Source organism: Protomyctophum bolini, assembly GCF_963924005.1.
Source record: "Protomyctophum bolini genome assembly, chromosome: 19".
NCBI lineage: Eukaryota > Metazoa > Chordata > Actinopteri > Myctophiformes > Myctophidae > Protomyctophum > Protomyctophum bolini.
Window position 1 is genome coordinate 4,450,271 of NC_137880.1, and position 70,230 is coordinate 4,520,500.

Below are 70,230 nucleotides of genomic sequence, written 5' to 3' on the forward strand. Positions count from 1 at the left end.
TTCCTCCTGTTCCTCTTTAAGCTCCTCCTGTTCTTCTTTAAGCTCATCTGGTTCCTTGTTAATGTGGTGAGCCTCTGGTTCCTGCTGGAGCAGACTGGGGCTCCTCTCCTGTTCAGTGGAAACCTCCTCTTTACACACAACCATGTACAGGATGTCTAGGAGTAGAAACATAGCATGATGGTCAACACTGGATTCCTACAAAAAACTAATAAAATATGCACATCATTTGGTAGAGGTGCTGGGTTCAAAAGTAGCATCAGAAAAAGAGAAAATAATCAGCAGATGAGCTTTTTTGTCACCCGAATCCGTGTGTGCATAATTATAATCCGCCCGTTATCCGACCGCAATTTATAAATTAATCAAATGTATTAATCAATTTTGGGCGGGAACCCCTGTTGGTGTTATAGCATGTTATGCTTTAGCTTTTGAAAATAGCAGATCTACAAGCCCATAGCGCACCACCGAGTGGCACGCTACGAGCTTGTAGGTCTGCTATTTTAGAAAAATCGAAGAACCACTGACACAGAAACGTAGCTTTTTCAGAAAACTGTCAGGATGTAGAAGACATTCTTAGAATCTGATCTCAGGTCAGAATGGGTTAATCCGCACCACCCGAAATCCGCTGCGCAGGTATACAGTATAGCCAATCTACAAGCTCACAACGCGTCGCTGTGACGCGTTGAGAGATTGTAGATCGGCTATTTATACTACTTGTACAAATGTCACTAACCACTCTCTCAACAGTTCAATGTTACTTAGTGTCACGGTGGCAGTGACTGAAGCCAAATGCAGAGAGCAGGCAAGTTCAAATTAACTGATGTATTGAACCAAACACGGTCAAGCATACACCAGTAAGACACGCAAACGTGGGAAACGAACGCAGCTCGTACATATTTGGGTTTTGGACGTATAGCTGCTTTGGGGACTCCTTATATGGTTATGGCTGAGTCATGGTGACGTAATCACTCAGCTCCATATATGGGCACAAAAGCGGGACAGACACACAGACACACAGACAGACAGTCGCAATCACTGCGTTCGCAACAACACAAAGTTAGCAGTAGCTGCATACAGAAAATGAGGAATGCCAAAAAAGCTGAACGTTACAGAAGCACTAAAACAGAAAAACAAAAATGCAAACCTTCAAAAAATACACAAGGCAGAGAAGTCCAAACCAAAACAGGGAACCAGCAACTCCAAAATCAACACAGGAAACAAGGTTGAGCACCAGACAATGGTTTATGTTCTGACAGTTTGTTTGTGCAATGAGTCCAGTATTTATAGGAGGGTGGCAAAGTGTTCACAGGTGGGCTGACGAGGGAGTTGGAGACAGGTGAGTGAATGGGACTGCAGAGTGGAATGGAAAGTGGGAGTGGCTGACAGGGAGACATGGTCTGTAGACCATGCCACGTAGTGGTTGTATATATCTATGGTAACACACACGCTGTCCACGTTCTTTGCAACGTATTTTCATACAGCATATCCAGCAGTCATCGGCAGGGTAAAGAACTGAATCACTCCCAGTCCCACGCAAAACATATATGTATTACTTAGTTTTAAGTTTCTCTCAGACTCACTAGCTGCCTATTAGCAACTTTAGCGTAGCTGCCTGTAGGAGACCACTGTGTTGTTGTTGTTGTTGTTGTGCAACAGTCAGGACCCAACTTCATAGTTGTGTTGGCTAATTTGTGCCAGATCATGGAAAATGATGTAATTAAAATACTACTAATGCACGCACACCGAGATTTTGTGCGTTTTAAAAGCGATAATAAGCATATAGATAAATGCCATTAATTTTTTTCCCGCATTTTTTCACCCGCAATTTATCCAATATTAATTTATAATATATTGGGTTCAACCGCAGCTAAATGCGCCACCCGCTGGTCTCTACCACACGGGCGCACACTCATTTGCTCCAAAAGTTAAACTGTATTAACGACTTTTCGAGCAAAGGCTCTTCATCTGGTCAAACTTGAGATGTGGGTGATCCCCCCATTTAAATAGACACCCACGGGTCACGTTACTAGTCAGTGGGTGGAACCAACACAACATGGTCATCAAATAAATGAATTAAATATCACTATATACAGTGGAATAAGCATAAATGGACATCATGATTAATATGATCTATATATAAATAATTCACATAATCAAGTATTATCTTACGCAACAATTCAAGGATGTATATACATCATAGTTACAGTGAAGAAAAAAGTGCCTGAAAGGAAAGCCCTCGTTCATTCCCTTTGGTGACATTGTTTTTGGTATTCAGACAGCCAGCAATGGGTAAAACGCTCCCAAAATAAATGTAGTCTCTGTGACACATCTAGGGCCTGCAATCTGCATTCAACAATTTTCCTTGAAGCTACGTCATTGGTTGATTTCCTGTCTACTTCCTGATTGATTCACCTCCGCCCCACCCCCTCCTGGTGCTGCGGCCATCTTGGAAACTAAACACAATATAAACAATTGAAGATGGGTGGGGCCGAGAAAGCCCCTTATTGCCAGGTAGGTACATGGTAATATGGAAATAGAGCACACTTCCTTTTACAGAACAGTTCCTCCTTCCTTACTGGGTACCTATCAGGTAATTACATGGTAGTTGTCAGGACTGGTAATTTCCTGGTAGTTTACCACCCCATGGCCCTCATTTATCAACCGTGCGTACGCCAAAATATGGGTGCACGCCGATTTCTTTTTTTACCATTTCCCGCTAAAGCTTGAAATTGAACTTGACTCACGTCTGGTCGGGAGCTGTCGTACACTTTGTCATCACCAGTTTTTCTGTCGTAGAACAGCGGAGCAGCATTGTTTGACCAGCTGAGAGGCTGTCACAGGCATTCTAAACATATATACATTCACTCCTAAAAGGTTGAATATAAAACTCTATGTATATGGGCTACATGTAAACAAAGAAAAATAAAAAAAATAATAGGCCTACATCAACGATGTGTCTTTGTGTCATATGAAATTAGTAGGGGATTTCCAACTTTACAATTAAATCGCGCTTGATGCTTAAGCCATTTAAACAGTGTTTTGCATGAGCGCACAACCCCCCCCCCCCCCTGGAAGTTATAACATCCATGACATGGATCGAGAGGCATTTGCAGTGCTGCAGCTATAGTCAAGTCTACCAACCAACGAGTAGGCTATAGTGCAATCTACAGCCATGTCTTTCTCGAGTTACATCTCGCCATTTTAAGGATAAACCTGACGTGTCGCTCGAATGCCAAGTGTGCCGTGCCGGCGTGCCAGTGCAAGTACAAGGGACCGCCCGACCGCATCGGAGATAGGTAGGCTAACCCAGCCAGCCAGGCTGCCAGCCCACCAGTGCCAGTGCATGAGCCCAGCCACTGCGACTATAGCGAGGTAATCTAAATAGATTGTCATAAACGTGCATGGTCACGGTGTCATGAACGGACCACAGTGATAGAGACAGACAGACAGGTCAGGAGAGGAGATGTTGCAAAACAGCAGCGTGTGTGTGCGCGCCTATTTGTTATTTAATTAATGGTTCACATGCAGGTTCACAAATATATTGTTGTAGGCTATATTAAATGAAAAAATAATGTAATCATTTAATATAGGCTACAACTAACAACACACAGCAGGCGCGTAGCGTGGATCAAATGATTGAATGGGCAAATTAGCATGCGGGGGGGGGGGGGGGGGGGGGGGGCAGCACATCCCCGGCCGATAGGTGTGAACGGTTTGGGGGACCATTAACAAAGGCGGCTTGCATGCTGTAGTTTACTAACAAGAAATTTGCATGCACAAGGCTGGACCCTACGCCGGTGACACAGTGACAATTGCTTGCAAATAAGTTGCGATATGTGCGTGCGTGTGTGTGTGTGTGAGAGGCGGGCAGCAAGGCAAGCGAGGCGAGAGGAGAAAAGTGTTAGTTCTTTATTTATTTAACACACCATGGGCTTGCAAGTTGCGTGTGTGTGCGTGCGTCTGCGTGTGTGTGTATGAGAGGGAAAAGTTTTTATTTACTTTTTTCGTCATGTAACTATGGTTTCCAAGGTCGTACTACGTTGTTCATGTCGCAAAAACGAGGGCGAGGCTTGATTTCATCGGGCGTGCCAGATAGATTTCAGCCGTCACATTTATTAACGTCAGAACGAAATTAAGGAAGGATCAGCTGTTTGCGATCACTTTATAAATGCCGTGGCGACGTGGTTGTACTACGAAACCTGCACTCGAATATGTGGCAGATTGTACACTCGATTGATAAATGAGGGCCCATGTGTTTACATGGGTAGTACCCATTTACCCATAGTTGTCAGGGAAAACACTTGGTAATTACATAGTAAATACTGAGTAATGTAAGTTACCATGCAATTACCAGGTAAATCCATTAGCTGGAAATTACCCAGTAGTTTGTTGGTAATTACCTAGTAATTACTGTGTGAACTACTACCAGGTCCCGTAAAATGAAGGGTTACCCATTTGGGCTTATTCCACTGTCCACACGGAAAATATGAAACACTGTATAGTTATATTTGATTAATTGATTTGATGACCATGTTCCACCCACTGACTAGTAACGTGACCCGTGGGTGTCTATTATTAAAATGGGTGAATCACTCACATCTCGAGTTTGATCAGATGAAGAGCCTTGGCTCAAAACTTTGTCAAGTGCGGGTTCTTTTCTCTTTTTCCAACAATGGATTCCAAAATTTTAAATCCATTCTTCCATATACAAAATGAGCATTTTGTAAGATTGACTTTACTAACTACACGTTACAGTTCTGAAAGTTTTAGAAATATTTTAGCAAAATACTAAAAAAGTAATGTGAAGTAATTTATTTTGTTACTTTAACACCATGGTTAATGATTAGGGATGTCGACTGGTAACCGGATAGCCGACCGTTAGAAATATCAGAATATTGTTATCGGCCTAACGGTTAATTTGTATAATAATAAATGCGTGTTCTGATCTTAAATAGTTTTTCTAATAAAAATGTCTGTACTTCTGTTCTGTAAAGCAACTTTGGGTACGCAGAAAAGCGCTATATAAATCGTATATATTATTATTATAAATCCCTTTATTTTTATTAGTTTTTTTTAGAAATATAGAGACTTTGGTTGTTACTGTACAATAGTTAAAAAACAGTTAAAATTGCTGTCACTACAGCGTTGTATTTATTTATGTTTTGTACTCGCAGATGCATGCGTGCAGATCACAATGCGTTGTTTATTGACGATTAAGCCTACAACAATTTAAAATGTTGCTTTTTTGTTTGTCTTTGCAAAGGAGTAAATGTCAAAAGCATAAATGTATACCATTCGTCTACCAACGTTAATTATGTATACATGCATATTACATTCGGGGTAAAAAATAATTAATAAAATGAAAATCAAACGCTAATTAACAGGATAATGCTATCGGCTACCTGGATGGGAAATTAATTGTTACCGACATACTGGCGGCCAAATACAGATAATTTTGTAGCTCCATGACATGGAAAAGTCTGACATCCACTGACATAGAAACAGTTTTTTGTTCTTTTTTTTCTTTTAGAAAATGGTCATGATTTAGAAGACTTTTGTAGAATCTGGTCTCGGGTCTTAATGGGTTAAAGAAAGGAAGAGCACATGAAACTTACTGAGTTGTGGCTGGTCTTCATCTTCCTGTTTAATAGAAACGTCTTCAGCTTCCTGTTTAATAGAAACATCCCTGGCTGAGTCTGGATAGTTCATCTTCACCTGCAGTCTGGACTCCGGTCTGAAATCAAGTGAATTAAGGAAGGACTTTAAAAAAACAAAAGAAGCCTGTTGGCTGCCAGACTACTAGTGGTGATAGCCCAACTCTCCAACATGTGAATGTGGAGAGTATGGGATTCATGCATTAGGGAATAAATCACACATAACTTCAGTTTACACAATGAACAATGGTGTAAAGTGAATAAGGCAGTGCTTAATTTCAGCTCTGGTACTTGCTCACTTGAGCTCCCCTACCTGTAGAGGCAGCTCCGGTATGCCATCCCAAATGCACATTACGTCTCTATTATTATTTTAGTTTAATTTTCAAGTCAACTAGGCTTCTTCCTCATCAGAGAATACTTCTATTTCCAGTACGATTCCAAAATAAAGCATGGGTTGAATGTACAAACAAAAACAACAGTCTTATTTTGAAATGTGTGCCTGTTTTGAGAGGAAATAGGTGGCAATGGAACCCCGGTATCGCCTCACTGTTGAGTGTTGACGGTGCTGGGTGCGTAAATAAAAACAACTCTCATCTCGACTTTTGCAATTTGCATCTGTCGTTCATTGCATATGGAACTTTCATACTTGTATGGAGCAATAGTTCAACTGCTACTTGGAGTTTAGCCTTGGAGACAGCATGTGTTTTGTTTTCATTACAAAATGGTGAGTTCTTATGAACAGAACCGACCGGTTAACCGGTTAACATTGCCAAATCTCCCAAAGACACCCGGCTTTTACAGCATGGCTCAGAATCGAATATCATATAACGCTTGCTTTGGTGGGCCCGGAATAAAAAAAAGACTAGTAGGCTACAGAATTAAGTAGCATTATTGAGTTGTCATTGGAAGAGGACGAGGCGGAGGAGGAACTTGGAAGAGAAGGACAATAACAACACGCATGCGTAAAAATGCGACCGTGGAGTCTGTTCTCCTCTATGGATGTGAATGCTGGCGTCTGTATGGAGCATTACCAAGTGTATCAGAGAAGATGACTAGAGACGCTGATGGAGGGCTGTCTGAGGACGACGTAGAGAGACATTTTTATGTTGGGATATGAGCCAACATTTCAATAACGTTGCATTCCTAGTTTTAGAATAAAGAGGCATTGCTTTTTTCAATTTCAGTCTTTTTTCAGAATGATTATATATTTTTAATACAGAATGCGATCATATCGACATTGGTTATCGGCCATAATTGCAATTTATTATATTGGATATTGGTATCGGACAAATTGTCTCATCGGTACATCCCTACTTCTCCCCCCAGGTGTGATTGTGTTATGAACACCCTCTTTTGCCGCTCCCTAAGCTCAGTGAGATGTTTAGTTTGTGGTGTGTGCACCACAACACAATAGTGCAGTAACCATTGTTACAATGGTGTGCGCCCCACAACGCAATAGGGCAGTAACCATTGTTACAATGGTGTGTGCACCACACAGCACTGGGTGTGTATTTAGAGGGCACACAGGTGCTGTGATTCAGATGGAACACATGACACACATAGGATCACTCCCACCATGCCTGTGACAGACAGTAACGTGCCAAAACGTAGTAGTCCGTTACATGAACCATTGTTACAAATTGGTGTGTACCACAGCACAATAGCATAGTAACCATTGTTACAATGGTGTGTGCACCACAACACAATAGGATATTAACCATTGTTACAATGGTGTGTGCACCACAACACAATAGGATATTAACCATTGTTACAATGGTGTGTGCACCACAACACAATAGGACAAAACTGCTCTAAAGAGCACGAAATTCGAAACTGCTCTTTAGCGCATGAAATTCAAAACGGACTGTCGTAATAAATTAGGTTTTTCCCTTTATTTAACTGTAGGATATATTTCCTTTTTGTGTACGAAAATGTTCTGATGGACCCTGGTGTAAACAAGTCTTAGTGCTTTTCATGGTTTCGTCCTCAAATAAGCAGTTTTTGTATTATTGACACTGTGCATCCGAAATGTAGGCCTACCCATTCTACATACTGTGAATGTTCAATCAATCAATCTAAAACCTCTTTCTCTCTCCCCAACTCAGCAGAGCAGGCAGGCAACAGGCCACGTAGCCAAGAGACCTAGCTCCCTTTGGAGGAGCGACTTACATTCTTACAATATTATTACTGCTGCTAGTATTAACTACTGCTTGTTTAAAACAAACAGGTTAGGCCCACAATACTATTATTGCTGCTATAACTAGCCTACTGTTTGTTTATAACAATATTATTACTGCTGCAGTGCTGCTAGTAGGCTAACTGTTTGTTTAGGATAATTTATAACAAACAAGCAGATATGAGAGAAATACTCGTCGTGTTGTTCCATGTAAATAATATAAAAGATAAATGTAGTAAAAACAAGGTTTAATCAGTTAATCTTACCTGCTGTGTTTCAGGGTTGAGCTGCTTAAAGACGACTCTGTTTTCAAACGTCTTACTTTAATTATTAAGCTGTTTTCAAACGTTTTACTTTTATTATTAAAGTGTTTTCACACGACACTGCTAACAGCTAGCTGTGTGTGCGCGCTGATATCTAAGGGTTGTGCGCATGCGCACTAGCCCTGCTGGAGCGTGCACTGTGCACGTATTATAAAGGGTCACTAGGGGGAGCCAAAATACAGTGTAATACAGTGGGGAGCAGCTATGGAACAGCTCTAGAGCTGAAAACTCTCCCATAGAGATTTACTAGAATATTTATATCAATTATTCTAAGCCTAGAATCAATCCATCCAGGATCCTGATGAGTCATGACCATAACACCTCTGATTCTGTGAGAAAACAAACATTGCATATTTAATATTATGATATACTACATTTAATAAATACTCTTTATTTAGCGTTTTTCATTATAATTTATTCACATAATCAAAGGTTTTATGGTCATGATTCACCGGGATCTTGGAAGGCTTGATTCAATAAAATAAATAATTGATATAAATATTGTAATACATTTAAAAAGCCTATCATTTTTTTTTTAAATAATGGCCAATTATTTTCAGTGGTTCCAGAACTAGTGGCCCTCTGGTAATTTTAAATATAAACAAAACTAACAATTCAAGGTCAGTCTCTTCCACTCCACACATACACATACACTTTTCATTTCTACCAATAGGCCTATGTATTTTTACTTTTTCATTTATACTGTGTATCCATTGTTGTATGATTTATGTGAGCGGCTGCGGCTCAGGAGGTAGAGCAGGTCGTCCAATGACCCCAGCGTTGGCGGTTAGAATCCCGGGTCCTCCTGTCCACATGTCGAAGTGTCCTTGGGCACAGTGGCGGAACACCATTGGGCCGGGCCGGGGGGTGAGACAGCACGAACGGGCCTCACCGAACCTGACTCCCAACAGCATCCCCCCCCCCCCCCCCCCCCCCCCCCCCCCCCCCCTATTATTTATTCTATATATTATTGATCGCGTCTGTGTCTGTGACATTGCGCAGCAGTGCACACACACGAGAGAGAGAGAGAGAGAGAGAGAGACAGACAGACGTAGAGAGAGAGAGAGAGAGGTGCTGCGTGTTAAATAAATATAGGCTACTCATCTTTGTGTTCTGCACCTTATTGCTGAGTGATCGCACACAGGGAAAAGCAACAAGAAGGGGTTTAGAATTGAAACAGTCCGTTGTTGAGAAAAGGAAGTCCATGCACACATGCACTCCATGCAAGTCCTCACAGAGTGATTAGCCTACTAATGAGTGACAGGTGCTGCCACTTTTGTAGCCCTGGATCGCTTACAGCGAGTCTCTCTACGCCCTGTGGAAGTTCCTTCTGCAGCCCTCTGGTGATATTCTCACTCCCGTACGCGGGTTTTCAAATCCCAATAAATAAACAAAACGACGTAACTACTCACCAAAACAAAGCCTGCTAGACCTTGGTAAAAGTCTATTCTCGTAGCTGGGAAGCGTCTCAGGTCATGTATTAGGGCCACAGCTATCATCGTACATCACCATAACGTAAAATAGACACAATTTGCTCGGACACAATGATGTAAAATGCTACATTCTCCATTCAATTTCATTTAACGTTTGTGTAAGACGAAAATCTACACTAATAGCTGAATATAGGAGGGGCTATAGCACCCAAAACAGAGTAGGCCTACAGTCAAACACTTATTCCAAAAGGGACAGCACAAGAAAAGTCCTTATGGTCTTATTTCCATTTAGGCCCAATGCAATCAATTCATAGACATGATATGAAGAATAACAAAAGTGAGGGGTGCTTAGCAAAGCAAAGTTACTATGTTTACCCAGGGTAACTGGACTAAGCTCAAGAACTTGTTTACAGCCAGGCCCTGCTCATAGAACATTTCATGGTAGGGATTCAATGCCTTGCTCAAGGGCACTTCAGCGGTGGTAATTTTAACGTGCCGGTCCGGGGATACAAACTATAGCGACCTTCCGGTATCAAAACCGCTCCACAAACCGTTCGGCCACCGCTGCCCCATCATACATATCATCATACATCACACATTCCATGGGTCAGGGCATTCCACGCCCGGGTGGCCATGCTGTAGAAGGAGAATTGACCCGCATTTGTTTTGAAATATAGGAGCAGTATAATAATCCATAATATTGCCCTTGTCTATCGACATACGAACATACAGCTGTTTAATTTGATCCTCCCAGTGAGCTCATTTATAGTGGAAACTTTTTTTTTACCCCATGGTGTGAATGCAATGGTGTCTGAAGCCCACCACACACCGGCTGCGTCCGACGTCCTCCATTATTTTCAATGAACCTATCGCACACCGGCTCCGTCCGCCACGCCGCGCCGCCCGGCGCGCCGATAGAACACAGTTCTATTTTCCAGGCGGCGCCGCGCGGCAACGCGCCGCGCCGCAGACGGTCGCAGACGGTGTGCGATGGGCTTTAGCTGAGTTATTTTAAACTTTGGTCACACCGTTTAAAGTGGACATCAATCAATCAATCTTTATTTATATAGCACATTTTTCAGGCAGCGAGTGCAGTTCAAAGTGCTTTACAGTAAGAGCAAAATATATATATATAACAAAAAGAGCAAAAACACAACAAGAAAGCATAAACTACATAGTAATAACAAACAGAAAAGAGAAAAACAATAATAAAAGGAGCGACTAAAAACAGGAAAAGGACAATGATCTATTCTAGGAGGTTCCGCCGTAGTCTGAAAACCCACCTTTTCAGACTCCATCATGGCCCATAGCACTTACCCTACCCCCTTAGATAGCATTTGATACAGACTTATAGCATGTTATGTAGACAGCACTATAATTGCATTGTATATAGTCATAGCACGCCATAGTACATATGTATAGCATAGTAGTTTATATGTATAGTTTCATTATATAGATATTGCACTGTTACTTTCTTAGCTTACGCATGTTTCATGATAAATGCTTGTATGTGATGTATTCCCATGCTTTTTGTTCTTGCTTAATGTAAATCGCTCTGGATTAAGAGCGTCTGCTAAATGCCTAAATTGTAAAAGCAATGCCCACAAAAATGTCCACAGATTCAGAGAACCGTAGATCCCTTGGCAGGCTGTTCCACAGCACAGGGGCGTAGTAGCTAAAGGCGGCTTCGCATACCTTAATTTAAGGTATGCAAGGAGGATCTCGGTTTTACCTTCATTTAATTTAAGGAAATGTTCTGACATCCATGTTTTTATGTCAGTAATACACTTTTTGAGGGCATCATCGTCGGCATAGCTGTGGAAGTGTATATTGTGTTTTCTGATAACTGAGCCAAGTGGTAGCATGTAAAGGTTGAAGAGAATGGGGCCTAAAATAGAGCCCTGGGGGACACCGCACGTCAGCTCAACGATGTCGGAGGAGTATTCACCAAGTGTTACTCGGAAATCACGAGCAGTCAGGTAGGACCTGAACCACTCAAGAGCTGTTCCTGATAGTCCAGGCAATCTAGCCCATTTTAGACCCAAAAGTCAGACTAATTAAAATAGATTTTTTTTCAACAGATATCATTTCTATGAGGTGTCTAGAATAACATACTAAAAGTCCCAAGAAATCCTAGATGCGGAAATATGTTTAATTCTCATCAATTCAAGATGTGTGCTAATACCTCAAGAAAACTAAACACCCTAATGGCATTTTTTTTCTTTTGTCCTATCACAATGAAACTTTCCACAATGAATCTTAACATGAAAACTAAACTTTTTTGTATTACAAGTTTCTCTGAAACTTAATTTGAATATGCAAATTAGCTTAATATATATTGAATATGCATACATTTGCATATCACGGAAATTAAAATGTATAATATTTACATTGTTGTTTGTTAATGATATCAAACACACTGATCAGACTTTCATGTTAAGATTCATTGTGGAAAGTTTCATTGTGATAGGACAAAAGAAAAAAGATCCCATTAGGGTGTTTAGTTTTCTCGAGGTATTCGCACACATCTTGAATTGATGAGAATTAAACATATTTCCGCATCTAGGATTTCTTGGGACTTTTAGTATGTTGTTCTAGACACCTCATAGAGATGATCTATGGTGAAAAAAATTATCTTTGAATTAGTCTGTCTGGAAATGCTACTTTGCCTGGACTATGAGAGGCCAACACAGTTTTCAAGTCTGTCCAGAAGGATGTCGTAATCCACTGTGTCAAATGCTGCACTTAAGTCCAGAAGAACAAGAACGGAGAGGTTTTTGCATCTGTGTTTTTTCTGAGGTAATTTAGTACTTTGACTAGTGCCGTCTCTGTACTATGGTTTGTTCTGAAACCAGATTGGAAAATCTCTAGCATTTCGTTGTCGTTTAAAAATGAGATTAATTGTATCCAAATGTGAATCCAGCCTGCGACAGATGTGGCCAGGCGCCGGCCACTCTAGCTCATATGTTAAACTTTAGCTCACACTAAAGTTTAGTGCAATTACACTTATTTAAATACACTTTGCCAATATGATGTTAGTTTAGTGACTAAACTAGAAAGAAAGAAAGAAAAAAAAGGAACAGTGTTTTTTCTTTATTTTATTTTTCATCATTTAAAAAAAAATGTCTGTAATTCACTTAATTTACAACATGTTGGGAAAGTTTGAGAGCAAGAGTGTCTGTCCTGTTGTCTGTTTTGTTTGTCTGTAAACTCATTGTTTAACAGTTTTTTCATGTTTATCACATTTATGTCTTTTTTATCATGTATTGTACGTGGAACATTTACATTGCCTGTTTTTTTTCATTTTATTTAACTGAACTAGTCTCCAGTGTGGACACGCTGGTGTATTTTCATGTTAGATGATGTAGTAAAACTCTTGGTACAATCTTTACATTGGAAAGGTTTTTCTCCAGTGTGGACACGAAGGTGTGTTTTCAGGGAAGATGAATTACCAAAACTCTTGTCACAATGATTACATTGGAAAGGTTTTTCTCCAGTGTGGACACGCTGGTGTATTTTCATGTTAGATGATGTAGTAAAACTCTTGGTACAATCTTTACATTGGAAAGGTTTTTCTCCAGTGTGGACACGAAGGTGATATTTCAGGTAAGATAGCTTACCAAAACTCTTGTCACAATGATTACATTGGAAATTTTCTCCAGTGTGGACACGCTGGTGTGTCTTCAGGTCACTGGAGTTTCCGAAACTCTTGTCACAATGTTTACATTGGAAAGGTTTTTCTCCAGTGTGGACACGCTGGTGTATTTTCATGTTAGATGATGTAGTAAAACTCTTGGTACAATCTTTACATTGGAAAGGTTTTTCTCCAGTGTGGACACGAAGGTGTGTTTTCAGGGAAGATGCCACACTGAAACTCTTGTCACAATGTTTACATTGGAAAGGTTTTTCTCCAGTGTGGACACGCTGGTGTGTCTTCAAATTACTTGGATCTCTGAAACTCTTGTCACATTGTTTACATTGGAAAGGTTTTTCTCCAGTGTGGACACGAAGGTGTGTTTTCAGGTATTTTAACTGACTGAAACTCTTGTCACCATGTTTACATTGGAAATGTTCTCCAGTGTGGACACGCTGGTGTCTCTTCAGGGCACTGGAGTATCCGAAACTCTTGTCACAATGTTTACATTTGAAAGGTTTTTCTATAGTGTGGACACGCTGGTGTGTATTCAAATTACTTGGATCACTGAAACTCTTGTCACAATGTTTACATTGGAAAGGTTTTTCTCCACTGTGGACACGAAGGTGTCGCTTCAGGAGAGATGAGACTCTGAAACTTTTGTCACAATGTTTACATTGGAAAGGTTTTTCTCCAGTGTTGACACGCTGGTGCTTCTTCAGGGAACTTGAGTCACTGAAACTCTTGTCACGTTGTTCGTCATCATCGTCTTCACTGGTCTCCTCCCAATCATCACTGTCTTCAGTGACTTCAGTGTCGGATTCAAGTTCAACTTCAACCTCAGAGCAGTGGGAAGATATGTCTTCTTCTTCATCATCAACATAATTTTCTTCTTCACCTTTCACTGCCATTAATGTCATCGTTGACCCAACAGGGTCCTCTGGTCTTTGAGTTAGTTCCTCCTGTTCCTCTTTAAGCTCCTCCTGTTCTTCTTTAAGCTCATCTGGTTCCTTGTTAATGTGGTGAGCCTCTGGTTCCTGCTGGAGCAGACTGGGGCTCCTCTCCTGTTCAGTGGAAACCTCCTCTTTACACACAACCATGTACAGGATGTCTAGGAGGAGAAACATAGCATGATGGTCAACACTGGATTCCTACAAAAAACTAATATAATATGCACATCACTTGGTAGAGGTGCTGGGTTCAAAAGTAGCATCAGAAAAAGAGAAAATAACTAGAGATCAGCAGATGAGCTTTTTTGTCACCCGAATCCGTGTGTGCATAATTATAATCCGCCCGTTATCCGACCGCAATTTATAAATTAATCAAATGTATTAATCAATTTTGGGCGGGAACCCCTGTTGGTGTTATAGCATGTTATGCTTTAGCTATTGAAAATAGCAGATCTACAAGCCCATAGCGCACCACCGAGTGGCGCGCTACGAGCTTGTAGGTCTGCTATTTTTGAAAAATCGAAGAACCACTGACACAGAAACGTAGCTTTTTCAGAAAACTGTCAGGATGTAGAAGACATTTTTAGAATCTGATCTCAGGTCAGAATGGGTTAATCCGCACCACCCGAAATCCGCTGCGCAGGGAAGCGCCCAGCGTATACAGTATAGCCAATCTACAAGCTCACAACGCGTCGCTGTGACACGTTTTGAGATTGTAGATCGGCTATTTATACTACTTGTACAAATGTCACTAACCACTCTCTCAACAGTTCAATGTTACTTAGTGTCACGGTGGCAGTGACTGAAGCCAAATGCAGAGAGCAGGCAAGTTCAAATTAACTGATGTATTGAACCAAACACGGTCAAGCATACACCAGTAAGACGCGCAAACGCGGGAAACGAACGCAGCTCGTACATATTTGGGTTTTGGACGTATAGCTGCTTTGGGGACTCCTTATATGGTTATGGCTGAGTCATGGTGACTCCATATATGGGCACAAAAGCTGGACAGACAGACAGACAGACACACAGACAGACAGTCGCAATCACTGCGTTCGCAACAACACAAAGTTAGCAGTAGCTGCATACAGAAAATTAGGAATGCCAAAAAAGCTGAACGTTAAAGAAGCACAAAAACAGAAAAACAAAAATGCAAACCTTCAAAAAATACACAAGGCAGAGAAGTCCAAACCAAAACAGGGAACCAGCAACTCCAAGATCAACACAGGAAACAAGGTTGAGCACCAGACAATGGTTTATGTTCTGACAGTTTGTTTGTGCAATGAGTCCAGTATTTATAGGAGGCAGGTTAATGGCAAAGTGTTCACAGGTGGGCTGACGAGGGAGTTGGAGACAGGTGAGTGAATGGGACTTGGGAATGCCACGTAGTGGTTGTATATATCTATGGTAACACACACGCTGTCCAAGTTCTTTGCAACGTATTTTCATACAGCATATCCAGCAGTCATCGGCAGGGTAAAGAACTGAATCACTCCCAGTCCCACGCAAAACATATATGTATTACTTAGTTTTAAGTTTCTCTCAGACTCACTAGCTGCCTGTTAGCAACTTTAGCGTAGCTGCCTGTAGGAGACCACTGTGTTGTTGTTGTTGTGCAACAGTCAGGACCAAACTTCATAGTTGTGTTGGCTAATTTGTGCCAGATCATGGAAAATGATGTAATTAAAATACTACTAATGCACGCACACCGAGATTTTGTGCGTTTTAAAAGCGATAATAAGCATATAGATAAATGCCATTAATTTTTTTCCCGCATTATTTCACCCACGATTTATCCAATATTAATTTATAATATATTGGGTTCAACCGCAGCTAAATGCGCCACCCGTTGGTCTCTACCACACGGGTGCACACTAATTTGCTCCAAAAGTTAAACTGTATTAACGACTTCTCGAGCAAAGGCTCTTCATCTGGTCAAACTTGAGATGTGGGTGATCCCCCCATTTAAATAGACACCCACGGGTCACGTTACTAGTCAGTGGGTGGAACCAACACAACATGGTCATCAAATAAATTAATGAAATATCACTATATACAGTGGAATAAGCATAAATGGACATCATGATTAATATGATCTATATATAAATAATTCACATAATCAAGTATTATCTTACGCAACAATTCAAGGATGTATATACATCATAGTTACAGTGAAGAAAAAAGTGCCTGAAAGGAAAGCCCTCGTTCATTCCCTTTGGTGACATTGTTTTTGGTATTCAGACAGCCAGCAATGGGTAAAACGCTACCCAAAATAAATGTAGTCTCTGTGACACATCTAGGGCCTGCAATCTGCATTCAACAATTTTCCTTGAAGCTACGTCATTGGTTGATTTCCTGTCTACTTCCTGATTGGTTAGTCATTTCGACTGGGTTTTTTTTCGACCAATGACAAAGCTTGGTGTTACTAGGTAATTTCCTGACAACTACCATGTAATTAGCCGATAGGTACCCAGGTAGGAAGGAAGAATTGTCCTGTAAAAGGAAGTGTGCTCTACTTCCATGTACCTACCTGGTAATTGTCGATTATAATCCTCCCCCATCAGGGTGTATTTTGAACTTTGAACTTTAAATTTTGAACTGGCAATAACTTTTTGACCACATACATTTCCAAAACGTTAACAGGTAAAACCTTTAGCAAGTTACCATGTAAGAAACGTGGAACTGTACTGTGAAAGGAAGCGTGGTTTACATGACATTACCATGTTCTTTCTCCAGAATTGGAAGATTACCAGGTATTTACCCAGTATTTAGTAGATTATTACCCAATCTGGTGTTTACCATGGGTGTGTAAAATTATATCAGGGAGTGATAACGACTAAGACTAAATGATCAGTGTCGTTGGCGGCATCCTCTCCGCTCCAACACGTGTCCATAAGTCTGCTTCTCCCCCTGGACAGCACACTGTACACACTGCAAGAGGAAACAACCATAGAGTTCCCAGGACCCAAAACACCAGTATCCCCACCATTACCAGCCATCAACTACATCAAGATAAAATGCAATATTATTACACCACCACCCGGTAACAAATACGCAAAAACAGGATAACTTTCAAAGACTGTATTACCTGTACTACTGTCTATTTCTTTGTCTGAAACAGAACCACAGGAAACATCTTGCCTTATGTGAGCCTCCCCCCTCCCTCCATCAAACAATTTTTTTGGTCAAACCATATGGGCTTCCATTGGAAATGCATTGGAGCAGCCATTAAACACAGACATAAGACAGACCAAGACAGGTGTCGTGAATGTGTGAACGCAGCTCAGTAAGGGCATAAGTCAACCTCACCCGCTCACCTCCGCCCCACCCCCTCCTGGTGCTGCGGCCATCTTGGAAACTAAACACAATATAAACAATTGAAGATGGGTGGGGCCGAGAAAGCCCCTTATTGCCAGGTAGGTACATGGTAATATGGAAATAGAGCACACTTCCTTTTACAGAACAGTTCCTCCTTCCTTACTGGGTACCTATCAGGTAATTACATGGTAGTTGTCAGGACTGGTAATTTCCTTGTAGTCTACCACCCCATGGCCCTCATTTATCAACCGCCAAAATATAGGTGCACGCCGTTTTGTTTTTTTTACCATTTCCCGCCAAAGTTTGAAATTGAAACTCACGTCTGGTCGGGAGCTGTCGTACGCTTTGTCATCACCAGTTTTTCTAAACATATGTATTCACTCCTAAAAGGTTGAATATAAAACTCTATGTATATGGGCTACATGTAAACAAAGAAAAATAAAAAAATGAATAGGCCTACATCAACGATGTGTCTTTGTGTCATATGAAATTAGTAGGGGATTTCCAACTTTACAATTAAAATTGCGCTTGATGCTTAAGCCATTTAAACAGTGTTTTGCATGCCGGTGCCCCCCCCCCCCCTGGAAGTTATAACATCCATGACATGGATCTAGAGGCATTTGCAGTGCTGCAGCTATAGTCAAGTCTACCAACCAACGAGTAGGCTATAGTGCAATCTACAGCCATGTCTTTCTCGAGTTACATCTCGCCATTTTAAGGATAAACCTGACGTGTCGCTCGAATGCCAAGTGTGCCGTGCCAGTGCAAGTACAGGGGACCGCCCGACCACATCGGAGATAGGTAGGCTAACCCAGCCAGCCAGGCTGCCAGCCCACCAGTGCCAGTGCATGAGCCTAGCCACTGCGACTATAGCGAGGTAATCTAAATAGATTGTCATAAACGTGCATGGTCACGGTGTCATGAACGGACCACAGTGATAGAGACAGACAGACAGACAGGTCAGGAGAGGAGGAGATGTTGCAAAACAGCAGCGTGTGTGTGCGCGCCTATTTGTTCACATGCAGGTTCACAAATATATTGTTGTAGGCTATATTAAATGAAAAAATAATGCAATCATTTAATATATGCTACAACTAACAACACACAGCAGGCGCGTAGCGTGGATCAAATGATTGAATGGGCAAATTAGGGGGGGGGCAGCACATCCCCGGCCGATAGGTGTGAACGGTTTGGGGGACCATTAACAAAGGCGGCTTGCATGCTGTAGTTTACTAACAAGAAATGTGCATGCACAAGGCTGGACCCTACGCCGGTGACACAGTGACAATTGCTTGCAAATAAGTTGCGATATGTGCGTGCGTGTGTGTGTGTGTGTGTGAGGCGGGCAGCAAGGCAAGCGAGGCGAGAGGAGAAAAGTGTTCGTTCTTTATTTATTTAACACACCATGGGCTTGCAAGTTGCGTGTGTGTGCGTGCGTCTGCGTGTGTGTGTATGAGAGGGAAACGTTTTTGACTTTTTTCGTCATGTAACTATGGTTTCCAAGGTCGTACTACGTTGTTCATGTCGCAAAAACGAGGGCGAGGCTTGATTTCATCGGGCGTGCCAGATAGATTTCAGCCGTCACATTTATTAACGTCGGAACGAAATTAAGGAAGGATCAGCTGTTTGCGATCACTTTATAAATGCCGTGGCGACGTGGTAGTACTACGAAACCTGCACTCGAATCTGTGGCAGATTGTACACTCGATTGATAAATGAGGGCCCATGTGTTTACATGGGTAGTACCCATTTACCCATAGTTGTCAGGGAAAACACTTGGTAATTACATAGTAAATACTGAGTAAACTAAGTTACCATGCAATTACCAGGTAAATCCATTAGCTGGAAATTACCCACTAGTTTGTTGGTAATTACCTAGTAATTACTGTGTGAACTACTACCAGGTCCCGTAAAATGAAGGGTTACCCATTTGGGCTTATTCCACTGTCCACACGGAAAATATGAAACACTGTATAGTTATATTTGATTAATTGATTTGATGACCATGTTCCACCCACTGACTAGTAACGTGACCCGTGGGTGTCTATTATTAAAATGGGTGAATCACTCACATCTCGAGTTTGATCAGATGAAGAGCCTTGGCTCAAAACTTTGTCAATAAAGTTTAACTTTTGGAGCAAAGTGCGGGTTCTTTTCTCTTTTTCCAACAATGGATTCCAAAATTTTAAATCCATTCTTCCATAACAAAATGAGCATTTTGTAAGATTGACTTTACTAACTACACGTTACAGTTCTGAAAGTTTTAGAAATATTTTAGCAAAATACTAAAAAAGTAATGTGAAGTAATTTATTGTGTTACTTTAACACCATGGATAATGATTAGGGATGTCGACTGGTAACCGGATAGCCGACCGTTAGAAATATCAGAATATTGTTATCGGCCTAACGGTTAATTTGTATAATATTAAATGCGTGTTCTGATCTTAAATAGTTTTTCTAATAAAAATGTCTGTACTTCTGTTCTGTAAAGCGACTTTGGGTACGCAGAAAAGCGCATCACAATGCGTTGTTTATTGACGATTAAGCCTACAACAATTTAAAATGTTGCTTTTTTGTTTGTCTTTGCAAAGGAGTAAATGTCAAAAGCATAAATGTATACCATTCGTCTACCAACGTTAATTATGTATACATGCATATTACATTCGGGGTAAAAAATAATTAATAAAATGAAAATCAAACGCTAATTAACAGGATAATGCTATCCTACCTGGATGGGAAATTAATTGTTACCGACATACTGGCGGCCAAATACAGATAATTTTGTAGCTCCGTGACATGGAAAAGTCTGACAACCACTGACATAGAAACAGTTTTTTGTTCTTTTTTTTCTTTTAGAAAATGGTCATGATTTAGAAGACTTTTGTAGAATCTGGTCTCGGGTCTTAATGGGTTAAAGAAAGGAAGAGCACATGAAACTTACTGAGGTGTGGCTGGTCTTCAGCTTCCTGTTTAATAGAAACGTCTTCAGCTTCCTGTTTAATAGAAACATCCCTGGCTGAGTCTGGATAGTTCATCTTCACCTGCAGTCTGGACTCCGGTCTGAAATCAAGTGAATTAAGGAAGGACTTTAAAAAAACAAAAGAAGCCTGTTGGCTGCCAGACTACTAGTGGTGATAGCCCAACTCTCCAACATGTGAATGTGGAGATTATGGGATTCATGCATTAGGGAATAAATCACACGTAACTTCAGTTTACACAATGATCAATGGTGTAAAGTGAATAAGGCAGTGCTTAATTTCAGCTCTGGTACTTGCTCACTTGAGCTCCCCTACCTGTAGAGGCAGCTCCGGTATGCCATCCCAAATGCACATTACGTCTCTATTATTATTTTAGTTTTATTTTCAAGTCAACTAGGCTTCTTCCTCATCAGAGCTACTTAGTTCCAGTACAATTCCAAAATAAAGCACGGGTTGAATGTTCACAAGTACAAACAAAAACAACAGTCTTATTTTGAAACGTGTGCCTGTTTTGAGAGGAAATAGGTGGCTATGGATCCCCGGTATCGCCTCACTGTTGAGTGTTGACTGTTGACGGTGCCGGGTGCGTAAATAAAAACAACTCTCGTCTCGACTTTTGCAATTTGCATCTGTCGTTCATTGCATAATTATGGAATATGGAACTTTCATACTTGTATGGAGCAATAGTTCAACTGCTACTTGGAGTCAGCATGTTTTTTGTTTTCATTACAAAATGGTGAGTTCTTATGAACAGAACCGACCGGTTAACCGGTTAACATTGCCAAATCTCCCAAAGACACCCGGCTTTTACAGCATGGCTCAGAATCGAATATCATATAACGCTTGCTTTGGTGGGCACGGAATAAAAAAAAGACTAGTAGGCTACAGAATTAAGTAGTATTATTGAGTTGTCATCGGAGGAGGAACTTGGAAGAGAAGGACAATAACAACACGCATGCGTAAAAATGCGACCGTGGAGTCAGTTCTCCTCTATGGATGTGAATGCTGGCGTCTGTATGGAGCATTACCAAGTGTATCAGAGAAGATGACTAGAGACGCTGATGGAGGGCTGTCTGAGGACGACGTAGAGAGACATACAGGCTTTTTATGTTGGGATATGAGCCAACATTTCAATAACGGTGCATTCCTAGTTTTAGAATAAAGAGGCATTGCTTTTTTTCAATTTCAGTCTTTTTTCAGAATGGTCAAAATTATTATATATTTTTAATACAGAATGAGATCATATCGACATCGGTTATCGGCCATAATTGCAATTTATTATATTGGATATTGGTATCGGACAAATTGTCTCATCGGTACATCCCCAGGTGTGATTTTCTTATGAACACCCTCTTTTGCCGCTCCCTAAGCTCAGTGAGATGTTTAGTTTGTGGTGTGTGCACCACAACACAATAGTGCAGTAACCATTGTTACAATGGTGTGCGCCCCACAACGCAATAGGGCAGTAACTAGTGATCGATATTCATGTTTTTTATTAATATCGGTATCGGTGGTAAAAAAAAATAATCGAGGCCGATTATTTTATTTTTTCTCATGCGCAAATATTGGCGCAACAACCTCTCTCACTAACAATGTGCCGACCAAAAGATCCTTCGATTGGTTGAAAACGTACATCATGAGCCAATGAAACGAATGAATCCTCTGCGAGCGTCTGCAGTGCTGAGCACAGAAAAAAGTAAACACTGCAGCATGTTGTGCACAGAGCTGGGGACACCCTCACCTGCCACTTTGTCGTGGAGAAACTGGCTGTTTTACAAGTAAGATATTCACAATTATATAACCCTTCACAGCGTGCTTATACATTTACACTTTATTATTATCTTGGAAATAATTAACTGTCTGTCTCGCTTTCTCTCTCTCTCTCTCAAAGAGACATGTGGAAAACTTTCCAGCCATGAGCCATCACAATCCGCCTTAAACACTCACCAGTTCAACTTCTCCAAGAAGCAACACGGAGCTTGTTTTTCAGGTAATCCGTTCGTTGTAATGTAACGCTCATGTAAAATATAATAGCATTATGTGACTGACTGCATGCTGACTCGCTTCCGAATGTTTTATCTCGTCTCACAGGAGGGGAAGCCACGGCACGGTGTGCTGCAGTTCCACCGCCATCAACGGAGTGAAAGGAGACGGACATTCTTCTTCTTCCACAAAGTAAGAGAACTTTACTGAACTGCTTTGTTTATAAACGCATGATTATTATCGACGCATACATGAAATGTGCGGCCGGTCGAGCTTCTAGTCAACAACAGTGCAACAAGTACTGGGGGCAGCCATTTTGCCCCAAATCATACGAGGGAGCACAATTGTATGGGTCACGAGATTCAATGTAACACCGTTACATAGAACGTAGCCATGTAGTGTTGCATATAAAATGTGACCTTATATTAAGGTGCTACCCCAGGTAGCACATTTATATAAGGGTAACATTTTCTATGTAACACTACATGGCTACGTAAGAATACAAGAAGACTACAGAATAGTGATACATGATTACATTTGAATCCCTGACCCATGCTGAAATCATAGTAGGCCTATTTGTATTTAGCATTTTTGGACATTTAGGGCTGCCCCACAATATCGTGTTACTGAAGTAACTGAAAACAATGTTGTTCTTGTGCTTGCTAAGCAATAAATGTTCTCCCAATACATTTAAAGGAATTCTTGTGTTGAAAGTTATGTTATTTTTACTTATTATTATTATTTTTTTTTTTACTATTCATAATCGGTCATAATATCGGCTATCGGGCTTTTTGATTGTCCACTAATCGGTGATCGGATATATCGGCCAAAATCCATATCGGTCGATCACTAGCAGTAACCATTGTTAATTTGTTACAATGGTGTGTGCACCACACAGCACTGGGTGTGTATTTAGAGGGCACACAGGTGCTGTGATTCAGATGGAACACATGACACACATAGGATCACTCCCACCATGCCTGTGACAGACAGTAACGTGCCAAAACGTAGTAGTCCGTTACATGAACCATTGTTACAAATTGGTGTGTACCACAGCACAATAGCACAGTAACCATTGTTACAATGGTGTGTGCACCACAACACAATAGGATATTAACCATTGTTACAATGGTGTGTGCGCCACAACACAATAGGACAAAACTGCTCTAAAGAGCACGAAATTCGAAACTGCTCTTTAGCGCATGAAATTCAAAACGGACTGTCGTAATAAATTAGGTTTTTCCCTTTTTTTTAACTTTATTTAACTGTAGGATATATGATTTCCTTTTTGTGTACGAAAATGTTCTGATGGACCCTGGTGTAAACAAGTCTTAGTGCTTTTCATGGTTTCGTCCTCAAATAAGCAGTTTTTGTATTATTGACACTGTGCATCCGAAGTGTAGGCCTACCCATTCTACATACTGTGAATGTTCAATCAATCAATCTAAAACCTCTTTCTCTCTCCCCAACTCAGCAGAGCAGGCAGGCAACAAGCCACGTAGCCAAGAGACTTAGCTCCCTTTGGAGGAGCGACTTACATTCTTACAATATTATTACTGCTGCTAGTATTAACTACTGCTTGTTTAAAACAAACAGGTTAGGCCCACAATACTATTATTGCTGCTATAACTAGCCTACTGCTTGTTTATAACAATATTATTACTGCTACAGTGCTGCTAGTAGGCTAACTGTTTGTTTAGGATAATTTATAACAAACAAGCAGATATGAGTGAAATACTCGTCGTGTTGTTCCATGTAAATAATAAAAGATAAATGTAGTAAAAACAAGGTTTAATCAGTTAATCTTACCTGCTGTGTTTCAGGGTTGAGCTGCTTAAAGACGACTCTGTTTTCAAACGTCTTACTTTAATTATTAAGCTGTTTTCAGGTTTTACTTGTGTTTTCACACGACACTGCTAACAGCTAGCTGTGTGTGCGCGCTGATATCTAAGGGCTGTGCGCATGCACACTAGCCCTGCTGGAGCGTGCACTGCATGTGCACGTATTATAAAGGGTCACTAGGGGGAGCCAAGATACAGTGTAATTGGGGAGCAGCTATGGAACAGCTCTAGAGCTGAAAACTCTCCCATAGAGATTTACTAGAATATTTATATCAATTATTCTAAGCCTAGAATCAATCCATCCAGGATCCTGATGAGTCATGACCATAACACCTCTGATTCTGTGAGAAAACAAACATTGCATATTTAATATTATGATATACTACATTTAATAAATACTCTTTATTTAGCGTCTTTCATTATAATTTATTCACATAATCAAAGGTTTTATGGTCATGATTCACCAGGATCTTGGAAGGCTTGATTCAATAAAATAAATAATTGATATAAATATTTTAATACATTTAAAAAGCCTATATATTTTTTTTAAATTAATGGCCAATTATTTTCAGTATTTCCAGAACTAGTGGCCCTCTGGTAATTTTAAATATAAACAAAACAATTCAAGGTCAGTCTCTTCCACTCCACTACACATACACTTTTCATTTCTACCAATAGGCCTATGTATTTTTACTTTTTCATTTATACTGTGTATCCATTGTTGTATGATTTATGTGAGCGGCTGCGGCTCAGGAGGTAGAGCAGGTCGTCCAATGACCCCAGCGTTGGCGGTTAGAATCCCGGGTCCTTGGGCACATGTCGAAGTGTCCTTGGGCACAGTGGCGGAACACCATTGGGCCGGGCCGGGGGGTGAGACAGCACGAACGCCCCCAACGGAAAAAAATAATTTACACAGTTGCTGAGATTGAGCTAATTTGAGCAGGCGTGCATGCACGAGAGAGGAGTTATGTGTGAGAGGAGCTGATCACAGTCACAGATAGAGGGAAAGTGTTATATTTTGCCTATTATTTATGCTATATATTATTGATCGCGTCTGTGTCTGTGACATTGCGCAGCAGTGCACACACACGAGAGAGAGAGAGAGACAGACAGATGTAGAGAGAGAGAGGTGCTGCGTGTTAAATAAAAAAATAAAAAAAATAGGCTACTCATCTTTGTGTTCTGCACCTTATTGCTGAGTGATCGCACACAGGGAAAAGCAACAAGAAGGGGTTTAGAATCGAAACAGTCTGTTGTGGAGAAAAGGAAGTCCACACATGCACTCCTAAGTCCTCACAGAGTGATTAGCCTACTAATGAGTGACAGGTGCTGCCACTTTTGTAGCCCTGGATCGCTTACAGCGAGTCTCTCTACGCCCTGTGGAAGTTCCTTCTGCAGCCCTCTGGTGATATTCTCACTCCCGTGCGCGGGTTTTCAAATCCCAATAAATAAACAAAACGACGTAAGTACTCACCGAAACAAAGCCTGCTAGACCTTGGTAAAAGTCTATTCTCGTAGCTGGGAAGCGTCTCAGGTCATGTATTAGGGCCACAGCTATCATCGTACATCACCATAACGTAAAATAGACACAATTTGCTCGGACACAATGATGTAAAATGCTACATTCTCCATTAAATTTCATTTAACGTTTGTGTAAGACGAAAATCTACACTAATAGCTGAATATAGGAGGGGCTATAGCACCCAAAACAGAGTAGGCCTACAGTCAAACACTTATTCCAAAAGGGATAGCACAAGAAAAGTCCTTATGGTCTTATTTCCATTTAGGCCCAATGCAATCAATTCATAGACATGATATGAAGAATAACAAAAGTGAGGGGTGCTTAGCAAAGCAAAGTTACTATGTTTACCCAGGGTAACTGGACTAAGCTCAAGAACTTGTTTACAGCCAGGCCCTGCTCATAGAACATTTCATGGTAGGGATTCAATGCCTTGCTCAAGGGCACTTCAGCGGTGGTAATTTTAACGTGCCGGTCCGGGGATACAAACTAGCGACCTTCCGGTATCAAAACCGCTCCACAAACCGTTCGGCCACCGCTGCCCCATCATACATATCATCATACATCACACATTCCATGGGTCAGGGCATTCCACGCCCGGGTGGCCGTGCTGTAGAAGGAGAATTGACCCGCATTTGTTTTGAAATATAGGAGCAGTATAATAATCCATAATATTGCCCTTGTCTATCGACATACGAACATACAGCTGTTTAATTTGATCCTCCCAGTGAGCTCATTTATAGTGGAAACTTTTTTTTTACCCCATGGTGTGAATGCAATGGTGTCTGAAGCCCACCACACACCGGCTGTGTCCGACGTCCTCCATTATTTTCAATGAACCTATCGCACACCGGCTCCGTCCGCCACGCCGCGCCGCCCGGCGCGCCGATAGAACACAGTTCTATTTTCCAGGCGGCGCCGCGCGGCAACGCGCCGCAGACGGTCGCAGACGGTGTGCGATGGGCTTTAGCTGAGTTATTTTAAACTTTGGTCACACCGTTTAAAGTGGACATCAATCAATCAATCTTTATTTATATAGCACATTTTTCAGGCAGCGAGTGCAGTTCAAAGTGCTTTACAGTAAGAGCAAAATATATATATATAACAAAAAGAGCAAAAACACAACAAGAAAGCATAAACTACATAGTAATAACAAACAGAAAAGAGAAAAACAATAATAAAAGGAGCGACTAAAAACAGGAAAAGGACAATGATCTATTCTAGGAGGTTCCGCCGTAGTCTGAAAATCCACCTTTTCAGACTCCATCATGGCCCATAGCACTTACCCTACCCCCTTAGATAGCATTTGATACAGACTTATAGCATGTTATGTAGACAGCACTATAATTGCATTGTATATAGTCATAGCACGCCATAGTATGTATAGCATAGTAGTTTATATGTATAGTTTCATTATATAGATATTCCACTGTTACTTTCTTAGCTTACGCATGTTTCATGATAAATGCTTGTATGTGATGTATTCCCATGCTTTTTGTTCTTGCTTAATGTAAATCGCTCTGGATTAAGAGCGTCTGCTAAATGCCTAAATTGTAAATTGTAAAAGCAATGCCCACAAAAATGTCCACAGATTCAGAGAACCGTAGATCCCTTGGCAGGCTGTTCCACAGCACAGGGGCGTAGTAGCTAAAGGCGGCTTCGCATACCTTAATTTAAGGTATGCAAGGAGGATCTCGGTTTTACCTTCATTTAATTTAAGGAAATGTTCTGACATCCATGTTTTTATGTCAGTAATACACTTTTTGAGGGCATCATCGTCGGCATAGCTGTGGAAGTGTATATTGTGTTTTCTGATAACTGAGCCAAGTGGTAGCATGTAAAGGTTGAAGAGAATGGGGCCTAAAGTAGAGCCCTGGGGGACACCGCACGTCAGCTCAACGATGTCGGAGGAGTATTCACCAAGTGTTACTCGGAAATCACGAGCAGTCAGGTAGGACCTGAACTACTCAAGAGCTGTTCCTGATAGTCCAGGCAATCTAGCCCATTTTAGACCCAAAAGTCAGACTAATTAAAATAGATTTTTTTTCAACAGATATCATTTCTATGAAGTGTCTAGAATCAACAGCGTCGCAATCCCCGGACGGCAAAGTATGACTACATGCCACAACCCTGATCCGATCAGGGCTTGTCGTCCTGGGTCAGCCCTCGACGACATGGAAATGTCGTCCTGGTCACTCATAGCCATGAATACAATTCCTCAGCCGACACAAATGCAGGTCGGCGCATTTGTGTCGTCTGAGGAATGCCACAACACCGTGCGCTAAAAATAAAAACGATACACCATTTTTCACAAACAGCTGTAAATATTCTGAGCATTTTCATACTAATTTGGTAATTTTCCGATGTGTATTTTTCGAGAAAAACACTTTTGCAAACCTGTGACGTCAGGTCAGATGTCTTCCCCGAGACTTTATTAACAAGTTGTATTTCATATCTCTACATCTATATATCGATGGATCTATCGATCTCAGTGTGTTTGTATATAATAATAAAAAAATCTGGCATTTTGTTCTGGCACTCTGGCACTGTTAATGATTAAATGATAGATACTTAATGTATCAATCATTAAATAAAATGTTTGCTCCCGGTCGAGTCCACGGCAAGCTGCATCCGGTTTGTCACGCTATCTAGATACATGGACCCTTGGACTGTTTTCGTATCCGGTCAAACAGGATCTCGACCATATATCTATGTCACTTTAATAATATATTCACAGCGGTCTGAATGCATGTATTTAAATACATTTAACTGTAAATGATAGAATAAATTGTTGTTTACATTATTCATGTTTACCTTAGTTTTGTTTGCTAGCTAGAGCTAGAATAAAATATTAATGTTTGCATGAGCCGATGACGTCATATCAACGGCGCGCAGTGTGATTTCTCTACTACCTCAGGTAAGACGTGTTTTGTTTCCAATATTATACCTGTATAATCTTATATTTTTACTTAAAATACATACATCGTTAATTCTGCACAACCCCTAAATGATAGAACAACGCCACAGGTTTATTGTTTACGTTGACGTAACTTATGTCGGTGTATATTGGTAGCAACTAAAGCCTGGGTATCGAGGCTAGTAGACAACATGACAACACATCCGTTCCCAAAGTTGGGTCCGGTCCGTCCGGGGACCCCCAGGGGTTCTTCAGGGAGTTCCAGGGGGTCCCCAGCTTAATGATAGTTTGGAACCAAATGGACCCGGTCCCTTATGGGTCTCTAGTCTGTACAGACCCTAGCCCTGGTCCAGTGGTTACAGCGAGTCTCTCTCTGACGCCCTCCGCAGCCGGGCTAATTGGTGTCAATTTGGGGGTCCTTGACATGAAAATGTTTGGGAACTACTGTGCTAAACAACAACTCCATGTGATGTAGAATTTGTGACTAAAGGCAAAACGAAATGTTTTATTGAGTTGTGGTTGTTACTTTACTTTATAAGTCAAACCATTTCCCTCTCAACTCCCTTACGGACTTATGTGTGTGGGTGGGTGGGTGCCTGCCTGCCTGGCTGGGTATGAGCATAAAACAGCATGGTTGTTTTTCACCACCTGTGTGTAACCTAACAAACTCAATTATTTATTTGACATGAAAAAACACTGCAATAGGATTCTGAATAGAAGTTCCAACAGTTGGGTGTTACATTCTGAATCATCTTTTTTCTCTTACAGATCTTCCAACCTCAAACAAATCTCCAACTCTCCAGTCCAACACAACAAAACAAAAGGCACTTTTAAGAGCCACTCTCTCTCTCTCTCCCTCCCTCTCTCTCTCTCTCTCTCTCTCTCTCTCTCTCTCTCTCCAGCTCTTCCCCTCTCTCGCTTCCAACCCCACGTGTGTGTGTGTGTGTGTGTGTGTGTGTGTGTGTGTGTGTGTATTTTCCCCCTTGTTTGTCTGTCTGTCTGTTTGTTTGTTTTTTACTCATCACCATGAGTGATGAAAAAGCTCTGATTGCGGATCTGCAAAGGAGTGTAGATGAAGCAAAAAGGGCAGCTGTCATCAAAGGTCTTAAAGACTCCATTCCTCTTGAGTACCACTCTAGACCACCACCACCACCACCAGCAAAGAAGGCAAAGGCAGCTAGACCGAGGGTGACATGGGTAGAGAGAGACAGCAATTGGAACGTCGTCCATGCAAAGCCAAGACCAACCAGGAATCGGTCAAATCAGGGTCAGTATTGTTATACCATTAACTCATTTAGACGTGAGGCTGATTCTAAAATCCACTTGAAACTTTCAAAAGCTTTTGTGGTCCCCCTCATCTGACCACTGTTCAATCATTAGATGGGTGGACCGAATACATTTTTTTTTTCTTACATTAATTAAAGAGATACCGTAACTGGCTACTATTACCCCTAACTGCTCCCAATGAGCAGATCTGGTGTCTGTTGATGGGTGTGAATTGGTACAAAACATTGAAAATCTAATTCTAATTCAAGCTACAGCAATCCAGTGATGCAAATAGCCTGCATCCTTAGACCGACTCAGTTGAGAAAGGACACAATCATGTCACCCCCTGGGGTTCCTGTGACGCAATACCGTACTGTAACCGAATCCACGCTAAATATAAATCAGGGGAATACACACTCCCCAGGCAAATGGATCACCTGCCTAAAAAATATACATTATATTACATAACAATTACATTAGTTTGCACTGTTGGTTGCAACTTTGCATAATACTTTGCCAATCTTAAAGTTGTCGGATACATTTTCTACATGAATATAACCATTATTAGCCATTGGCTATCGCGATTAGGCGATAGCCAATGTAATTCATGTGTCGCTCGCCGTTCTCCCACTGTTAAAACGCACTGTGAGATGTCCCTGGGACCCATCTAAAAGACCACCCCTGGGTCCCATAAACCCATTACACTTAACCTATTTACATCACTGCAATCAGTCCTAATGATTATCCATAGGCAGATAAGTTACGCTAATTCTGTCCACATTATGGTTTGGGAAAAGTATACTAGTCCCCTCAGGATAATAACTAGGCTGACAATTTATAATAATGTTATGAGTGGTGTTGTTTTTGTCCTGTTATAGCTGGTCCGAGTCGGAAGGATGGTCCAGGTGCTTGCAGTCAGAAACCTGTTCCTCCGATCGATCTTCCTGACACCATCTCTGAGGTCTCCGTTGCTCCAGTTGCCCTTGGTGTGTATTTCATTAGTGTAAAGCAATATGTTCATAATATATATTGTAATAATCTGCCAATGAGTTTGAATGTTAATTACGTCTTTCTATTACACATTTGCCACAATAAATGGGCAACTACCCCTTTCACAGCCATTATTATACTTTTTTATTTATTTTTCTAAGCACAACATGTTTTTAAATATCCCATACTCTTTATACAGAGCGTTTCTTACAAGAGCTCCAGCACTCTCTGAGCGTTGCCTCGGCTGACATTGAGGAAGCCCCAACCCCAACAGCTCCTCTCCTAGCTTCATCAGACTGGGCCACACGGAACCGCTCTCTCTTAGAGAGATGGCGGGCACAGAGACCCCAGCTGATTAACAGCACTGCAGCAAAGCAGAATGTAGGCACACGCATGTGCCAACAGTGTGCCGTGAATGCAGCTGCTGTGTCCTGTCATGGCTGTGAACCACGCCCATTCCTGTGTGCTGGATGTGACATCATCGTCCACACAGACATGAGGAACGTGTTCCACAACAGGAATGCGATGACTGCCGGGTTCTTCCAGCCTTTGTCTCCCACCACCTGTATTGAGGATAAAGCTCATTGCCATTGTGGTAAGTTGTTGTTTGTGAGTACTGAGTAGACCATACCACGTCCTCTCTGCTCATTAAACTCATTAGTTTGACCACTTAAACAATGCCTTTTTCGTCTTGTGTTACGGCCATGGTCAATGGCCTTGTGGCCTACAGACACAGGAGATAGGCTCCTGCCCTATATGGGCCTCATGGCTCTGCAAGGCTTACTACTTTACTTACGGCCATGAATCTTTTTAACTTAAGTAAAGATTCAGTCTCTTCAATTATCTAAATTCAAATGTATGATGTTTTTCAGAGCGCTTTGTACCTGTGCGGATACCGGACAATATCTGCAGTTGTCCAGATGCATTGAGGGTCAACCCGGGAAAGAACATTGCTGTGATCACACAAGATGGTAAGGATGGGATTTAGTTTTTGTCCTTTTTTAAAAAGCATCTTAAAAAATATATTTACTAAGTAATTCCCACAAGGTTTGTCATAGGTGTATTTATTAAATCAAACGCATGCCTATTGACTAATTTATGCCACGCTAAGTTTTACATTATAGTGTCTTTGATTTTTCCAGGACGATATGATCTCAGGATGCCTGACCTGAGCTGTAACTCATGCAAAGCCACGTGGACTGCTGGAGTGGACCATCTCATTCACAGGAACTACTGGCCTGCTACCCCTCAGTTTTCGACGGTGTATGACACAGATATCTTTTTTTCTTTTCACCAAATGAAGATGGCTTCACCAGGCTTGTCCTGTCAGGCATTTTTAAGAATGCTACAAGCTCGAACTGTCCACTTTGGCAGAGTGAGTATGGTATTTAGCCTACAGTATTTTTTTCATGTGCGTTGAATTTGTTGCTCGTTATTAGCAGTTGATTTTCCTATTTTGAAATAGACTGGGACCATCTGTGCCGATTCCTTCCTGAAAAGCTACTTTCAGTGGGAAGTTGTACAGTTCGAGGTAGACAACATCTGCAAGGAGGAGCCCTTCAGTTGTCCTGCTTGCACGCCAGAAATGGTAGCGATTTCGGTGGATGGGAATCGTAAACTGTATCGCTTTAAGAGCGCAGCAGCCAGGTAATTCAAAATGAGTATAATGTAACAGCATTAAAATTACCAAGAAAACAAAAGACTTGTCTTATTTGCACCAAGAAACCTTAGCCTGAAAGATGTAAAATGACAATGTTGAGTATGTTGTCTTTCTTTCTTAGATCTGAGGAACAGGCCATCTTTGATGGAAAATTCATCGCAAGTGATGAAGATGTCTCCAGCTTTGTGGACTAGCTAGCCCCTTTTCGGAACCCTCGGTTACCTTTTCTGAATTTTGGACGGCGGTACCCTAGGTTCCCTCGTAGATTTTTACAATAAGCTCATTGCTTATACGAAAATGTTTTCATTATCCATTTTCCATATTGTAGGTCTCTGGAAGAGGCGTTTGTGGTGGTCAGTGGTCTGCAGCCAGGGAGACGTCCAAAAAGTCCACCAGTAACCTTGACGAGGAGGGGCTGGAGCTGGCAGTGTGCAGGCATGGAGTGCTACACGGGGCACTTAACATGTTCAGGGGGGAAATATTTGCGTACCCATTGTACCTACAGAACCAGCTGGCCAGCAGGAAAATAAATTTCTTCTGCATGGACGTGGCCTGCAAATACTGGCCCTACCTGCAAAAGGTCAGCAACAAATGTCCAGAGCTCAAACAGCTTCTCGACATGAAGCCCTTCTTGTCAGTGTTTCACGCCAAGGCCCACGACTTCAAATGTGAGGTAAGGAAACATTCTCATGTGATTTCTTTATCAGAACACCAGCACATGGATGTCAACATCATCTGTGCATTGTATTTGTTGTTGTATATTTACCCAGGTGAAATGGAGTGGACAATACCAGGATGGCGCGGGTCAGACACTAGGGGAGGAGGTGGAGCAATGTAACGCCTTCCTCTCAAGGATTGGAGTGACCACCAAGCACATGTCTAAAGCTGGTGAGATGACCACATACTGCAACATTTAAAAAATGTGCATATACTGTTGTCACGAAACGGTCGGTGGCGTGACGTCAGGCCACAACGTCATGTCACCCTATAAAGTGTGGCACAGACTCAGCAGTCAGTCAGACTAAGAAGTGTGCCAGTCAGTCAGTCAGAAGAAGAAGCAGTAGAAAGAAGATCAATAATATAATAATATACTACAAGCAATATAAAAAGGAGGTACTTCCAACGCCGAAGGCAAGATACAGATCCTCTCTATAAGACCTCCTCAAGGAGCCTCTTATACCAGCCCTTTGACAGCTCCCTGCTAATACAGGAAATGGTCATTACATATACTGTATAATCATACTCGCAAATGTGTTAACCCATTAACACCTGGGACCAAATTCTACAAAATGTCTGGTCCTCAAATTTTTGTATGTCAAGGACCCACATAATTATCCCCAAATACCCCTATTTGACAATATGTTGTTGTGAAAGAATATATATTTAAGGATTTGCACAAAAAAATAGCACTTCATAGCTTTAAGCTTCTATATTTCAACAGATAAAGCAAAAAATAATGGTTTATGGTTAAAGCTTTTAAAACAATGAGGTGACACATATGCATCCTCAGTTCTAAATGGGTTAACCTATATTATGATGATATTAAACATCAATTTCAGTTTGAATCACACACAGACATGTTGACCCTCGTGACCATGTAATCGGCAAAATAGTTTGGTTAATGTTTGCAACTTTTTTATATTTGCAGGACGCACAGACATGTTGACGCTTATGGCAATGCGCTGGAATCAACAGAAGTTTGCCAATTTAGCCACCTCTTTGTCTCGCCGATATCGGAAGGTAATGACATCAGTAATGTTCTTTAAAGGGGAAATCTACTCATTTACAACAGTGAACTGTGTCATTAATATACCTTAGTGTCGAAGGAATGAAAAAGTCCCCCCTTCTGTTTAGCATAAACCTCCGTTTATGTTGCCTTCACAGGAGGCAGATTAAACGATTCATTGTCAAAGGAAGCCATGCAGCGACATGACGTTGCAAAGGCTCAACGATGAATGTATCTGCTTCAAATCTCACAACGCGTTTTTGTATTGTTTAATCTGCCCGTGTGAATGCACCATTAGATTGTCATGTGATCAGTGACATCACGAAATTGTATCGTTCTACACAACAACTCTAAGGTATAATGACATAGTTCAATGTTGATAATGATTGGTTTTCCACTTTAATGTTCCATGTGAAAGTATTTGACATGTTTGAGACAACATTTGTTTTCTTGTCTTTCTTTGTCATTGTAGTGCGTTAAAGATCTTCAAAGCCAGCTCCAGAACCTGGAATCAATGAAGGTTGATTTTGCAGTGGCTGAGAGCCAGTTGGAAGACTGGGTGAAGGACGTCCAGGAGTGGGCAGAAAGTGAGAAAATTATTATTGTTAATGCACATTTTGTTTTCCAGAATAAGGTAGGGTATTTAGCCAATTTAGGCATTTATCAAACGCTCTTAATCCAGAGCGATTCACATTAAGCAAGAACAAAGAATATGGTAATACATCAAATAAAAGATAGTCATCATGAATCATACGTAAGCCCAAGAACCTAACAGTGGAATATCTATATATATATGATTTTTGGTGTGCAACTGGCTTAAGTGAGCATTGTGTATTTTGGTCTCCAGCAAACACTCCAAACCCTTAACAGCAGCTTTCAATGACCTGTGTCACTGTCTGATGCCAAAGTAATAGACATTAGAGAGTAGCATTAGAGAAAAAATATTTCATGGTCAATGAGAACATTCCTTAATAGCTTTTTCTGTCTGACACTTAACCCTTGTATCTTATAATTTAGTTTTGTACACACACTCATTTCTTCTCTGCAGCAACAACAACTACTGCTGATGAGCCAGATGCGTTGGCCAACAGTATTGAGATGATGGTGACCAGTATCAAGCGGAGGTCTCAGCGTCTCTATAGAGACAACGATGGAAACAAAGCTCGTGCCAGGCTCCGTACCAAGATAAGGAGGGAGACGGAGATCCTTACTTCTGTTGTGGAGCGGTACAATGCGATGGTTCCTAGCACAGAATCCCTGTGCATGGACACAATCCTGACTGTGGATACAGCATGGCCATGGCAGCTCCAAGACGGTGGTGTGTACACTAGTCTGTTTACAAATTTGACACGTAATGACCCATAATATACTCGCTTGCTCGTTGAGTTGGTGGTTATAAGCATCAATTCGTTAATCCCTGTGAATCTTTGTCATAAATGCATTCCAGATTATGTCGGACTCAAAAAAAAGAGAAAGGCGTTTGACACCATCATGGCAGTAAGGAGACTCAAGGAGGAGAAGGAAATCCTTGTGACCGAGATGGAGCATCACTGGAGAACTCTTTCAGCTTGTGCCCGTGACCTGAAAGAGATGTCCTGCATTGTTTGTTCTGGAACAATGACAAGTATGTATTGCGATAACATCTTTTGCTAAAACTTTCTATGCATCCTATGCATGTCTATAATTCATTATAGATATTGTGGTGTCTCGATGGCAGAACGCCGCCCAACAGGTAGGCACACCCCTGGAGGCCAGCAGAGGCAGAGAGAGAGAAGAGGAACGCACCAACCTCTAGGGCGGGTACTAGAGGGAAGGTATGTACCGCGTCACCTCCTTGATCAGCTGGAATGCGCGTCACCTGCCTTCAGTCAAAGGAGCGCCACAGTTCAAAAGACAGATCTCTCTGCCTCACTTCAGATGAAGGCTCCAGGGGTGAAACAACACGCTATCGGGCGAGTTGGGCGGTGAGTCGAGCACCACGTTCACGAGCACATTCTATGTGACTAACATGAACAGTGAACAGCATAATATTGATTACCTCTTGTCCTCTCTCCTACCAGGCTTGTATGACAGACGCGCTAAGCACGTCTATGACAGACTGTACTATGACAGACTGGTGAAGAGGAGGATCGGATCCATATACTAATACATGCATGGGATGGAAAAGGACGGAGTAATAGCGACAACGACCCTAGTACACGGTGGAGGAACCGGAGCGAGAGCGCTCGTCCACAAGCTGAGTAGCAACGTACTTCCCATGTTTATTTGAGTGCCACCGGGCAGCAGACCGACTGTGTTTAATCACGCTCTCAGACGCCCGTTGAAGTCCAGAGACTTGGTCCAGCGACAACGACTCTAGAGCACCATCGTCCGGCAAGAAAGAGGAACTGAACATAACTGTCTATCTTACCTCCTTGTGTTGCCAATACGTGAAAGTGATGATTTAAAGCCACTGTTTGTTAAACTGTCTTTGGGATTAAACGCCTTGGAATAGGCAAACGTCTTTCTGTCTCCTGGGTGTGTGTACCAGTCGCCACAATATACTTAAAATACATTACCAGTAAGACGCACGCATCCGCCATTCCGCCTGGGTAACGGCAGACTGCTGGGCGAGCGCTGGCTGGTAAGATCTTAATTTTCAGGCCTGTTAAGTTTTTGCCGGCTGCCGGGCATGGCTGCACTAATAACTTTGGGCCAGGCCCGTCTAGAGTTTAAATCGACTGGTATCAGTCAAAAGGGAGACATCGAAGAGGAAGGATGGATGGGGAAAGATCAACATATGGAATGTCTGAACAGGTCAGCTCCATATATGGAGATCTAAGGGTTTGAGGTCAGATGTAGAGTTTGGATCTCCATATATGGGCTTAATATTGATGACATCCCTGATGATGCCACATGCTCCATCCCTGATCATGAATATAATACACACCATTGATGATTACTGTTACTAACAGATTTTATTTTGTGTTCTACCCCCAAGACTCCTGGGACCTAAGTGAAGATGGGTTGAGAGGTCTGCACTGCATAATACTCAAGAAGGAGTGGGACATGAGAAAGGTGATGATGCAGTCACGAGCATGTTACATGCAGGCTTTGAGTGGAGCAGAGAACGTCACCTTTTTGGACAACTCGGATGAGGATTATGACAGCGGCTCCGACATGTCTGATGACGATTTTGTTTAGCTCTCCTGTGGTTCTGTCTCTCGCTCTCTCACCCACTCCTACAGCACGTTCTTAAAGCCTCACCAGACCCCTGTCCTTGACGGACTCCTCCCATATATTGGATTACCATGTTTTCGCTCTTTTTTTGCCGTATGATGCGGTGGTGATTGCTCTCCCTCTCTGCACCACCACCACCACTGCTGTGCCCAAAGTGGGCATCATCATGGACTTGATAGTAGTGAAATGAAAAATTGAGACCATATCCGTGGTCATCATATGGCCATACCTAACAATGGATGCCCAAAAAATGGGAATACACAGAGAAATACACATCGATAAAAGCCAATAAAAATGAAGCTCACCCGTTTAATTCCCCATATCGGCGCATCCGTGCAACACTGTCCAACACAGCTGCTATTGATTACAGAAATCCTCAGTTTTTATTCCCATTCAAGATAACATCCAGACAGTGTATTACTCGGTTTCAACTTAAACATCACGCTAAAATTTGTATCTGAAAACATATAGGGTAGAAATAAGCCACATAACAGTAAACTGGTACAGCTTACTGTTGGCCAACCATGTGTTAGTGCATGGAATGAATGTGTTGAGCAAATGTATATATATATATATATATATATATATCTTTGCTTCTGGGTGGTCCCTGGAACAACATTTTCAGATGGGGGTCGGCGGCCAGTTACATATAGTTTTGGGGGTCCTTGACATGAAAATGTTTGAGAACCACATACATAGGTTTTTTATAAAATTGTCAGAATTTTATGTTTTTATGATACTGCATCACTATTTGAGGCTTTCTTGGCAATATTTTTAATTGTTTTGTGCTATTAAACAGACTTTTGCATAATGCAAACATGTTTTTCCAAAATATAGAGTATAAAAGACTGTTTTAAGAAACGAGTAAGGTTGCAAATCTGATAACGCAAAACCCCCAGGGGCTTGTTTTCTTATTACAGTAGGTCTTCATCTATTGCTCTATTCTCTTGTGTATCTGTTATAATAACTTCTGCCTGTGCTACCTCTGGGTGACTCATGTTTCCTCCCATGATTAATAAATCCATATAACCTGTAATGTGCCAAACAGTGATTGTGATTAAAAATGAGTTAAAGCTACTTGTATGCTTTCCATGGAATTATTTTTTCATTCAAATGTATTATACGAATGTTCTTATGAAATATTTGAACAATTTTGTTAATACAAAACCGCAAAACATATACTTGCAGTTGCATTCCCACTGTTTTGATGACAAATGTGTGACTGGACATCATTCAAGTTGGGACATTTCTGGAGCACAAACCTATTTTATGTTAATCATTGTAGACCAGCCTGTTTCCAAGTGATAGCTGTACAGTATAGTAGCATGCCACTCTTAAACAGATTATAATGCTTTATAACTATGATTATAACAGATCTGGGTCAAAAATGATACCACACAGTTACAGCCCTCCTTTCTCACGTTGCTGGAGAGTGCACCAAGACATACTGTATGCCAAATTCCAATACCCCAAATCTCGGCCACTCGCTCACTCCTGCATGGCGTTATGGTAAAATGAGTGATGTGTTGAAATATGTGACCATATGTTCTCTCTGGGAGTAACAAGGATTGACAGGATCAGGAACAAGTACATCAGAGGGACAGTGCATGTCAGATGTTTTGGAGATAAAGCCAGAGAGGCCAGACTGAGATGGTTTGGACACATACAGAGGAGGGACAGTGCATATCGGTGACTGGCTGGCTGGCTGACTGACTGACTGACTGACTGGCTTACTGGCTGACTGACTGACTGACTGACTGGCTGGCTGACTGACTGACTGACTGACTGACTGACTGACTGACTGACTGGCTGGCTGACTGACTGACTGACTGACTGACTGACTGGCTGGCTGGCTGGCCAGACTATTAGACTCATAGAGGTTGGAAGGATATGTCATAGAACAGGGATACTCAAATAGATTTACCTGTGGGCCACATTACAAAAATGGCAAGGGGCCAGGGGCCAGTAGATAAAATTACGACATTAATGATACTTGATAACTTATCTCTTTCAATTGCTTTATTTTCGCAAAATGTATCAAAGTACAATGTGCATGCACACAATATGTAAATAAATAAATGTGTTACATTTTCTTGCATAAACACAAAGAGCTGTTTCCATAACTGCACAAATTATTGCACATAACATGAGTAGCTGTTATAATAACATAATAACATAATAACATAACATGAGTAGCTCTTTGCCTGCCTGCCTGCCTGTCTGTCTGTCTGTCTGTCCATGAGTAGTTATTTGTCTGTCTGTCAATGAGTAGCTGTCTTACTGTCTGCCTGTCTATGAGTAGCTGTCTGCCTGCCTGCCCAATTGTCTATATGAGTAGCTGTCTGTCTGTCTATGAGTAGCTGTCTGCCTTCCTGCCTGTCCAATTGTCCATGAGTAGCTGTCTGTCTGTCTATGAGTAGCTGTCTGCCTTCCTGCCTGTCCAATTGTCCATGAGTAGCTGTCTGCCTGCCTGTCCAATTCTCCATGAGTAGCTGTCTGTCTGCCTGTCTATGAGTAGCTGTCTGACTGCCTGCCTGCCTGTCCAATTCTCCATGAGTAGCTGTCTGTCTGTCTGCCTGTCTATGAGTAGCTGTCTGCCTGCCTGCCAGCCAGCAAGTTGGTTAACAGAAAATAAATTGTTATGGCTGAGTAAAATAAAATACAATAAACACAATTTGCCTGAAAATAGATTACCCAGCTATGACCTTTTTCATGAAAAAAAATGAGTAGTGATATGGCTGACTGAGTAAAATAAAACAATCTACCTGAAAATAGATAGCTATAAGTGAAGAGAAATTTCTGCAATTACCATTTCCGCAATTTCCATTTCTGCAATTTCCGCAATTTCCATTTCCGCAATTTCCTCAATTTCCATTTCCGCAATTTCCATTTCCAACTATTAATGGTAGCTGGGTTTCATCATTCAAATAAAATAGAATTCTGTCCGTTTAGCTATAAAATTATGTCAGGGAATAGGGATACACAGTATATGTCTTTCATTTGCATTGCATCTCCCCCCCCCCCCCCAAGCTTTTATTTTCGTTCGAGTAATAGTACAACTCTAATAGTATTACTTATAATAATGTAATTAAAGATAACTTCATTCAGATTTATTTATTTTTATTTCATTTTTTCTTCTTTTTTTTAGATTTTCATTGGTGGGCCAGTCATAATGGTCCCGCGGGCCTGATGTGGCCCGCGGGCCTGAGGTTGAGTATCACTGTCATAGAACATCAAAGCCTTGATTGATTGATTGATTGATTGAAATATTTATTAACAGTTTGCAGAATTACAGTAAAACATATTAATTATAAGGTTCAAAGGTCAGCAACATAATTGTTGTATAGTTTACATGTACTACAGTAGTAGATGGATTCAATAATAAACAAACCAACATTATAGTCCTGTCTAACCAAGTACCAAGAGAGGCGTCAATTGGCATCATGACTGGTGAGCTTGTGGATCAGTTATTTTCGTCAACTGCTACCGTTCTATGACGAAGCATTTGGCATGTCCGCTGATGGAGACAGGTCCTTCTCAGAGTGCGTGCTCTTGTTACATTTACAACGTTAACGTCTATAAACGTTCAGATTTCAAATCATAAGTGGTCACCCCAGGGCCATGGATGTTACAATTCTCCTCGGGTGGTTATAAGTACATGTAGGCCTATCTTCCTTATTATTCAATAAATAACATTTTAATCCGATCGTCAGCTATTGTCTAGACAAGCATGCGATGGGAGTTGTATTGCATTCTGATACATTATAACGTTTTGAGAACATGGCCACAAAATGCTTAAAATGCTTTTTATTGAACAATAAGGAAGACCACTTATGAATATGATTTGAAATCTGAACGTTTATAGACTTTAAGGTTAAATGGAGAAAGTTGTGCAAAACTACAAGCATTATGTGAAGCATTTAATGACTTACTGACATTAACACGTTTTTACAGCCTATATGGTCATAATAGTTGGTGTTGATTTACTGTAGCTTGCATAATTATTCATTCAACTATCCATAGGTTGTATAGTCTAACTGCAGCTGACTGTATTGCTTACAGTACAGTATACAGCATCATGCTCATATCCAGTATAGTAGCCTGCATTCATTTGACAGAATAGTGTTCATTACATTGTACATTATACTTACCGTATACATATTTAAAATGGTTTATTCATTACACAAATTCTGTCAGTCCAAGTGCAGATTGCTAGAGCAGGCATATATAACTGTAAAGTGAAAGACATACTGTAATAAATACATTGGGGATGTGTCACCAACCAGGTGTGATAGACTACCGTTTACAGTACATGTCACAGGCTAAAATGGAGAACCCCTGGGACAAAATAAAAAGTGAAAATAATTAGTTTTAGGAATACAAGTAGTGAAATTAGGTATATATGGGCACAATAACTTTACATACTGTAGTAAACTATAATCACCTCTGTTCATGAGGTTCATACAGAAATTGAAGAACTTGGAAGAAACAACATTCAAAGTGCAAATGGTTTTTAATGAGAACAGAGCATGTTTAAGGCTATATCAGAGGCATGGTCCAGACATCAGCTGGGTAATTCCTTGCTGGTTCCCAGCTGTTTTCCCAGGTCTTGCCACTGTAAAAGTAGAAATAAATAAAATGAAATTAATTAATTTAGAACATGGGCTGCAAAGTCTTAAGTGTAATAGGATTTATTTCTTTTGTTTTAACAACTTGAACCCTTGTAGCATTGAAGAAAATAAAAGATCTACAAGGTGTGTAGATCATCTATTTTTGTTGAAGAGATTTGGTGTACAGGGGAAAACATTATCATGCAGCCCTAATGTTCTGGAGTTTGACATACCCCTATATGGATATCTCCCTACTATTATCGGATACAGCAACAAGCAACAAGCAAGTATGCACCCGACAGAGTGCAGTTCTAGTTGCATCTGTGGCCCGTCAGGGCCGTCATGATCAATAAAAATATAATTAGTTATCGTGATTGTTTTGAACATAATTGTAAGTATTGTAGTGTTTGTTCCAAAACAAAGATATGGCCCTATGTTCTCCTAACAATTTGTAAATGAGGACTCCAATTTTGTAACTTAATAATTGATCACAATGTTTTTGTTCATTGAGGTTTAAACTAGACGTGTAGTCTGTTACAAAATAAAAAAAAATAATGTTTCAAAATAACAGATATTTTTAGTTTGCAGCCTTTGGACTTTTGGATTTTCGTTGAGTAGTCCTGTCCAAGTGGAACCCGCTCTGATCGGCAGTGTTCAGGAAAATCTGCTGCCATATATGCCGTATACTAGAATTATACGTTCACCCCTTGAACGTGCATGACTAATGACTATCAGCCAGAAACCACTGCCTCTGGAAGGACAAATAGTGTAAATAGACAAATGTCTTACCATCCACTGGTGCAAGGCTCCCAACGCACTAACACTTGTTTCTCTCTCTCTTGCTCGTTTGGCAGCTGTAACACACACACACACACACACACACACACACACACACACACACACACACACACACACACACACAGTATAATAAATCACTGGTTAAGGCATACCATTATTTTATTACTGTTTCTTGTCTCAGTGATGTTCAGCAAAAAGACAAATTAACATGAACATTAACATTCTGTGGTGCTGATAGCCAAGTTATTATGGGGAGTACTACCGCCTGACAGTCAGTCCCCACAACCCCAGAGGGAGTGCAACAAACCATGTAAAACCCAGATTCGGCACAAACAAGGGACTACATTATTTTCGTTCCTATGCCACCAAAATGTGGAATGCCCTATCAACAGTCATTAAGACATGTGAATCCCTTGACTCCTTCAAAACCGCTCTCAAAGGGCACCTACGGACGGCTGCAATTCGAAACTGGCCCCCGTAAAATCTGAATCCCCCCCCACCCCCTCTTTTTTCCCTCACTGTATATGTTTCTTTTCCCTTTTTGCATCCTTTATGATGAATTCCTGTTCTGTTCTTTAACTATATAGAAGTGTCTATTTGTACGTCTCTAAATGTTTTGATGAATTGAACATGGTGGACCCTGTTGTAAACAAGTGTAATGCTTAATTGGGTCGTCCACTCACAGTTACAATTTACAATTTAGGCATTTAGCAGACGCTCTTAATCCAGAGCGATTTACATTAAGCAAGAACAAAAAATCATGGGAATACATCACATAAAAACATTTATCATGAAACTACCGGCGTAAGCTAAGAAAGTAACAGTGGTATATCTATAATGAAACTATACATATAAGCTATACATCTATACTACTATGCTATACATATGTACTATGACGTGCTATGACTACATACAATGCACTTATGCTGTCTACATAACATGCTATAAGTCTGTATCAAATGCTATCTAAGTCTACAGAACTGCTATCTAAGGGGGTGGGGTAAGTGCTATGGGCCATGATGGAGTCTGAAAAGGTGGGTTTTCAGACTACGGCGGAAGATTGGGAGTGATGCTGCAGTTCTGACTGCAATGGGAAGTGCATTCCACAGTTTTGGAGCCAGAAGGGAGAAGAGTTTGGGACGTGTGGAGCGTTGTCCAGGCGCTTTTAGCGAGGGTACTTCCAGCTTCCCTGCGTTGGCTGATCTGAGTGAGCGGGAGGGTTTGTAGGGTTCGATCATACTTGCAAGATATGGGGGAGCCATACCTTTGGTTGCTTTGAATGCCAGCATCAGAGTTTTGTATTCTGTGCGGGCAGCGACCGGGAGCCAGTGGAGGGAGCGGAGCAGGGGGGAGACATGTGAGAATTTTGGCTGGTTGAAGACCAAGCGAGCTGCAGCATTTTGGATCAGCTGGAGAGGCTTAAGTGCACATGCTGGTAGGCCAGTAAGGAGGGAGTTACAATAGTCGAGTTTTGACAAGACTGTTGTCTGGATTAGGAGCTGGGCTGATTCCTGGGTGAGGAACGGTCTAATTCGTCGTATGTTATAGAGTGTGAATCTACAGGATCGAGTGACAGCTGTGATGTGAGTTTTGAACGAGAGCTGACTGTCCAGGACAACACCAAGATTCCTGGCTGTTGGGACAGACGTTACCAGGGCGTTGTCTACGGAAATAGTTAGCTCCCGCAGTTAACAGTCTTTGTATTGAGTTTGTGCTTGAAATGTACTGTAATTCTGCAAACTGTTAATAAATATTTCAATCAATCAATCAAAAAGGTTGATTCCAGGGCAGGTCAGACCTTTGCTACATGTCATTCCCATACTCAATCTCTCTGCTTCCTGTATCTATACACTGTGAGACTATTAGGCTTTGACAATATTTGACAAAGCCCGATCTTGCATTAGAGCGGGGGTTTTGTCAGCGAGCGCCTAAAATGCTCCCAACAGCATAATCAGAGCAAATATCGTACAGTGTATAGGGGCCATAAGCTTTGTTACAATACAAATTACATACAGTATATATTACATTCTTACCTCGTGTAGCCTTCTCCCAAGTATCTCCTTGTATTTGAAGGCTAATTGGTAATTGTTACATGTCTTGCAACCTTAAATGATGAAAAGACAACAGTTTATTAAGCCATGGGCCTTTGTTAATATCGGCAGCATTTTACACTTGTGTCCATGTGAGTTTGTGCCTAGTTTTTGGCAAACACATATTAATCATCTGAGTTTCACTCACAGAGCCCCATTAGCTTAACCACATTAATCCTTGGGTCCCAGAGAACATGTAGGGTCTTGTATAACAATAGCCTGTTTAAAAACTTTAAAATTGGCAAAACTCTAATATTTGCCTAGAGGCTAGAAAAGTAGTAACACCATACTAAGCAAAACGTACCGACTTTCTTCTTTTTGTTCACCGCCTTCACAAGAGGAGTAGAGTCTGTGGGAGCAGAGATTTTTTTTTTTTTAGGATTCCTATCCACTGGCACTGGCTTATTTCCTCTTCTCTTCTGGCGAGGCAGTAGGGTGGGAGCACAGACAGATGCGGATGCAGATGCAAGAGGAGGAGTAGAGTCTGGTGGGGTGGGAGCAGAGAGAGGAGGAACGTCTAGAACCGGGGTAAGGATGAGAAACTCTACTGGACTCGAAAGAGTAGGAGTAGAGTCTGGTGGGGTGGGAGCAGAGAGAGGAGGAATGTCTAGAACTGGGGTAAGGATGAGAAACTCTTCTGGACTCGAAAGAGTAGGAGTAGAGTCTGGTGGGGTGGGAGCAGAGAGAGGAGGAACGTCTTCAACTGGTGAAATCTCCTCGCCTGGACTGTCCAGCTCCTCTGGGACGTCCTGCTGCTCCTCGCCTGGACTGTCCAGCTCCTCTGGGACGTCCTGCTGCTCCTCGCCTGGACTGTCCAGCTCCTCTGGGACGTCCTGCTGCTCCTCTGGGACGTCCAGCTCCTCTGAGAGGTCCTGCTGCTGACTCCCTGTGATTAATCAATTAACATGTTTACTTTAATTTTAAACGTGTACTTATTAACGAAGACGCGCTCACACAAACACTTAGCAGATGCTCTTAATCCAGAGCGATTTATAAGCATGAATAAAACATGGCGATACATCATATACTTAAAGACTAGTTATCATGATTCATACGTTCGCCTGTAAGGTCGTTGGGCTCGACACACACACACACACACACACACACACACACACGCACACACACACACACACACACACACACACACACACACACACACACACACACACACACACACACACACACTTACATGGAGATTCGAGGAGATACTGATATGCACACTTCATATTTTTCACAAGATCCTTTTGGACTGTCATATCCATGCCTGGGGACACCATGAGTTCTGCCTTCCAGGTATTGTTCCTCTCATTCTTTCGGGCAAAGAATAAGATTGGCTTAAAGCCCAAACTCCCAAGTTTTGTAATCTGAAATGAACAAATGAAGAACAGCAGTTGGTACCACTACATTATTGCTAATTAAGGACAACCCTTGAAGTACAGCAATACATGGCAACTTGAGGTACTCTCCATTGATATTTCATCGTGACTTATCCCAAAAAAATAGATATGATAACAAATCACGCATGTTTAGTCTCCTAGGGTTTATAAGAAGTGATTTTATCGCCTACAGGCTTGTGTGAAAACCCCAGCTTGACAGTTTTTAAGTTGCTCGATTCAGTATTTAGATATTTGTCCACCCAGGGTGTGTTTTGCACTCCGTCCGTGTGTGCGTGCGTCCGTCTGTTACCAGCTAATCTCCGGCACCGTTAACGGTGCCACATTTTGCGTGCACACTCCCTGGATGCAAACGATGAACCTCTGCCCCAAGTTTCCCAGAACAGCCTGTTATAGCGCCACCAGGAGGCCGACTTTTGAAAAAAATCATTTTTTGATATACAGGTTTAATGTTTGTGTTTAGGTCAATGTTTGTTTTAAAAACGCCATTGACAATGAAGAGAAATTGATGTTTGTTTAGTCACTAACACAAACGATGCTTTGCTTCACCCCCCTGAATCAAGCAACTTGATTCTTTATAGGGGTTTGTCTGGTAGGGTCACAACCCTACCATTAACATCCTACGGTATGCAAAGTTTTCAAACTTCCCTTATGCTTTAAGTAGCATGTGACATGTCATACTAGGGGGTTTCATGATTATGAATACATTCAAACCATTAGCTTTTCACAAAATGGGCTAAAAACAGCCATAGCCACTTGCCCAAAATGTGCTGACCTCATCACATTTGTCATGACGTCTATGGTTGAATAAGGAGTGTTTTTTTTGTCAAAAACGAATGCTTGGAATGGATTTAGAATCATGAAAACCCCCTAGTTTGACACGTCACATGCTACTTAAAGCATAAGGAAAGTTTGACATTTTTGTCTGCCATGCTAATGGTAGGGTCACAAGAAACCCCTATAAAAAATATTGCTCAATACCAACAGCCGGTCAGCAAGTGGATTCATGAATGTATATATAATAAAATAAATACTATATACCAAATTTCCCACACGTCCACCTTGGCTGCTGGACTAAGAGGAAGATGAGACACCAGACCCAACCACACAGTAGTGCTGAAGACCTCTACCAAATCAAACCTGGCTAATTGCCTCCATGCCATAGCCGATTGACGAAGCAATTTGTTCAAAAGTAACCCTACTTTTCAGATGGTTGACATTTCTGTAGGCGCATTATAAATCTTGTTTTGATTGGTCTTTTATTTTTGAGAGGCCCTAGCCCCTCCTTATATACAGGTTTAATGTTTGTTTTGTCTCAATGTTTGTTTTACAGATAAGAGCACCCCTCACTTCACACGGGTGTGGATGTTTTTCTCATTAGCTGTATGCCATAATTAAGATTAAAAAAAGGTTTTAAATATTTCACTTCATGTGCAATGAACCTATAATATATCAAACTTTCACTTTTAAAATGATCTTTTCTATTAACTTTTTACATGATATTCTATTATTATTCTTTTTTCAAGATCTAAATATATGTAGATTTACTTACTGCAACTCTTGCACTGTCCACAGCTCGGTGGGTGATCTTATTTTTCACTTGGGTCTTTCTCCACTTAGCGTCATATTTTTTTAATTTTTTATCCAATTTTTCTGTTATGGCCAGAGCTTGTGAACATTGGGAACAGGTTTTGCTCCCTGGTTCTGCCAATGCCTGACATTTTGGACATTGTCTAACTTTTGGTTTCGTCATTTTTTTTGCAGCTGGGGGGGGGGGGGGGGGGGAGGGGGCAGCGAGAAAGCCAGAGAGGGAGAGAGCTGGAGAGAGAGAGAGAGAGAGAGAGGGAGGGAGAGAGAGAGAGAGTGGCTCTTAAAAGTGCCTTTTGTTTTGTTGTGTTGGACTGGAGAGTTGGAGATTTGTTTGAGGTTGGAAGATCTGTAAGAGAAAAAAGATGATTCAGAATGTAACACCCAACTGTTGGAACTTCTATTCAGAATCCTATTGCAGTGTTTTTTCATGTCAGATTAATATCGGTATCTAACTAATTGTGATAAAGCTCAGTTTTCACTGAGCTTCATCACAATGTTTTGGATTGCATCTATTTATGATTAACTTGAGTACAATGGACCAAAATGAAAATCACACCCATGTGAAGTGAGTGGTGCAAATCCGTGTGGGGGTCCCGGGGGGGTAGTTCCAGACCCCCGGCGTGCCGCCCCGTGTCCGAAACGGTTGAGAAATGACAGAGTTACCGTGTGCCGGGCCCTCTACTGTACTGTACTGTCACTGTACAGTACTGGCACACTCGAAATCATCATATATACAGTTAATATGTGCAATTGAGTTTGTTAGGTTACACACAGGTGGTGAAAAACAACCATGCTGTTTTATGCTCATACCCAGCCAGGCAGGCAGGCACCCACCCACCCATCCACACACATAAGTCCGTAAGGGAGTTGAGAGGGAAATGGTTTGACTTATAAAGTAAAGTAACAACCACAACTCAATAAAACATTTCGTTTTGCCTTTAGTCACAAATTCTACATCACATGGAGTTGTTGTTTAGCACAGTAGTTCCCAAACATTTTCATGTCAAGGACCCCCAAATTGACACCAATTAGCCCGGCTGCGGAGGGCGTCAGAGAGAGACTCGCTGTAACCACTGGACCAGGGCTAGGGTCTGTACAGACTAGAGACCCATAAGGGACCGGGTCCATTTGGTTCCAAACTATCATTAAGCTGGGGACCCCCTGGAACTCCCTGAAGAACCCCTGGGGGTCCCCGGACGGACCGGACCCAACTTTGGGAACGGGATGTGTTGTCATGTTGTCTACTAGCCTCGATACCCAGGCTTTAGTTGCTACCAATATACACCGACATAAGTTACGTCAACGTAAACAATAAACCTGTGGCGTTGTTCTATCATTTAGGGGTTGTGCAGAATTAACGATGTATGTATTTTAAGTAAAAATATAAGATTATACAGGTATAATATTGGAAACAAAACACGTCTTACCTGAGGTAGTAGAGAAATCACACTGCGCGCCGAGGATATGACGTCATCGGCTCATGCAAACATTAATATTTTATTCTAGCTCTAGCTAGCAAACAAAACTAAGGTAAATATGAATAATGTAAACAACAATTTATTCTATCATTTACAGTTAAATGTATTTAAATACATGCATTCAGACCGCTGTGAATATATTATTAAAGTGACATAGATATATGGTCGAGATCCTGTTTGACCGGATACGAAAACAGTCCAAGGGTCCATGTATCTAGATAGCGTGACAAACCGGATGCAGCTTGCCGTGGACTCGACCGGGAGCAAACATTTTATTTAATGATTGATACATTAAGTATCTATCATTTAATCATTAACAGTGCCAGAGTGCCAGAACAAAATGCCAGATTTTTTTATTATTATATACAAACACACTGAGATCGATAGATCCATCGATATAGATGTAGAGATATGAAATACAACTTGTTAATAAAGTCTCGGGGAAGACATCTGACCTGACGTCACAGGTTTGCAAAAGTGTTTTTCTCGAAAAATACACATCGGAAAATTACCAAATTAGTATGAAAATGCTCAGAATATTTACAGCTGTTTGTGAAAAATGGTGTATCGTTTTTATTTTTATCGTTTTTATTTTTAGCGCACGGTGTTGTGGCATTCCTCAGACGACACAAATGCTCCGACCTGCATTTGTGTCGGCTGAGGAATTGTATTCATGGCTATGAGTGACCAGGACGACATTTCCATGTCGTCGAGGGCTGACCCAGGACGACAAGCCCTGATCGGATCAGGGTTGTGGCATGTAGTCATACTTTGCCGTCCGGGGATTGCGACGCTGTTGCTAGAATAACATACTAAAAGTCCCAAGAAATCCTAGATGCGGAAATATGTTTAATTCTCATCAATTCAAGATGTGTGCTAATACCTCGAGAAAACTAAACACCCTAAGGGACTGATCGTTATTTATCCACCAGGGGGGGGTGGTGCAGATGTGATTTCATTTTTTTATTTTACCTCATCCCCCCCCCAGCCTCCAAATGTTTTTTCGGGACCCCCCCTCAGGGACTGGAAGAATATATATGACCTCCCCCCCCCCCCCCCCCCCAACACCATAGACCATATTTATTTTATATTCACACCAACAGTATAGCAGCATAAAGTAAACGCTGATCGTTTATTAGGCGGCGGCCGTCTGGGGTTCATTTGGTTCCATATCCGTCATTACATTATGGTCAACACTCAACACTGATGATATGCCATTGCATTCTTCCAGCTAAAGATTTAAATATGAATCTGGCAGCTTCGAAAATAGCATACGCAGACCTACAAGCTCACAACAACACACTGATGACGCGACGCAAATGTATGAGCTTAGATTGGCTATTTTTAAGGTGAGCCTCGTGCGTAAAGTCATTCTAGCCAAGCTGCCAAGGCAGTGGGCACCCCTCGCCTCTGTGCCCAAGCCCAGGATGATGAAAATGAATGAATGCTAAATAAATATGTCACGCAGTCGCATACCATAATACTAGTTATACTACAGCGTCATACTCCACAGAGAAAAGCACAATTTGCGCAACATCAACGTTCAACTGCCTGCTCGGCTCATTTAGCCAGCCAGGCACCACCAAATAGTATAACTCTTTCTTTAATCTATTACAACCACATACGCAGACAAAAGTAGCTACATGGCACCGCGGACAAAACACAAGTAGGCTACTAAACTTGTGGCTCATTTCCATGCGTCACACAGTCAGGGACCCTGCTGAGGATTTGGTCCACTGTTTACCCTCCTACTGCATATATCAGCACTGCATGCAGATCGGCTATTTTTCCGTTTGTGAGGACGCACACATGAGCGCGCGTTATTACGCGGCGGAGCCGCAGAGATTTTATTTATTTATAATGCGTGTGAAATCAAATGGCATGTGTGGCGTCACTGGCGTGGTGCGTGGTAAAGGGTTAAATTGTGTGACTGTCACACTCAAAGGGTGAGACATGGCAGCCCTGGCTACTGTGACGCACACACCAACAATCCACCATTGCAATGCGAGTGCGCAAAGATGCACATGATATGATAGCTGCATGCTTTTAGACCAGCCCTACCGTATTCTGAATGAGAATCTGTCTCGCCTGCATGCCACGGTTGCCACCATGTTGACGATGCGTTGTCCAAAGACGGTAGAGTCTCTTCCATCAAAATGTTCCATGCCCATCAACATAAAGGCCTCAAGGTGTTCCTGTGATGTTTTGCTACTTTCTATGTTCGTTCACAATCAATTTCAGTCACAAACAGTAACTTGTGAGAAGTTTATATCGTAACATCATCCACGACCTCAGCCCCAACATTATTATTATTGTTGTTATTATCATGCTGCGCTGATGCGGCGCTGGGTTTCACCGAGACACCTCACACAACCACCGCAACCATAGCAGCGGTGCTGTCAGCCTGCTCCTCGCCTTCCTCCTCTCTGACCGACAACACTCGCTCTTTTCAGCGGCCTGCTGCTGCTGGCCCACAATTCAAACATCGCGGTTCATAGCTTGAAACATTTTTCGCTTTTTCTACTGGAAATGTTATGAACGCAGAATCAATCTGTCCCGCGCTGTTTTGAAGTGGGTACACGTCAGACGTAAACTACATCAGCGGCCGGGGGAGGGACCTTTGCTGGTAGAACAGAATCAGATCTACAAGCTAACAACGTGTCACCAAGCAACACGTTGTTAGCTTGTAGATCTGTTCTATTTGCATACGCTGTTGCGCACACATGGAAGATACCAAGTACACTCGCCACACAGGGTAAACTTTATATAGATATATATGAGTGAAACACTATGAAAAACAAAATAATCAAAACATTTTTTAAATACAAAATTCAGCAAAATAAAGTTGTACAACCTCCCCCAAGCCAAAATAAAAATAAACATATCCCCCCCTCAGGCTCAAAAAATTGTTTAATGACCCCCCCCTTTTTTGCACCATACCAACCTTTGATAAATAACGATCAGTCCCTAATGGCCTTTTTTTTTTTTTGTCCTATCACAATTGAAACTTTCCACAATTAATCTTAACATGAAAACTAAACTTTTTTGTATTACAAGTTTCTCTGAAACTTAATTTGAATATGCAAATTAGCTTAATATATATTGAATATGCCCACATTTGCATATCACGAAAATTACTTTTCCCCAAAATGTATAATATTTACATTGTTGTTTGTTAATGATATCAAACACACTGATCAGACTTTCATGTTAAGATTCATTGTGGAAAGTTTCATTGTGATAGGACAAAAGAAAAAAAATCCCATTAGGGTGTTTAGTTTTCTCGAGGTATTCGCACACATCTTGAATTGATGAGAATTAAACATATTTCCGCATCTAGGATTTCTTGGGACTTTTAGTATGTTGTTCTAGACACCTCATAGAGATGATCTATGGTGAAAAAAATTATCTTTTAATTAGTCTGTCTGGAAATGCTACTTTGCCTGGACTATGAGAGGCCAACACAGTTTTCAAGTCTGTCCAGAAGGATGACGTAATCCACTGTGTCAAATGCTGCACTTAAGTCCAGAAGAACAAGAACGGAGAGGTTTTTGCATCTTTGTTTTTTCTTAGGTCATTTAGTACTTTGACTAGTGCCGTCTCTGTACTATGGTTTGTTCTGAAACCAGATTGGAAAATCTCTAGCATTTCGTTGTCGTTTAAAAATGAGATTAATTGATTAAAAACTAGTTTTTCTAGGATCTTACTTAAACGGGAGGTTGGCCGTCTTATACAGTTTAAAATATTACATTTGTCAAAGGAAAAACTCAACAGAATGTATCCAAATGTGAATCCAGCCTGCGACAGATGTGGCCAGGCGCCGGCCACTCTAGCTCATATGTTCTGGCATTGCACTAAACTAACATCATATTGGCAAAGTATATTTAAATCACTGTCAGACATTGTTGGAGGACCTTTTGACCCGGATCCACTGACAGCAGTTATGGGAGTCAGGGGGCCCGGGGTCAAACTGTCTACTTTCCAATATAACATGGTCAAATATGTGACTCTACTGGCTCGCAGACTGATACTGTTGAATTGGAAACAAGCACAGGTTCCGACTCACACAATTGAGAGGGAGTGAAGATAGATTCTACCAGACATGGCAACCCTTCATTGAATATTTCATTAGGTGCACGCTAACCCCTCCTACACAATAGATAGCACAATAGAAAATTGGAAAGGAAAAGAAAGGGGAAAAAAAGTGTTTTTTTTTTAATCATTTAAAAAAAAAAGAATGTCTGTAATTCACTTAATTTACAACATGTTGGGAAAGTTTGAGAGCAATAGTGTCTGTCCTGTTGTCTGTTTTGTTTGTCTGTAAACTCATTGTTTAACTGTTTTTTCATGTTTATCACATTTATGTCTTTTTTTATTATGTATTGTACGTGGAACATTTACATTGCCTGTTATTTTTTTCATTTTATTTAACTGAACTACTCATCATTGTCAATAATATTCTGAAGAATTCTGATTCTACAAAAAATGCCTAATAAAAACAGTATTAAAAAACAAAAAAAACGGGAGGTTGGCCGATAGTTGCTGGGAACCAGATAGTCCAGTGTTTTCTTTTTAAGGATGGGTTTAACTAAGGCACTTTTGAGTGACCCAGGAAAAATACCGGTAAGCAGAGATGTATTAATTAGTTCTAATAACTCACCAGACAGTGTTTTCTTTTTAAGGATGGGTTTAACTAAGGCACTTTTGAGTGACCCAGGAAAAATACTGGTAAGCAGAGATGTATTAATTAGTTCTAATAACTCACCAGATAGGCAGTTAAAAACAGTTTTGAAAAAGCTAGTGGGGATAGGGTCAAGGGAACAAGTAGAGCCCTTACCACTTTGCTAACAATTTCGGTGTCTACTGGGGTGAACTGGGATAAAGTGCATCTGAAAAGGGCAGGGGACCTTATGGCAGTGTTTGCTGTCCTTGTTTTGGCAATATCCATGCATATGGAAGTGACCTTTTCCCTGAAATAGGCTGAGAACTCGTTTGATTTTCCCTGTGTTGCAAGGTCATCTTTTGTATTGTCCTGTGAGAACTGTGGACACGAAGGTGTCTCTTCAGATATCTTGAATCTATGAAACTCTTGTCACAATGTTTACATTGGAAAGGTTTTTCTCCAGTGTGGACACGCTGGTGTATTTTTAGGGAAAATTATTGAGTAAAACTCTTGGTACAATCTTTACATTTGAAAGGCTTTTCTCGAGTGTGGACATGCTGGTGTTTATTCAGGTCACCTGAGTATCTGTAACTCTTGTCACAAAGTTTACATTGGAAAGGTTTTTCTCCAGTGTGGACACACTGGTGTCTTTTCAGGTCTTCGGAGAATCTGTAACTCTTGTCACAATGTTTACATTGGAAAGGTTTTTCTCCAGTGTGGACACGCTGGTGTATTTTCAGGTCACGGGATAATCTGAAACTCTTGTCACAATGATTACATTGGAAAGGTTTTTCATCAGTATGGACACTAAGGTGTCGCTTCAGGAGAGATGAGATCTAAAACTTTTGTCACAATGTTTACATTGGAAAGGTTTTTCTCCAGTGTGGACACACTGGTGTCTTTTAAGGGATTTTAACTGACTGTAACTCTTGTCACAATGTTTACATTGGAAAGGTTTTTCTCCAGTGTGTACACGCTGGTGTGTATACAAATTATTTGAATATCTGAAACTCTTGTAACAATGTTTACAGTGGTAAGGTTTTTCTCCAGTGTGGACACGCTGGTGTGTCTTCAAATGACTTGGATCTCTGAAACTCTTGTCACAATGTTTACATTGGAAAGGTTTTTCTCCAGTGTGGACACACTGGTGTCTTTTAAGGGATTTTAAATTACTGTAACTCTTGTCACAATGTTTACATTGGAAAGGTTTTTCTCCAGTGTGGACACGCTGGTGTATTTTCAGGTCACCGGATAATCTGAAACTCTTGTCACAATGATTACATTGGAAATGTTTTTCTTCAGTATGGACCCTAAAGGTGTAGCTTCAGGTTAGATGAAACCCTGAAACTTTTGTCACAATGTTTACATTGGAAAGGTTTTTCTCCAGTGTGGACACGAAGGTGTATTTTCAGGTAAGATGACCTACCAAAACTCTTGTCACAATGTTTACATTGGAAAGGTTTTTTCTCCAGTGTGGACACGCTGGTGTGTATACAAATTATTTGAATATCTGAAACTCTCGTAACAATGTTTACAGTGGTAAGGTTTTTCTCCAGTGTGGACACGCTGGTGTGTCTTCAAATGACTTGGATAACTGAAACTCTTGTCACAATGTTTACATTGGAAAGGTTTTTCTCCAGTGTGGACACGAAAGTGTGTTTTCAGGGAAGATGGATATTTGAAACTCTTGTCACAATGTTTACATTGGAAAGGTTTTTCTCCAGTGTGGAAATGCTGGTGCTTCATCAGGGAACCTGCTTCACTGAAATTCTTGTCACATTGTTTACATTGGAAAGGTCTTTCTCCAGTGTGGACACGCTGGTGTTTCTTCAGGTAACGAGACTGACTGAATCTCTTGTCACAATGTTTACATTGGAAAGGTTTTTCTCCAGTGTGGACCTGAAGGTGTGTTTTCAGGTATTTTAACTGACTGAAACTCTTGTCACAATGTTTACATTGGACATTTTCTCCAGTGTGGACACGCTGGTGTGTCTTCAGGTCACTGGAGTCTCCGAAACTCTTGTCACAATGTTTACATTTGAAAGGTTTTTCTCTTGTGTGGACACGCTGGTGTGTCTTCAAATTACTTGGATCAATGAAACTCTTGTCACAATGTTTAGATTGGAAAGGTTTTTCTCCACTGTGGACACGCTGGTGAGTCCCCAGGTTACTTAACTGACTGAAGCTCTTGTCACAATGTTTACATTGGAAAGGTCTTTCTCCAGTATGAACAAGCTGGTGTGTATTCAAATTAGCTGAAATACTGAAACTCTTGTCACAATGTTTACATTGGAAAGGTTTTTCTCCAGTGTGGACACGAAAGTGTGTTTTCAGGATAGATGGATACCTGAAACTCTTGTCACAATGTTTACATTGGAAAGGTTTTTCTCCAGTGTGGAAACGCTGGTGCTTCATCAGGGAACCTGCTTCACTGAAATTCTTGTCACAATGTTTACATTGGAAAGGTTTTTCTCCAGTGTGGACACGAAGGTGTGTTTTCAGGTATTTTAACCGCCTGAAACTCTTGTCACAATGTTTACATTGGAAATGTTCTCCAGTGTGGACACGCTGGTGTCTCTTCAGGTCACTGGAGTATCCGAAACTCTTGTCACAATGTTTACATTGGAAAGGTTTTTCTCTAGTGTGGACACGCTGGTGTATGTTCAAATTACTTGAATCACCGAAACTTTTGTCACAATGTTTACATTGGAAAGGTTTTTCTCCACTGTGGACACGAAGGTGTCGCTTCAGGAGAGATGAGACTCTGAAACTTTTGTCACAATGTTTACATTGGAAAGGTTTTTCTCCCGTGTGGACACGCTGGTGTTTCTTCAGGGAACTGAAATATCCAAAACTCTCGTCACAATGTTTACATTGGAAAGGTCTTTCTCCAGTATGAACACGCTGGTGTCTATACAAATTATTTGAATATCTGAAACTCTTGTCACAATGTTTACAGTGGTAAGGTTTTTCTCCAGTATGAACACGCTGGTGTGTAGTCAAATTAGTTGAATATCTGAAACTCTTGTCACAATGTTTACATTGGAAAGGTTTTTCTCCAGTGTAGACACGCTGGTGCTTCTTCAGGGAACCTGAGTCCCTGAAACTCTTGTCACGTTGTTCGTCATCATCGTCTTCACTGGTCTCCTCCCAATCATCACTGTCTTCAGTGACTTCAGTGTCGGATTCAAGTTCAAGTTCAACTTAAACCTCAGAGCAGTGGGAAGATATGTCTTCTTCTTCATCATCAACATAATTTTCTTCTTCACCTTTCACTGCCAGTAATGTCATCGTTGACCCAACAGGTTCCTCTGGTCTTTGAAGTAGTTCCTCCTGTTCCTCTTTAAGCTCCTCCTGTTCTTCTTTTAGCTCATCTGGTTCCTTGTTAATGTGGTGAGCCTCTGGTTCCTGCTGGAGCAGACTGGGGCTCCTCTCCTGTTCAGTGGAAACCTCCTCTTTACACACAACCATGTACAGGATGTCTAGGAGTAAAAACATAGCATGATGAGAAACTAATATAATATGCACATCACTTGGTAGAGGTGCTGGGTTCAAAAGACAGCCAGCAATGGGTAAAACGCTCCCAAAATAAATGTAGTCTCTGTGACACATCTAGGGCCTGCAATCTGCATTCAACAATTTTCCTTGAAGCTACATCATTGGTTGATTTCCTGTCTACTTCCTGATTGGTTAGTCATTTCGACTGTTTTTTTTTTTTCAACCAATGACAAAGCTTGGTGTTACTAGGTAATTTCCTGACAACTACCATGTAATTAGCCGATAGGTACCCAGGTAGGAAGGAAGAATTGTCCTGTAAAAGGAAGTGTGCTCTACTTCCATGTACCTACCTGGTAATTGTCGATTATAATCCTCCCCCATCAGGGTGTATTTTGAACTTTGAACTTTACATTTTGAACTGGCAATAACTTTTTGACCACATACATTTCCAAAACGTTAACAGGTAAAACCTTTAGCAAGTTACCATGTAAGAAACGTGGAACTGTACTGTGAAAGGAAGCGTGGTTTACATGACATTACCATGTTCTTCTCCAGAATTGGAAGATTACCAGGTATTTACCCAGTATTTAGTAGATTATTACCCAATCTGGTGTTTACCATGGGTGTGTAAAATTATATCAGGGAGTGATAACGACTAAGACTAAATGTCGTTGGCATCCTCTCCGCTCCAACACGTGTCCATAAGTCTGCTTCTCCCCCTGGACAGCACACTGTACACACTGCAAGAGGAAACAACCATAGAGTTCCCAGGACCCAAAACACCAGTATCCCCACCATTACCAGCCATCAACTACATCAAGATAAAATGCATTATTATTACACCACCACCACCCGGTAACAAATACGCAAAAACAGGATAACTTTCAAAGACTGTATTACCTGTACTACTGCCTATTTCTTTGTCTGAAACAGAACCACAGGAAACATCTTGCCTTATGTGAGCCTCCCTCCATCAAACAATTTTTTTGGTCAAATCATATAGGCTTCCATTGGAAATGCATTGGAGCAGCCATTAAACACAGACATAAGACAGACCAAGACAGGTGTCGTGAATGTGTGAACGCAGCTCAGTAAGGGCATATGTTAACCCCACCCGCTCACCTCCGCCCCACCCCCTCCTGGTGCTGTGGCCATCTTGGAAACTAAACACAATATAAACAATTGAAGATGGGTGGGGCCGAGAAAGCCCCTTATTGCCAGGTAGGTACATGGTAATATGGAAATAGAGCACACTTCCTTTTACAGAACAGTACCTCCTTCCTTACTGGGTACCTATCAGGTAATTACATGGTAGTTGTCAGGACTGGTAATTTCCTGGTAGTGTACCACCCCATGGCCCTCATTTATCAACCGTGCGTACGCCAAAATATGGGTGCACGCCGATTATTTCCCGCTAAAGCTTGAAATTGAACTTGACAAAGTTCAAAACTCACGTCTGGTCGGGAGCTGTCGTACGCTTTGTCATCACCAGTTTTTCTGTCGTAGAACAGCGGAGCATTGTTTGACCAGCTGAGAGGCTGTCACAGGCATCTTTCTAAACATATATGTATTCACTCCTAAAAGGTTGAATATAAAACTCTATGTATATGGGCTACATGTAAACAAAGAAAAATAAAAAAATAATAGGCCTACATCAACGATGTGTCTTTGTGTCATATGAAATTAGTAGGGCATTTCCAACTTTACAATTAAAATCGCGCTTGATGCTTAAGCCATTTAAACAGTGTTTTGCATGAGCGCATGCCGGTGCCTTGCAATTAAGTTGTGATATGTGCGTGCGTGCGTGCGTGCATGTGTGTGTGTGTGTGGGTGAGGCGGGAAGCAAGGCAAGCGAGGCGAGAGGAGAAAAGTGTTCGTTCTTTATTTATTTAACACACCATGGGCTTGCAAGTTGCGTGTGTGTGCGTGCGTCTGCGTGTGTGTGTATGAGAGGGAAACGTTTGTATTGACTTTTTTCGTCATGTAACTATGGTTTCCAAGGTCGTACTACGTTGTTCATGTCGCAAAAACGAGGGCGAGGCTTGATTTCATCGGGCGTGCCAGATAGATTTCAGCCGTCAAATTTATTAACGTCGGAATGAAATTAAGGAAGGATCAGCTGTTTGCGATCACTTTATAAATGCCGTGGCGAGGTGGGTGTACTACGAAACCTGCACTCGAATCTGTGGCAGATTTTACACTCGATTGATAAATGAGGGCTCATGTGTTTACATGGGTAGTAACCATTTAAACACATTGAACACAGTTACCATGTAATTACCTGGTAGTTGTCAGGAAAATACTTGGTAACGATCTAGTACCTACTGGGTATCTTGCCTGGTAGCAGAGTAAATACTTATACATAATGGGTAGTTAGCTGGTAATTACATAGTAAAAACGTGTACATACCTGGTAATTGTCAGGAACATACCTGGTAATTACCTGGCAGTGTGTAATCTACCATGGTAATTTACATGTAATCACCAGGAGATTATACAGTCAATAGTTATACATACTAGGTAATTACCTGGTAGTTGTCAGAGAAAACACTTGGTAATTACATAGTAAATACTGAGTAATGTATAAGTTACCATGCAATTACCAGGTAAATCCATTAGCTGGAAATTACCCAGTAGTTTGTTGGTAATTACCTAGTAATTACTGTGTGAACTACTACCAGGTCCCGTAAAATGAAGGGTTACCCATTTGGGCTTATTCCACTGTCCACACGGAAAATATGAAACACTGTATAGTTATATTTGATTAATTGATTTGATGACCATGTTCCACCCACTGACTAGTAACGTGACCCGTGGGTGTCTATTATTAAAATGGGTGAATCACTCACATCTCGAGTTTGATCAGATGAAGAGCCTTGGCTCAAAACTTTGTCAATAAAGTTTAACTTTTGGAGCAAAGTGCGGGTTCTTTTCTCTTTTTCCAACAATGGATTCCAAAATTTTAAATCCATTCTTCCATTTACAAAATGAGCATTTTGTAAGATTGACTTTACTAACTACACGTTACAGTTCTGAAAGTTTTAGAAATATTTTAGCAAAATACTAAAAAAGTAATGTGAAGTAATTTATTGTGTTACTTTAACACCATGGATAATGATTAGGGATGTCGACTGGTAACCGGATAGCCGACCGTTAGAAATATCAGAATATTGTTATCGGCCTAACGGTTAATTTGTATAATATTAAATGCGTGTTCTGATCTTAAATAGTTTTTCTAATAAAAATGTCTGTACTTCTGTTCTGTAAAGCGACTTTGGGTACGCAGAAAAGCGCATCACAATGCGTTGTTTATTGACGATTAAGCCTACAACAATTTAAAATGTTGCTTTTTTGTTTGTCTTTGCAAAGGAGTAAATGTCAAAAGCATAAATGTATACCATTCGTCTACCAACGTTAATTATGTATACATGCATATTACATTCGGGGTAAAAAATAATTAATAAAATGAAAATCAAACGCTAATTAACAGGATAATGCTATCGGCTACCTGGATGGGAAATTAATTGTTACCGACATACTGGCGGCCAAATACAGATAATTTTGTAGCTCCGTGACATGGAAAAGTCTGACAACCACTGACATAGAAACAGTTTTTTGTTCTTTTTTTTCTTTTAGAAAATGGTCATGATTTAGAAGACTTTTGTAGAATCTGGTCTCGGGTCTTAATGGGTTAAAGAAAGGAAGAGCACATGAAACTTACTGAGGTGTGGCTGGTCTTCAGCTTCCTGTTTAATAGAAACGTCTTCAGCTTCCTGTTTAATAGAAACATCCCTGGCTGAGTCTGGATAGTTCATCTTCACCTGTAGTCTGGACTCCGGTCTGAAATCAAGTGAATTAAGGAAGGACTTTAAAAAAACAAAAGAAGCCTGTTGGCTGCCAGACTACTAGTGGTGATAGCCCAACTCTCCAACATGTGAATGTGGAGATTATGGGATTCATGCATTAGGGAATAAATCACACGTAACTTCAGTTTACACAATGAACAATGGTGTAAAGTGAATAAGGCAGTGCTTAATTTCAGCTCTGGTACTTGCTCACTTGAGCTCCCCTACCTGTAGAGGCAGCTCCGGTATGCCATCCCAAATGCACATTACGTCTCTATTATTATTTTAGTTTAATTTTCAAGTCAACTAGGCTTCTTCCTCATCAGAGCTACTTCTATTTCCAGTACGATTCCAAAATAAAGCATGGGTTGAATGTTCACAAGTACAAACAAAAACAACAGTCTTATTTTGAAATGTGTGCCTGTTTTGAGAGGAAATAGGTGGCTATGGAACCCCGGTATCGCCTCACTGTTGAGTGTTGACGGTGCCGGGTGCGTAAATAAAAACAACTCTCGTCTCGACTTTTGCAATTTGCATCTGTCGTTCATTGCATATGGAACTTTCATACTTGTATGGAGCAATAGTTCAACTGCTACTTGGAGTTTAGCCTTGGAGACAGCATGTGTTTTGTTTTCATTACAAAATGGTGAGTTCTTATGAACAGAACCGACCGGTTAACCGGTTAACATTGCCAAATCTCCCAAAGACACCCGGCTTTTACAGCATGGCTCAGAATCGAATATCATATAACGCTTGCTTTGGTGGGCCCGGAATAAAAAAAAGACTAGTAGGCTACAGAATTAAGTAGCATTATTGAGTTGTCATTGGAAGAGGACGAGGCGGAGGAGGAACTTGGAAGAGAAGGACAATAACAACACGCATGCGTAAAAATGCGACCGTGGAGTCTGTTCTCCTCTATGGATGTGAATGCTGGCGTCTGTATGGAGCATTACCAAGTGTATCAGAGAAGATGACTAGAGACGCTGATGGAGGGCTGTCTGAGGACGACGTAGAGAGACATACAGGCTTTTTATGTTGGGATATGAGCCAACATTTCAATAACGTTGCATTCCTAGTTTTAGAATAAAGAGGCATTGCTTTTTTCAATTTCAGTCTTTTTTTCAGAATGATTATATATTTTTAATACAGAATGCGATCATATCGACATTGGTTATCGGCCATAATTGCAATTTATTATATTGGATATTGGCATCGGACAAATTGTCTCATCGGTACATCCCTACTTCTCCCCCCAGGTGTGATTGTGTTATGAACACCCTCTTTTGCCGCTCCCTAAGCTCAGTGAGATGTTTAGTTTGTGGTGTGTGCACCACAACACAATAGTGCAGTAACCATTGTTACAATGGTGTGCGCCCCACAACGCAATAGGGCAGTAACCATTGTTACAATGGTTTTGATTGATTGATTGATTGAAATCTTTATTAACAGTTTGCAGAATTACAGTACATTTCAAGCACAAACTCAATACAAAGACTGTTAACTGTGAGTGGACGACCCAATTAAGCCTTACACTTGTTTACAACAGGGTCCACATTGTTCAATTCATCAAAACATTTAGAGACAAACAAATAGACACTTCTATGTAGTTAAAGAACAGAACAGGAATTCATCATATAGGAAGCGAAAAGGGAAAAAATATATATATACAGTGAGGGGAACAGGGGGATAAAAGAAAAGAAAACGAAAGACAGAGTGTAGGGCGCCTGCACACAACACCATGCGTTGATGCCATGTGTGCATATGTGCAGGCACCCAACACCACGTCCATACAAAAACATAGTACAATCCATAGTACAAAGACAGAGTGTAGGGCGCCTGCACACAACACCATGCGTTGATGCCATGTGTGCATATGTGCAGGCACCCAACACCACGTCCATACAAAAACATAGTACAATCCAGATAAAAATGCAGCTTTTACAGAGGCCAGTTTCGAATTGCAGCCATCCGTAGGTGCCCTTTGAGAGCAGTTTTGAAGGAGCCAAGGGATTCACATGTCTTAATGACTGTTGGTAGGGCGTTCCACATTTTGGTCGCATAGGAGCGAAAAGAATTTAGTCCCTTGTTTGTGCCGAATCTGGGTTGTACATGGTTTGTTGTACTCCCTCTGGTGTTGTGGGTGTGGACTTCGTTTACATTAAGGAAGTATTTAGACAGGTACATGGGTATCTTGGTGGTGTATCTAATCTTGTGGACCAGACCCATTGCAAGATGCTGTACTCTGTCGTCGACCCTAAGCCATCCCAGCCTGTCAAAGTGGGCAGGGGTGAGGTGGGTTCGGGGGGTGAGGCCAAGTAGGAGCCTGACCAGTTTGTTTTGGGAGGTCTGGAGCCTTGTTTTAAGGGCCTTTGTGGTGTGTGCACCACACAGCACTGGGTGTGTATTTAGAGGGCACACAGGTGCTGTGATTCAGATGGAACACATGACACACATAGGATCACTCCCACCATGCCTGTGACAGACAGTAACGTGCCAAAACGTAGTAGTCCGTTACATGAACCATTGTTACAAATTGGTGTGTACCACAGCACAATAGCATAGTAACCATTGTTACAATGGTGTGTGCACCACAACACAATAGGATATTAACCATTGTTACAATGGTGTGTGCACCACAACACAATAGGATATTAACCATTGTTACAATGGTGTGTGCACCACAACACAATAGGACAAAACTGCTCTAAAGAGCACGAAATTCGAAACTGCTCTTTAGCGCATGAAATTCAAATCGGACTGTCGTAATAAATTAGGTTTTTCCCTTTATTTAACTGTAGGATATATTTCCTTTTTGTGTACGAAAATGTTCTGATGGACCCTGGTGTAAACAAGTCTTAGTGCTTTTCATGGTTTCGTCCTCAAATAAGCAGTTTTTGTATTATTGACACTGTGCATCCGAAATGTAGGCCTACCCATTCTACATACTGTGAATGTTCAATCAATCAATCTAAAACCTCTTTCTCTCTCCCCAACTCAGCAGAGCAGGCAGGCAACAAGCCACGTAGCCAAGAGACCTAGCTCCCTTTGGAGGAGCGACTTACATTCTTACAATATTATTACTGCTGCTAGTATTAACTACTGCTTGTTTAAAACAAACAGGTTAGGCCTACAATACTATTATTGCTGCTATAACTAGCCTACTGCTTGTTTATAACAATATTATTACTGCTGCAGTGCTGCTAGTAGGCTAACTGTTTGTTTAGGATAATTTATAACAAACAAGCAGATATGAGAGAAATACTCGTCGTGTTGTTCCATGTAAATAATATAAAAGATAAATGTAGTAAAAACAAGGTTTAATCAGTTAATCTTACCTGCTGTGTTTCAGGGTTGAGCTGCTTAAAGACGACTCTGTTTTCAAACGTCTTACTTTAATTATTAAGCTGTTTTCAAACGTTTTACTTTTATTATTAAAGTGTTTTCACACGACACTGCTAACAGCTAGCTGTGTGTGCGCGCTGATATCTAAGGGTTGTGCGCATGCGCACTAGCCCTGCTGGAGCGTGCACTGTGCAAGTATTATAAAGGGTCTCTAGGGGGAGCCAAGATACAGTGTAATACAGTGGGGAGCAGCTATGGAACAGCTCTAGAGCTGAAAACTCTCCCATAGAGATTTACTAGAATATTTATATCAATTATTCTAAGCCTAGAATCAATCCATCCAGGATCCTGATGAGTCATGACCATAACACCTCTGATTCTGTGAGAAAACAAACATTGCATATTTAATATTATGATATACTACATTTAATAAATACTCTTTATTTAGCGTTTTTCATTATAATTTATTCACATAATCAAAGGTTTTATGGTCATGATTCACCGGGATCTTGGAAGGCTTGATTCAATAAAATAAATAATTGATATAAATATTGTAATACATTTAAAAAGCCTATAAATTTTGTTATAATTAATGGCCAATTATTTTCAGTGGTTCCAGAACTAGTGGCCCTCTGGTAATTTTAAATATAAACAAAACTAACAATTCAAGGTCAGTCTCTTCCACTCCACACATACACATACACTTTTCATTTCTACCAATAGGCCTATGTATTTTTACTTTTTCATTTATACTGTGTATCCATTGTTTTTTGATTTATGTGAGCGGCTGCGGCTCAGGAGGTAGAGCAGGTCGTCCAATGACCCCAGCGTTGGCGGTTAGAATCCCGGGTCCTCCTGTCCACATGTCGAAGTGTCCTTGGGCACAGTGGCGGAACACCATTGGGCCGGGCCGGGGGGTGAGACAGCACGAACGGGCCTCACCGAACCTGACTCCCAACAGCATCCCCCCCCCCCCCCCCCCCCAACGGAAAAAAATCATTTAGACAGTTGCTGAGATTGAGCTAATTTGAGCAGGCGTGCATGAGAGAGGATTTATGTGTGAGAGGAGCTGATCACAGTCACAGATAGAGGGAAAGTGTTATATTTTGCCTATTATTTATTCTATATATTATTGATCGCGTCTGTGTCTGTGACATTGCGCAGCAGTGCACACACACGAGAGAGAGAGAGAGAGAGAGAGACAGACAGACGTAGAGAGAGAGAGAGAGAGAGAGGTGCTGCGTGTTAAATAAATATAGGCTACTCATCTTTGTGTTCTGCACCTTATTGCTGAGTGATCGCACACAGGGAAAAGCAACAAGAAGGGGTTTAGAATCTAAACAGTCCGTTGTGGAGAAAAGGAAGTCCACACATGCACTCCTAAGTCCTCACAGAGTGATTAGCCTACTAATGAGTGACAGGTGCTGCCACTTTTGTAGCCCTGGATCGCTTACAGCGAGTCTCTCTACGCCCTGTGGAAGTTCCTTCTGCAGCCCTCTGGTGATATTCTCACTCCCGTACGCGGGTTTTCAAATCCCAATAAATAAACAAAACGACGTAACTACTCACCAAAACAAAGCCTGCTAGACCTTGGTAAAAGTCTATTCTCGTAGCTGGGAAGCGTCTCAGGTCATGTATTAGGGCCACAGCTATCATCGTACATCACCATAACGTAAAATAGACACAATTTGCTCGGACACAATGATGTAAAATGCTACATTCTCCATTCAATTTCATTTAACGTTTGTGTAAGACGAAAATCTACACTAATAGCTGAATATAGGAGGGGCTATAGCACCCAAAACAGAGTAGGCCTACAGTCAAACACTTATTCCAAAAGGGATAGCACAAGAAAAGTCCTTATGGTCTTATTTCCATTTAGGCCCAATGCAATCAATTCATAGACATGATATGAAGAATAACAAAAGTGAGGGGTGCTTAGCAAAGCAAAGTTACTATGTTTACCCAGGGTAACTGGACTAAGCTCAAGAACTTGTTTACAGCCAGGCCCTGCTCATAGAACATTTCATGGTAGGGATTCAATGCCTTGCTCAAGGGCACTTCAGCGGTGGTAATTTTAACGTGCCGGTCCGGGGATACAAACTAGCGACCTTCCGGTATCAAAACCGCTCCACAAACCGTTCGGCCACCGCTGCCCCATCATACATATCATCATACATCACACATTCCATGGGTCAGGGCATTCCACGCCCGGGTGGCCGTGCTGTAGAAGGAGAATTGACCCGCATTTGTTTTGAAATATAGGAGCAGTATAATAATCCATAATATTGCCCTTGTCTATCGACATACGAACATACAGCTGTTTAATTTGATCCTCCCAGTGAGCTCATTTATAGTGGAAACTTTTTTTTTACCCCATGGTGTGAATGCAATGGTGTCTGAAGCCCACCACACACCGGCTGTGTCCGACGTCCTCCATTATTTTCAATGAACCTATCGCACACCGGCTCCGTCCGCCACGCCGCGCCGCCCGGCGCGCCGATAGAACACAGTTCTATTTTCCAGGCGGCGCCGCGCGGCAACGCGCCGCAGACGGTCGCAGACGGTGTGCGATGGGCTTTAGCTGAGTTATTTTAAACTTTGGTCACACCGTTTAAAGTGGACATCAATCAATCAATCTTTATTTATATAGCACATTTTTCAGGCAGCGAGTGCAGTTCAAAGTGCTTTACAGTAAGAGCAAAATATATATATATAACAAAAAGAGCAAAAACACAACAAGAAAGCATAAACTACATAGTAATAACAAACAGAAAAGAGAAAAACAATAATAAAAGGAGCGACTAAAAACAGGAAAAGGACAATGATCTATTCTAGGAGGTTCCGCCGTAGTCTGAAAACCCACCTTTTCAGACTCCATTATGGCCCATAGCACTTACCCTACCCCCTTAGATAGCATTTGATACAGACTTATAGCATGTTATGTAGACAGCACTATAATTGCATTGTATATAGTCATAGCACGCCATAGTACATATGTATAGCATAGTAGTTTATATGTATAGTTTCATTATATAGATATTCCACTGTTACTTTCTTAGCTTACGCATGTTTCATGATAAATGCTTGTATGTGATGTATTCCCATGCTTTTTGTTCTTGCTTAATGTAAATCGCTCTGGATTAAGAGCGTCTGCTAAATGCCTAAATTGTAAAAGCAATGCCCACAAAAATGTCCACAGATTCAGAGAACCGTAGATCCCTTGGCAGGCTGTTCCACAGCACAGGGGCGTAGTAGCTAAAGGCGGCTTTGCATACCTTAATTTAAGGTATGCAAGGAGGATCTCGGTTTTACCTTCATTTAATTTAAGGAAATGTTCTGACATCCATGTTTTTATGTCAGTAATACACTTTTTGAGGGCATCATCGTCGGCATAGCTGTGGAAGTGTATATTGTGTTTTCTGATAACTGAGCCAAGTGGTAGCATGTAAAGGTTGAAGAGAATGGGGCCTAAAATAGAGCCCTGGGGGACACCGCACGTCAGCTCAACGATGTCGGAGGAGTATTCACCAAGTGTTACTCGGAAATCACGAGCAGTCAGGTAGGACCTGAACTACTCAAGAGCTGTTCCTGATAGTCCAGGCAATCTAGCCCATTTTAGACCCAAAAGTCAGACTAATTAAAATAGATTTTTTTTCAACAGATATCATTTCTATGAGGTGTCTAGAATAACATACTAAAAGTCCCAAGAAATCCTAGATGCGGAAATATGTTTAATTCTCATCAATTCAAGATGTGTGCTAATACCTCGAGAAAACTAAACACCCTAATGGCCTTTTTTTTTTTCTTTTGTCCTATCACAATTGAAACTTTCCACAATTAATCTTAACATGAAAACTAAACTTTTTTGTATTACAAGTTTCTCTGAAACTTAATTTGAATATGCAAATTAGCTTAATATATATTGAATATGCCCACATTTGCATATCACGAAAATTACTTTTCCCCAAAATGTATAATATTTACATTGTTGTTTGTTAATGATATCAAACACACTGATCAGACTTTCATGTTAAGATTCATTGTGGAAAGTTTCATTGTGATAGGACAAAAGAAAAAAAATCCCATTAGGGTGTTTAGTTTTCTCGAGGTATTCGCACACATCTTGAATTGATGAGAATTAAACATATTTCCGCATCTAGGATTTCTTGGGACTTTTAGTATGTTGTTCTAGACACCTCATAGAGATGATTTATGGTGAAAAAAATTATCTTTTAATTAGTCTGTCTGGAAATGCTACTTTGCCTGGACTATGAGAGGCCAACACAGTTTTCAAGTCTGTCCAGAAGGATGACGTAATCCACTGTGTCAAATGCTGCACTTAAGTCCAGAAGAACAAGAACGGAGAGGTTTTTGCATCTTTGTTTTTTCTTAGGTCATTTAGTACTTTGACTAGTGCCGTCTCTGTACTATGGTTTGTTCTGAAACCAGATTGGAAAATCTCTAGCATTTCGTTGTCGTTTAAAAATGAGATTAATTGATTAAAAACTAGTTTTTCTAGGATCTTACTTAAACGGGAGGTTGGCCGTCTTATACAGTTTAAAATATTACATTTGTCAAAGGAAGAACTCAACAGAATGTATCCAAATGTGAATCCAGCCTGCGACAGATGTGGCCAGGCGCCGGCCACTCTAGCTCATATGTTCTGGCATTGCACTAAACTAACATCATATTGGCAAAGTATATTTAAATCACTGTCAGACATTGTTGGAGGACCTTTTGACCCGGATCCACTGACAGCAGTTATGGGAGTCAGGGGCCCCGGGGTCAAACTGTCTACTTTCCAATATAACATGGTAAAATATGACTCTACTGGCTCGCAGACTGATACTGTTGAATTGGAAACAAGCACAGGTTCCGACTCACACTTCACTTATGAGAGATGTTATGCACTACTTACAATTGGAAAATTTGAATTGAGAGGGAGTGAAGATAGATTCTACCAGACATGGCAACCCTTCATTGAATATTTCAATAGGTGCACGCTAACCCCTCCTACACAATAGATAGCACAATAGAAAATTGGAAAGAAAGAAAAAAAAGGAACAGTGTTTTTCTTTATTTTTCATCATTTAAAAAAAAGAATGTCTGTAATTCACTTAATTTACAACATGTTGGGTAAGTTTGAGAGCAAGAGTGTCTGTTTTGTTTGTCTGTAAACTCATTGTTTAACTGTTTTTTCATGTTTATCACATTTATGTCTTTTTTATCATGTATTGTACGTGGAACATTTACATTGCCTGTTATTTATTTAACTGAACTACTCATCATTGTCAATAATATTCTGATGTCATACAAAAAATGCCTAATAAAAACAG

The 70,230-nt window shown here is 41.1% G+C and overlaps 2 protein-coding genes and 2 long non-coding RNA genes across 4 annotated transcripts in view; 2 read left to right on the top strand and 2 right to left on the bottom strand.

Annotated features, from left to right (window-relative positions):
- The window catches only part of LOC308333954, a 9,245-nt gene extending 1,040 nt beyond the window's left edge, over window positions 1-8,205 (bottom strand). Inside the window, exons 1-3 of the long non-coding RNA XR_013965839.1 lie at window positions 8,094-8,205; window positions 5,613-5,731; window positions 1-155 (exon numbers count right to left, since the gene is read on the bottom strand). The exon at window positions 1-155 is cut by the window's left edge and continues 1,040 nt beyond it. This is a non-coding gene — a long non-coding RNA (uncharacterized lncRNA). The remainder of the gene's footprint in view (window positions 156-5,612; window positions 5,732-8,093) is intronic.
- A 4,052-nt stretch (window positions 8,206-12,257) lies between these two features.
- Window positions 12,258-24,318, bottom strand: LOC308334069 (uncharacterized protein; the record flags this gene model as incomplete). The annotated part of the gene is made up of 4 exons (XM_080790657.1): window positions 24,256-24,318; window positions 20,427-20,545; window positions 12,976-14,328; window positions 12,258-12,322 (listed from the first exon to the last, which is right to left on the bottom strand). The coding sequence occupies exons 2-4, from the start codon at window positions 20,518-20,520 to the stop codon at window positions 12,258-12,260; spliced, it is 1,512 nt and encodes a 503-aa protein (XP_080646783.1). The 5' UTR covers window positions 20,521-20,545; window positions 24,256-24,318.
- A 7,072-nt stretch (window positions 24,319-31,390) lies between these two features.
- On the top strand, window positions 31,391-32,249 carry LOC308333953. Its single transcript, XR_013965838.1, has 3 exons — window positions 31,391-31,574; window positions 31,852-31,950; window positions 32,122-32,249. It is a non-coding gene; the product is annotated as an uncharacterized lncRNA (long non-coding RNA).
- A 931-nt stretch (window positions 32,250-33,180) lies between these two features.
- LOC308334070 (uncharacterized protein) lies at window positions 33,181-36,511 on the top strand (the record flags this gene model as incomplete). The annotated part of the gene is made up of 7 exons (XM_080790658.1): window positions 33,181-33,312; window positions 33,410-33,527; window positions 34,288-34,379; window positions 34,838-34,952; window positions 35,414-35,683; window positions 35,813-35,989; window positions 36,426-36,511. 7 exons carry the CDS (start codon window positions 33,181-33,183, stop codon window positions 36,509-36,511), a joined length of 990 nt encoding a protein of 329 aa, XP_080646784.1.
- Between the last annotated feature and the right edge of the window lie 33,719 nt (window positions 36,512-70,230).